Here is a 72089-nt window from a genome sequence, read left to right as displayed (position 1 = left end):
GACCATCTGTCAGAGTAAGTCAGTATTCGCGGGTGCAGCATCATCAAGATTCACATACAGGCAAGGGGGCTACCTTTATCGATCGAGTAAATTGTTACTGCACCAATCTGAATATTTCCTTCAACTTCCTTTTGCACTTGAAAGGTAGTTCCTTCGAAGTGGGAATCTTGATGATGCTGCATCAGCTGGTACATGACTATTTGGAATCCGCGTCGATGATCCCTGTGAAGAATTAAGGTGAGAGAGCAATTTTTGAGGTGCCAGACAATTGATTTTTGGGGTTATTTTAGTTTTAAATCCTTTGAAGATTATTAAGTACTAGTATTAATCATGTCTTTATCTTCTACCATATGTTGTTTGCTTATCCGAATTAAGTTGACTAATGGATGAAACGTCACAGTTGGTGTATCCTGCAATTAATTTTTTGAATTTTGACCATCGTTCGTAGATTACTGGTGGTTAGATGTGTGAATCCATTCACAACGGGGAAATATAAACTTGTTTCTGACGATAAGTCTGGCAAATGAAAATTAATTCAAATTCGGATTTTATATTATTTAATTAGCTCTTTACTAAGTTCTGCACTTCTGCTAGTGCTGCCTTTGATTCAAACGGACAGGTGTAAATATGAGATGATATGATCCAAAGCACCATCTTTGCTCAATACTTTTGTTGTGTTATTGATTTTCTAGGCATTTTTACACCACAAGAACATCAGAGCACCTGATGGATCTTCAGATTGGCCACCAGCAATGCACGAGGGCAGGGTAATACTTTAATCATGATTAGTAATGCTTCATATACTTTGTTGAATCTTTTCTGTTGCAGTCAGTAAAATTAATCTGTTGATCAACGTTTTACCTCAATACACCTCAATGGGTTTTAATTGTGTAAAAATCTTACTCAACCAACCCAGGTCATTACTTTTTAATCCTTATTTTTGTTGGAGGTATATCACTTCGTTGTTATCACAACATTCTTCTGAAGTTTAGGAATTGGAGCTCTGATGTTTGTTTGATTCTCTTTGCTTAAAGACTATTGATTTGTAGGGGGGTTAGGTACCCAAGAATATTAATGTCAGGAATCTGATGTTTTATGGTTTACGCCTGAAATCAGCTTTTAGTTTATACATGTCCTATGCCAATTCATGACATATGAAATACCTTTTGGCTTTGCTCGATAAAGAGGATTAGCTTATGTAGTACTATTCACTATATTGAAGACATTAAAAAAAAATGATAAATTTTTTATTTAATTTGTCTAAGTTGAAGGTTACTTTTTAAGAGAAAATATCCCCTACTAATCACCACAAAAATGATAGGATTAAAAAAGACAATTATTCTTCATTAGTAACCTTCAACTTGGATAAAATAAGGAATTTGTCATTCATTTCTTCTTTTAAAATACCTTTAGTATAGTAAATAGTCATGTACAAACCAATCCTCTATGTCAGACGAGACCTTTGTGCAATAAATAAACAAACATATATGAAGTATATTGATTCTGTGAGACTGTGGTCATCATAAAGTAATGAGGTGGAGGGTGAGTGAATAACCAAATTTATTAATTTCTCATCAGTTGAATGGAAAGTGGATTAACTTTTGTCTCTTATTTGAAGGCTTGACTTGTGCAATTTGATCAAGTTTTCGCAATTCAGGGTACCGTTTAGTGTGGACAGTCTTTGCAATTGATCAAGTATATATAATCACGATCCTGATAAATCCCCTCTCAACAAAGTCAAGCTTTCACCCGGTAAAGGCTCAAGACCAGTGTCTGACAAAAGTTGGTAACCCTAATTTATTGAAGATCTAGATTCAATTATTCTGCATGAAAACTTGACTCTGCCTTTATTAGGTGATGTTTTGTTTCCCAGAAATCAGATGAGAGTGGACTAATTATTCTTATCTTACATTATCCGTGCAGAGTCGATAAACCAAAATTTAGATTGGTATTGAAGGTTGATGGGAGAGAGTACAAGAAATAAACAAGAGTGAATGAAAGCAAAATGTTGAAAGAGAAAATAACTTAAAGTAATTTTTATATTTGGTTTTTAGTTTTTATTTTGTGTACTTTTCCTACTAAATTTCTTCTACATCTCTTCCACCTATCTTCCTCCATTATTTTATAGGAAACTTTAACGAAAAATTTCTGGTATTGTTCACTTTAACCAAAAACCACATTTTTACACTAAAAAGTCAATCCTGGTACTATTCACTTTATCTTTTATTTTGTCCTTATCGTTAAAACTCAAAGTTTTCAAGCCATTTTCATTAATTTTCCTTATTTTATATCCTTTATTTCTTCCATGCACTATTTCTCTACTATATAAAACAAAAATGAAAGCTAACAACTAATTAAAAACAAAATGATTATCAAACAATTTCCTAAGCGCTAATGTTGTTATTTGGTTTGGTAGGATAATAACTTTTTTGCTGAAGAAATCAGAGTTTGCGATACGCTCAAACAAGACTGCAGGAAGCTATTTGAGCATTCAATATCAAAGCCTGAATGCTTTTCTATAGGTAAGGGATGCACAATGGATGATCCCAGATTGGAAAGATATATACAATCTTGTCTCCAATTTAATTACTTGACAAGTTTTTATTGGACAGTTAAGTTTATTTTTTGAACACGTGGTATATATTAATTAGCCAATAATGCTGTTAAAATTATGAAAATTCACAGGCCAATCACTTTCTTTGTAGTAATCAGAACACGTCTGCAGCTAGCTTCTTAACTGGTCAATGCTGCAAGAAGTTGTTTGGGTTAATATTTGAATATTGGGCTTAAATAAAGGAAAGCCCAAGGATGCCAAATTAAGGGAAGACTTGCCCGAAGTCCGTTGAGCCCAGGAACAAATTGAAGCCTTCTCAGCTAAGACACAAGCCACGTGTTTATAATTAAAGTGACAAGTGATGAAGATTAATCTACTATCAGCCAAAGAACACTTTCCAGTGGCATTTATAGTAAAAAAACTGATGACTCACTATCCTCCAAGTGCTTTTGGGCAAGAGTAAAAGCTACAGCAGTCGGGCCAAACTGCCTATAAAATGAAGAAAAGACAACGGGGACAAGGACACTCAACCAATCAAACAAACAAACTTACAAACTCTGCTCTCAAGCCAGATTTGCATCCAAAAGCTGAAATCAACCCATATTCAGTCCTTTTAGTGATAGTTTCCTTAGAAAAATTATCTTTTCTCTAGTATAAAAGCTCTGCTACCATTCCCAATGTTGTAGTATCGATCATCTTGTGTAAACTTGTTTACCATCCATCCCTTTTTTTAGCATATAAACCTTGTAAATTCAAAGAGAAGTGACTGCAAGAAGTTCAACCTTGCCAGACAAGGTGAAATCTTGCCCGAAACCCTTTGTTTGTTTTCTTAATTAATAGATATATTGCTTAATGCATTCTCTAACATGCATTCAAGCTATTTCCACCTGTTTTTCTATTTTAAGAGTCTCATTTGAGTGTGGATCTGGTTAGTTTGGTGGATATCTTTTCATTAAAAGTAGTTTGGGACCAAACAAATGACTTAAGGGGCTCTGGACTCCCTTCATTCGAACATGCAAGACCATGAACTAAAAGTCTTTGTTTACAAGGCAAGAAAAAGAACTTAATGTGGACTTAACCCATCGGCGACAATCATTTGATAACAAGAAGTTTAAGTAACTTGGGGCGCAAGTAATCAACTTAAAACACGCTTGTTCTATATCTGCTATACTGAGATAGCAGTCACATGCCTAATCACTTACTTAGTTTTAATTGTGAGCCTCAAGGCCTACACCTAAGGCCCTACAAAGGCACATTTTGAAACTAACTTTGTTCTATTCTTGTAGCACATCAACAAGTAAGAGCCTAACTATACATCCAAAGTGCCAATCCATTGAGGAGCTATGCTGAGGTCCGATGAGCCTTTCTCCAGAGAAATCTTTGCCCAAACATAGTTTTGGCACACTCAGTGGGATCCCATTGGTCTTGTATGCTAAGAAATAGAAGGAAAGAGATAACCTTCAGGTGGAACACATAATACGAGCCACCCCAGTATCTACCAAGATTAAGCATGACAGATCATCCAGAAGATTTCCCCCCTTATGAGGACCAGCTATTATAGGAAGCCTGACTTCATCTAAGAAGTCGGAAGGGAATGTGACAAATGAAGACTTGCAGGCCACTATGGTGCAAGTGTTGAAAAGTATGGAAAAGATTACTCTGGAAACCAGAGGAGAAGTGAGTAGACTCTGTTCCTTAACAAGGAGTTTACAAAGAAGATTAGTTCTTGAGTACTCTACTCCCAAAAATGGTTATGCCGAGGAAATGATGGAAGAAGTAAGTCCTGAGAAAGAACCAGTTATTCCCTTATTTCCTTTGCTTGAGGAAAAGAAGGATAAAGGAAAAAAACAAGGAAAGATCTAGCGTTAGTCAGCTAGTATTGGAAAAGATCCTGGAAACAGAGTTGCCCGATTATTTTCACTAGATAGTAGGGGCAGAGCAGGCAAGAAAGAAAAAAGTATGGGATGCCCCAATTAAATGGAGAATCCAGTGGGAAAGGTGAGCTCACAACTACAGACAAAACCCCCTTATAGGCCAACATCATTGGCTAATAAGGGAGGAGGGGCCAGATGGAGGAAGCTTGAACCAAAAAAAAAAACTTTCTCGGGCAATGATCGTAGCCCGAAATGGGAACCTCCACATACCCCACCTAATAATACAGCCAATCAGCAACTCAGAGAAGAGTTAGCCGAACTAAGAATGATAGTGGTCCAGAATGTTCAACCTTGGGCTCGCCCGCTATTTAGGATCACCTACCAGAAGCCATATCCCGAGTATATTGATAAGCAGAATCATTTTTCCCCTTAACTTCAAGATGTCCGTGTTTCCAACTTTTAGTAGAGAAAATGGCAGTGTGTCCTCTAGAGATCACATTTTCAAGTTTTCTAACCATTGTGTGGCGTTTGAAGACAATCCTAACTATAAGTTAAGATTGTTTGGGAATTCGTTGGTTGGCCTAGCATCTCAGTGGTATTCCTTGTTGCCCCCCAATTCGTCAACTGGGGGCAAATGGAGATGGCTTTTCATGAACAATTCTATGGAGTGAAGCCCGAGATGACTATCAATGATTTGGTGGAGGTAAAGCAATATGAGCATGAGTCTACATAATACTTCATGATGAGGTTTAGAAAGACAAGGATGAGATGCCAATTCCCTATCAATCATGCCTAGCTTATATTCATTGCTCAGAAGGCATTGAGGCTGCCTTTAAGAAAAAAGTTTTATGATGTACTATTCAGTGAACTGGAAGAATTGGTGATTGCTGCCACAAAGTATGAGAAGTTGTTGAGTGAAGAACAATAAACGAAACACTCATCCAAGGTGCCTCATTTTTACAAAAATAAAGCTGCAATTCACCAAGTAGAGTTTGAATAAGCAGAGCCAGAAGAAAGTGATGGTCATGGAGGAGAATGAATTAAGATGTATGCAGCAGAGATGAACACCCATTTTAAACCTTTAACAGTGAAGGGTTTAGTCCAGCTAGTCAAGGATCAGAAGGTGGTGATGAATGATGGTGGGTTTGTCCCTATGAAGCCTTCTAAATACCATAGTTATTCTTTTGATTTAACTAAGGCCTCAGAAATCTATGAAGAGTTGGTGCGAGCAAGAGTAATTATGCCCAACAACACCAAGAAGATGCCTAAGCCAAAAGAATTAAGAAGAAAGAAGTATTACAAGATGCACTATACCTTCAACCATTCCATAACTAACTGCGTCTAGTTCAGGGATTTGACAAGACCTCATAGTCAAGGGGAAGTTACTCTTGGAGAAACCCGAGGCTAATATGATGATTGACACGGATCCCTTCCCAAAAGCCCCAATAAACATGATCAACCTGACTTGGGCTGAGAAAAGGAAGGGAAAAACCACTTGGGAAGTGAAAGCAGAAAGAAGACAAGTTGATAGACCAACAAAATAAACTATCAAGTTGCTCGAGAAACCCAAAGCAACCATAATTAAAGGGTTAATATTGTGTAGCAAGTGCCAATGAGAATGTAAGTTAGAAGTGTCAGCATCAAGAGCTATTATTGATCAAAAGTTGATCTAAAAAAGAGAGATAGAAGAACAAGAAGCCTGCAGAAGCATCATGCGGGCAACTGAGAATGAAACCTCTAGAAATGTTTTCCAAAGGTTAGGAGGAGATTTTGAGCCAAAAAACTTATCCGAGGTATTCAGAAACCATAAAGCCTCAAAAGAAGTGAAAGATAAAGAAACCAAAATACCAAATGTGTGGAGGTTAGTCATCCCCAGCCAAGTTATGAAGGTGGTAATGTTAAGATAAAGGGAAAAACAAGGAACCTAGCATCCCTAGTCACCAAGAAGGATTTTGCCTGACTTGGGCGGAAATGGTATGTAGTTGGAAAAGATAAGAGATCTATCAAGGAAATAGGAGCTTCTATGATTAGGGAGTCCAGAGGCAGCACGAAGCTCATATGAACTCACTAAAAGTTCCTACTACATCAAAAAGCTCTGAAAATGTGAAGTTTGAGAAAGTACCTCATAGGGGAATAAATCAACTTCACTAAAGAAGCAAAAATGAGGTAGAAATGGCTAATAGCAAGACTGAAAGAGAAGGAGATCATGTGCTACAAATCCCTCATCCGGGAAAGTACAGAATCTTGAGGAGAGCTCAAAAGGATATGGTAATGATGCCAACTCCAAGATGGAGTCCAGAACTAATATGTTTTGGAACTATCTTGCCTAAAAGGAGAATGCCTTCACCGTTGTTGGTTGATGCTCTTTGTGAATTCCCAGAGCAGGTGCAAGATTTTGGTATAACTCGGGAAGAAAAGTTGCCTGAGCTAATGTTGGCAAAAGAAGCACAGGCCTGGTTAGATGAATTCATGGACCATATTGGGGGCAAGAATGAGGATTTACCTGAACCTAGCAACTTCCACGTAAACATGGCATATATTATATCTGCCATGTTTTGCATCGAGCCTGATCAACCTGCCATAATTGAGGGTGATTACTTGGCACATGTTAGTATTGAGGAAGTAGGAAGAGGAGAATCGGGCAAAATAGGCTTGCCCGAGCTCGCAAAGAAAGGGTCTGAGAGGGTGTATTCAGATAAAATGGTCTTTAGCCGCCCAAGTTTGGCCCTAGCTAACAATTTCAAGCCCATATATATAACTGCTTATTTGGAAAGAGTACCCTTCAAGAAGGTCTTGATTGATGGAAGAGCTGCAACCAATGTAATACCATTAAAACAGATGAAGAAGTTAGGAAGAAGTGAAGAATATCTTATTCCTACTGACTTGACAGTCTCTAGCTTTTCTGAAGCCATCACCAAAACCTATGAGATATTGCCCCTGGAGGTTGACTTGGGTTCCAAGCAAATTATGTTAGCTTTCTTTATGGTGGACAGTAACTCAACTTATGAGGCCTTACATGGTAGAGATTGGATTCATCAAAGTCTTTCTGTACCATTCACCTTGCATTAACAAGTAACTATTAATGCAAGGTGGGACCAAGATTTGGGAAATGGTGGTGGTTAAGTCACGGCCGTTTCTTCCTACAGCCAATGTGGCAAAAGCTAGTTTCTATAATCCCAGTGTTGGGATTCTCCAGTGCTTTGGAGCTAATGAGAACGGGTGCCCGACTAAGGTGACGGCCCAAAAACTCCTAGAACAAGGATTGTTTCTCACAATGGAGGAATGAGATAAACCCCATATTGCCCCAACTCCCCAACATTAGTAATTTCAGAACAAAGAAGAAAGAACCAAGTAGTTACAGTCAGGTCCTTAATCAAAAAGACTGTTTGTGTATGGGAAAGAGAGAAAGCAAGAAAGGGAGAGCTTGGCCAAAGAATAAGAGAAATGGAAGGAAGAAGCTTTGAGCAACCAAAACAAAGGTGAAAAAGAGTTTTTTTGGAAGGAGTTGGAAATAGCCATACAAATGGATGAATGTATATATGACTTGGATTGGCCCAAAGACACGTCCAAAAGTCCAGAACTGGTTGAATTTTTGTGTGCAGAACCTAACAAGCCACTACCAAAAGTACAAGACCCCTTAGAAACCATTGATTTGGAGACTAAGGAGGATCCAAGGCCTATACATATCGGTAACATGTTAGAAGTTAAAAATCGGGCAAAGATAGTCAGTCTTATGCACGAATTTAAAGACTGTTTTGCTTGATACTACACAAATTCCTATCTTTCATGGATGGGAATGCTGGTTATAATCAGATAAAATGGGCTAAAGAAAATGTACATAAAATAGCTTTTGAGTGCCCAAGCCATGTTGGAGCATATGAATACTTAGTCATGTCATTTGGGCTTAAACATGCTGGTGCAACCTATTAAAGAGCAATGAATGCCATTTTTCATGACTTGATTGGCTATAACATGGAAGTATACATTGATGACATCGTGGTTAAGTCTAAAATTGAAGAACAACACCTAGTAGACCTTAGACAAGCCTTAACAAAAATGAGGATCCATAAGTTGAAAATGAATCCTAACAAATGTGCTTTTGGGGTAAGATTGGGCAACTTTTTGGGGTTCCTCATTCATCAAAAAGGGGTGGAGGTCGACAAAATAAAGCTTGGGCAATAATGGAATCACATCCTCCTACCAACAAAGTACAACTACATAGGCTACTAGGAAAAATCAACTTCTTGAGGAGGTTCATTGCTAACTTGGCGGGCAAGATGCAGCCGTTAACTCTTCTGTTAAGATTGAAAGACAAAGAAGAGTTTGAGTGGGGCCCACCACACCAAGAACCCTTTGACAGAATAAAGGCTTACTTGACCTTTTCACTAGTGCTTATGCCACCTCAAAAAGGAAAGCCTTTAAAGCTTTACATTTCTGCCTCTGAAAAATCGATGGGAAGCTTGCTGGCTCAAAACAATGAAGGTGGGAAGGAATAAACTATTTACTACCTCAATAAAATCCTTAATGAGGTAGAAACAAGATATACCCTAATGAAGAAGTTGTGTCTGGCTCTATACTTCACTGTCTGCAAGTTAACGCATTACATGTTGTCTTGCCACATCCACATTATTGCTAAGACTGATGTGATCAAATACATGCTGTCAAAACCAATGCTAATTGGAATGATTGGAAAATGGATTCTAGCACTATCAAAGTTTAGTTTTCAATATATGCCTCAAAGAGCGATCAAGGGACAAGCAATTGCAGACTTCTTGGCCGAACACTAAGAATCGCAAGATGAACTTATCAACATTCCAGGAACTCTAAAGATGGCCAGTATGTGGATCCCGCCAAGCAAAGCCTTCTTGGGCAAAGAAGAGTGGATCCAGCAAGAAATAAAGAGGATTGCTAGTCTCTAAATCACTCCATGGAGATTGTATTTTGATGGATCTTGCACTCAAAATGTTGTTGGGGCTGGGATTGTCATCATTGATCCCAATGATGCTTACCATTGTTATTCATTTCTCCTGGATTATCAAGATACTACCAACAATCGGCCAGAGTATGAAGCATTGATAATTGGCTTAGATATCTTGATAGAGTTGGGGGCAACTGAACTTGAGGTCTTTGGTGATTCATAGCTAGTGGTCAATTAGTTGAATGAAGAATATAAGTGCATACATATCACCATGGCCGATTATTACTTGGCAGTCACTCAATTGTTACGTTATTGGGGCATTGAAATATCAATCAGCCATATTCCCAGAGAGTCAAATGCAATGGCCAATGAGATGATGCAGTTGACTTCTGAAGCACATATCTAAGAGAGAATATTTGAGGTAGAGGTGGAAGTACAAAGGAGAAATCTATCTTCTATCTTTGATAGAGAATTCACCCTGGAAGTAATGACTCAAGAGCCAAAAATAGAAGATTAGAGATCACCTATTACTCAGTACTTGAAAAATCCTTCTTTCCCCACAAGTAAGAAGAATCGACAGCAAGCAACTAAGTATGTTTTGTGGGAGGAGAATTTGTTAAGAAAAACTCCAGATGGACTTTTATTAAAATGCTTAGGCCAAGAAGAGTCAATGAGAGTGATTGCTGAAGTACATGAAGGAATATGTGGAACTAAGATGAAGTGGTTGCTCAGGAAATATGGTTACTTCTGGCCCGACATGCAGAAATACTTCAAGGCATATACCTGAGGGTGTGAAGAATTTCAAAGACATAGACCTCTTCAACATGTGTCCTCAGTACCTTTGAACCCTGTGGTCAAACTTTGGCCTTTCCGATGATGGGTAATGGACTACATCGGGCAAATTTACCCAGCTTCTAATAAGGGACACACCTTCATAATTGTGGCAACAGATTACTTTACCAAGTGGGTAGAAGTTTCAGCTGTGAAGAGTATTACTTCAACTGCTGTCAAAAAATTCATTGAAACCAAGATCTTACACCCGAGACAATTGTCACAGACCGCGGACCATCTTTTATTTCAAAGGAAGTATATGAGTTTGCAAGTAAGTTCAAGATAAAGATGATCCAATCTAGTCCTTACTACGCCCAATCAAATGGTCAATCAGAAGTCAGCAACAAGGTCTTGGTGAATATTATTAAGAGAATGGTGGTAGATAATCCAGAGAAATGGCATGAGAAGTTAGGAGACACTTTATGGGCTTATAGAACCTCCAAGAGGGCAGGAACTAGAACTACTCCTTACGCCCTAACCTTTGGGCAAGATGTTGTACTTCCTATGGAAATTAATGTGAGTTCTATTAGGATTCAAAACCAGTTTTGGCTGCATAATGAAGAATACATTCAGGCTATGTGTCAAGGAGTTGAAGATCTATATGTAGCCTGATTTGAAGCTTTAAATAAAATTCAAGAAGGGAAGAGAGTTGTTACCCGAGCATACAACAAGAAGGTGAAATTGAAGGCCTTCAAGGAAGGAAAATTAGTGTGGAAGGCGATTTTGCCCTTGGGAGTTCAAGTTAGAGGCTTTAGGAAATGAAGTCCTACTTGAGAATACCCTTCACTATCAATCAAGTACTGGATAGGGGAGGATATTACTTGGCAGATTTAGAAGGAAACTTGCAAAGACGTCCAATCAATGCTAAGTTTTTTAAGAAATATCACCTGACCTTGTGGGATGTTAGAGATTGTTACATTGGACAAGTCTAAGCATTGTGAAGGAACCTACAAGTTAACTCGTGCATTCACCACAGTTAAGTCAAAGAAATAAAACATAACAAGATGATATAAAGAAAAAAGTATTTTATTTCAGCAAAAGGAAGTTACAGAATGTCTTAGTTCAACAGTTTTACATCTTTAGCTAAGGTTGCCATCTTAAAGTAGTAGTTTTGCATAATGGTAAAAATCCTGCCAGGCTCTTCTAGATACATATTACTGTTGGCAAGTTGGGCTTTAGAATCTTCAACTGCTTGGTTCATTTTCTCTACTTCTTCTATCTTCTTGCAAAGGTGATTGGCTAGGTTCATCTTCTCAGCCTTCAAAGTAGAAAGTTATTCTTCTAATCTTTAGATTTCAGCGTCCACCACTGCAATTTTATCTTCCATGGCCAATCCTTTCTCCACCAACTATTAGAGAGTGGTTGAGATCTTTACGCGTTTTTCCTGGTAGCATTTCACTATGTTGGATGCCCACTCTGCTTTCTGATACTGATCCTTTAGTGCCCGCATATTCTCAAAGAAGTTGAGAAAATACTCGTACTGAGCCTTGGACAATGACTGTGCCTTGTAAAGCTCAGTCAAGGCCATCTTAAGCATCATGGAGAACCTTAAGGTTAAAGGAGGCAGTAAAGCTCTCCTCATCCAATCCTTGAAAATATGGCTAACATTTTGAAGAATAAGAGACTTGGATGAATATAGAGGAGACTATAGTTTGGTCTTGATCTGCCCGAACTGCTTGACCAGCTCGGGCAAAGATGCTACTAATGGAGTTGGAGGCATCCCTCCAACACCTTCAGTAATAGCAGAGGGGGCAACCTTGTTTAGCAGAGAAGAAAGAGACTCAGGAGTAGGAGCAGGAATAGAAGTGGCATCAATAGTCTTAGCCTTCTTCTTAGGCTTAAGAATAGGGATCCCTATGACCCCAGAAGCTAGAGGAGGCCGGGGGAAGATCTGTCTTGCGCACCAAGAGCGGTGGATATTTGCCCGAGCCCTCTCCAGAACCCTGTTACAAACCAAGAACAATAAAGTCAGGAATGAAGCCTTGGAAAAAAATTAGAGAAAGCTAGGGAAATGAGTTAGTGTACTTGAATGGAACCTGAAGCCTTGGAAGGAAGGGGACGATGAGTTGTGACACTTAGTTATTGAAGGGGGTTATCCTTGCTTGCTAGAGAATGAGAAATGTTGCCCAAGCCCTCACCAGAAGCCTATAAATATCAAGGGAAAAGACAAGTGTCAGTAAGTTAGTTTGTAGAAAGCAGAAAATAAAAGATTAGGTATTAGTATACCTGAGGAAGGATTTGACAGGATTGGTGAGGCACTTCTGTTACAACAGCACCCTGGGAAACCCGCGGGTTAGTTACCCCTGAGACCACAGGGATCTTAGGGACTATGGGCTCCCTGAATGCAGTTCTTGTTGCTTGATGAAACTTTTGTGTTGGGGAAGATTAGGAAAAAAAAAAGAAGCAAAAGATGATGAGTATAAGAGAATGAACTTTGAGCATAAAATAAGGATAATCATCGAGTTGCTGTTGTCCTCCACAAAGTGCAACATCTCCCCAGTCTTGGGATTAAACTGGGAAGTTGGAGTCACCACCAATGCTAGAGGATGAATAGAAGACATGGAAGTTGAGCCTTGGCCAATCGAAGACGCAGGTTTCCCAACCTTGGCCTACAAAGGAATAAAAGTCAATCATTAGCTTCCAAAGTAATAAAGTTACAAATTTTAAGCCAATGGTGAGAAAAGTATACCTTGGAAAATTTAGCCTGAGGAGGAAAAGCTTGTGATGAGGGTGAAGATGCATCGGGCTGCGAGATCCTTTCCTTTCTTATACCCTGTTTCAGGCAATCGGGCAAAGAGTCAATAATAAAAAATAAAAATAAAAATGAGAGAAAAGAAAAAAGGAAAACTTCGAAGGAATGACTTGAGATGCAGGTCATACTTATAGTTCTTTAAGGGTGGTATCAAGAAGATCATTGGCCTTATGGTGCATCTTCACACCCAATGGCTCTTTCTTTAACGCAATAGTGGGCTTCTTGGTTGCTTAAGGTCCTAGTTTTAAAGACGAAAGAGTTGTAACCCTATAAAGTGAGATTGCAACTAAACAAAAAAAGAAGAACGGACAACTCACTGGAAGCCTTCTGCTTTTTCTTACCCGCCTCAGGTGCAAGGGCAATAGAAAACTTAGAGAGGATTGAAAGGTCTTAGAGGTTTGAGCCCTGGTCCTCTTCTTGGTTAGAGTTGCCTGAGGTACGGGCAAAGCAGGCCGTGACTCGGGCTGCTCTTCAGGATCAGACTCCGAAGATTTTATCACTAATGTCATTGTCCTACGTGTTGCCCGAGGCTTCACTGCAGGCTCAGCCTCACCCTCAGAGTCTCCAAATAACTTGGAGACATCTCCGCCTTCCCCAGCACCTTGTCTCTCTGCCTCAGCAGCAACCTTTTGGAGGACAAATGTGTTCACAACTTCTTCGTTGTAACCCGACATCCACATCTTCAATGTGGCATTGCGCTGCAAGATCAAAGTAACCAAGGAAAGGATTAAAAGAAGGCAAATTCATAAAATATCATAAAATACAAGTCAAGAAGATAAAAATACCTATTAGAAGACTTGATTAAAAGTTGACTAAAAAGGCGATCGTGAAACTCCTTGAGATCTCCTTCGTACTTCTTAATCCACTTGGTTTCCCACCAAGTGGAGAACCTTGAAGCATACTCGAAGTTGAGAGCCATGGACTTTCGAGCAATATTGCTCATGACTTTCAAACTACGTTGGGCAATCCAAAATGTGACCTCTTGTGGAGAACGAAGATGAAAAAGAGGTGCCACAATGTACAGAGTCAAAAAATGGAACAGGAATAGCTTGCCTAAAGCCCAACTGCCTGCTACAGAAGTTTGGATGATAAACTTCCAGCCCGTGCTCGTAGCGGTCGCTTCTTACTCCCTAGGCTAAGTCCCTTGGTTGAATGCAGCTGATAAATTTCTCTCTGTAGAAGGCAGTGGCGTTCTCCCCGAAGGCATCTTGGAAAGCTTGGTCGAAAAACCAAAGATATCTTCTTAATACTGAAGCCCCCCACTCCAAGTTTGGCTGAGTCTTGCAGACTGTGAAGAAGTAGAGGCAGAAAAATGTAGAGTGATTAGTAGGTGAAGCCTCAGCAAGAATTCGGGCAGGAGCAACACCTTCAGGGAACTCCAGGTTGAATGCTCGAAGCTCAAGGAATTACCATTGCAACCATAGCTAGATCATCCAAGTTTGCCCATTGAGATTGGTATCAAAAGGCTCGCCTCTAGTCATCTCATATAGAAGATGATAAAGATAAGCGAGGAGAAAGGGGCTCATAGCCACATCATCAAAATTATGTAGAGCTTCCACCAGAGGGATCCACTCGAGTTTTACTCCCTTGGACTTGTTGGGGAAAATATGTTTGTTGGGGAAAATATGTTTGTTGAGCCAGTACAAAAGAAAGTACATGTGCTCTTAATCTCTGCTGGCAGTAGAGAAAGTCGGGCCAAAATTCTTCTTGGCAAAAGGAATGAAACCTATGAAGGAAGTCTCATAACTCTTAAAACTGGAAGATTTGTACTCCAACCTGATAATGGGATCAGAGGTGCTTGAACTCTCAGCAGTCGGGCGAGAAGAAGGAGATTAATCATGGGTAACATCCACGACTCTGGTCGAGGGCCTCAACCCGAAGACTTGGGCCATATCGAGGATGGTCGGGGACATGGGGCCCATCCTGAAGTCAAAAGTATTGGTGCCAGAATTCCAAAAAAGGAAAGCTTTGGTCAGCAATTCAGGCTTAGCGATTACAGTAATCTTGGACAGCATAATTAGCTTATATATGTCGTTGTTCATCCATTTCTTCTTGAAAGTGGGCTCGAGCTCATTTACCCATTGCACCTAAGCTTCATCATTCATCAAAGGAAATCTTCATCGATCGGCAAACCATTTAGAGTAAAAAATGCCAGCTTTGACCAAGAACGGGTTTATGGGGAACCAATTCTCCTTGGGCATGTTGTTTTCCACAGCAATAGGGACCTGAAAAGTCCATAAAAGTCCCAAGGAGTGTACTTCTCCCTCTTCGAAGAAAAGTAAGGTCTAAAGGCCAGCTCGATGGCGGTGAAGGCCATTGAGCAAATGACGCATGGTGGCGATCCCCTCACTAGTCTCACAGGAAGATTGAGTTTGAGCAATTTTGGGTGCCATTGAATGATTTTAGAAAAGATAGTAGAAATTCAAAGCCAGAAAGCAAGAAGAAGCAGAGAACAAAAGAGTACTAGGAAAGTTGGAAAATCTAGGAAGTTCTGAATATTCGAAAGTTTGAGATTGCTAAGGTACTTGGCCGAAGGGTTTAAGTGAGGATTATATAGTAAATTGTTAGTTAACATTGGAAATCGTGGGTTAGTGCAAAGGTTTAGTTAACAATGGATGTCTTAAATGGTGCAAGTCCCGAGTGAAGGCATGCAACGGCTGTTTAATCATCATTAACGCCTCGATTTGCAGACTCAACAATGATTAAAGGGGGCATTGTTTGGGTTAATATTTGAATATTGGGCTTAAATAAAAGAAAGCCTAAGGATGCCAAATTAAAGGAAGACTTGCCCGAAGCCTGTTGAGCCTAGGAACAAATTGAAGCCTCCTCAGCTAAGACACAAGCCACGTGTCTATAATTAAAGTGACAAGTGATGGAGACTAACTTACTATCAGCCAAAGAACACTTTCCAGTGGTAATTATAGTAAAAAGCTAATGACTCACTAACCTTCAATCGGGCAAGAGCAAAAGCTATAGCAGTCGGGCCAAACTGCCTATATAAGGAAAAAAAAACAACGGGGACAATGACACTCAACCAATCAAATAAAAAAACTTACAAACTCTGCTCTCAAGCCAGATTTGCATCCAAAAACTGAAATCAACCCATATTCAGTCCTTTTAGCGATAGTTTCCTTAGAAAAGTTATCTTTTTTCTAGTATAAAAGCTCTACTACCATTCCCAATGTTGTAGTATCGATCCTCTTGTGTAAACTTGTTTACCATCCATCCCTTTTTTTAGCATATAACCCATGTAAATTCAAAGAAAAGTGACTGCAAGAATTTCAACCTTGCCAGACAAGGTGAAATCTTGCCGGAAACCCTTTGTTTGTTTTCTTAATTAATAAATCTATAGCTTAATGCATTCTCCAGCATGTATTCAAGTTATTTCCACCTGTTTTTCTATTTTAAAAGTCTCATTTAAGTGTGGATCTGGTTAGTTTGGTGGATGTCTTTTCATTAAAAGTAGGTTGGGACCAAACAAATGACTTAAGGAGCTCTAGACTCCCTTCATTCGAACATGCAAGACCATGAACTAAAAGTCCTTGTTTACAAGGCAAGAAAAAGAACTTAATGTGGACTTAACCCATCCGCGACAATCCTTTAATAACAAGAAGTTTAAGTAACTTGGGGCGCAAGTAATCAACTTAAAACACACTTGTTCTACATCTGCTATACTGAGATAGCAATGGCATGCCTAAGCATTTAGTTAGTTTTGATTGCGAGCCTCAAGGCCTACACCTAAAGCCCTACAAAAGCACCTTTCAAAACTAACTTTGCTCTCTTCTTGTAGCACATCAACAAGCAAGAGCCCGACTATACATCCAAAGTGCCAATCCCTTGGGGAGTTGTGCTGAGGTCCGAAAAGCCTTTCTCCAGAAAAATCTTCGCCTGAACAAAAGCATCATGTTTTATGTTTCTTTTATCTTTTTGCCGCAAAACATTTCTTATTTACATAGTAGTTCAAGTTCAAGTAAGTTGCATATGATTTCAAAAGTTGAGAGTCTTGAGACCACTTTAAGAAAATCTAGTACTCTGCATTGGGAATAACTTTATAGCAATGCCGATCGATGTTCCAAATTGCTATGAATTGCTTGGTCTGCGTTCTAGAAATAAATAAAATAAATAAATAAATAAAATCTTAATTGACAGGGCGGACATTTACAATATATTCAATTCTTACGTTTTCCTTGCCTATGCATGAATCAATATAGGCTATAACATAATAGATATTTAATAGTTTTTCCACTCAAATCTTGTTGTTTCCTACCTAAACACTACTTAATATTGAAGCAATGCCAATCGATGTTCCAAATTGCTATGAATTGCTAGGCCTGCGTTCTAGAAATAAATAAAATCTTAATTGACATGGCGGACATTTACAGTATCTTCAATTCTTATGTTTTCCTTGTCCATGCATGAATCAATATAGGCTATAACATAATAGATATTTAATAGTTTTTCGACTCGAATCTTGTTATTACCTACCTAAATACTACTAAATATTGCAGCTTTAGTTAAGCTTGGATTATTTGCTCTTACTCATTTGCCTTTTAGAATGAGATAGATGCTCCTAGGTAAACATATCATTAATCTCAAGATGTAAGCAGGATTCGAAGTCAGACATTTCTATTGAACTGTTTACTAATTATCAGTAATCGGAATTAAAATAAAGCTTATCCCCACTAAAATTGTTTACAATTGCCCATAATCAAAATCAAAATCAGTTTGATTAACAAAATAAACTTGTATAGAATAATTCTATTTTATTTTTCATTACCTATTGCCAATAAATATGTAATTATTGTAGATAGATAAATGTTCAAACTAAAAAAAAATGTGCTATTTTGCTATAAAATAAAAAATAAAATAAAGTGCTATTTTGATCAATGTAATTAATTAATTAATTAATGTATTTTTAAATGAGAGTTTTAACAAAAAGTCCATGGTACTGTTCATCTTAACAAAAAATCACATTTTTACACTAAAAAGTCAATCCTGGTACTATTCACTTTATTTTGTTCTTATTGTTAAAACTTAAAGTTTTCAAGCTCTTTTTATTAGTTTTCCTTTTTTAAGTTTCTCTTTCAAAATTAAACTCCTTAGATTATCTCTAAAGGAGATGTCAAATTTTAAATATAAAATTTAAATTTAAAGGCCTATGTGGCACATTGAAATTTTTTTTAAATTTTGTTCTCCAACCGATATGTTAAATTTAAACTATTATTTATTACATTATTTACTTTTTATAGCTGTATTTAGTATTTTTAAACAAAAAATAAGTATAAAAATTATGAAAAGCATTTATTAATTATTAAAAATAGATTTGAAGTTACTATCAAATTTGACAGCAACTTCCTCTTTCCATGTCATTCCACATAAGAATTGGCATTTGGTTGGAAAACAGTAGTGATGTTTTTTTTACCGTTATTACTGATGTAGACTTTTTAACATATCATTTGGTAATACTCTTACCAAAACAAATTAAAAAAAAAGAAAAATTACCAAAAATGATCCATTTTCTTAATCTTTGGACTAAAATAGGACAAATCGGCTATGCACAAGCCACGCACACCATGCACAAAAACAAAATGACAAAGATACCCACATATAAATTGGAAAAACTGACAGGTGATGACGTCTTTTCTGATTTCGAAGAGAGAGCTGTGCGCTCTAGTTTTTTGAGTTGGCTAAGATCTGTGAGCATATTATATGCATCTCACTATGCATGTCATGTGCATGTAGTGTGCACATCACGAAAAACCCAATTCGTCAAAACTGTGGCTGGTGAAGTTTGAGGAGTCCAGTTTCGGGGACCTACGATTGCTGCATCCAATCAATAATAAGCCACTTTTCTACATCTAATTCTTCAAAGGAATTCAATTTGTTGGACTTTAAGACTGTCGAATTGCGAAAATCTTATAGTTTGTAGTTTAGGAACAATATCAATGTTGTTACGGCTTGTGTGAACAAAGTGGTAGTCATGGGTGCAAAAAACTTGAATGATTGTGGTATTATAATGATTTGCAATGGCGGTTCTTGAGATTCGGGGATGAAAAGTGGACCCATGGGGATGAACAAAGCTATTCACCTCTTCTCATCCTCCTTCTCCACCAAATCATCCAATCAAAAGAGTCAAAACTAAATAAAAATAAATTAATTAAAAAAAAACTCCATTTCACATCTTCAGTAACCAACCACCACACGATCATCACAAGCTGCCACAAAAATGCAACACCAAATCGACGACTGCTGCCGCCAAAACTAATCCGAGAGGTGGGATTCGGTTTGACATCGAATTAGGCTCCATTTGGGATCGAGGAATTAGTTTTAGGCTGAAGAAGAAAAAGAAGAATTAGGCTTTTCTAGTTTAGGATCGAGGGCCTTATGAAGAGCCTTCTCTAACTTATACAAACCTATGACTAAAATACCCATGTACATATACTCGGTTAATATGTGCAAAGGTGTGGGTTTTGAGCGAGAAAGATTTTCGGAGAAATGTGCAAATGTTGATTGGGTTGGAGTAGGCCTGGCAAACGGGTCGTGTCTGTCGTGTTCGTGTCGTTTTCGTGTAACACCTATTATCTTAACGGGTCGTGTCGTGTCACACCCGTTATCTTAACGGGTCCTTAACAGGTCGTGTCACTTTACCCAACGGGTAAAGTGACTCGACCCGTTATGACCCGTTAAGAAAAAAAAATATTTTTTTACAATTTGCACATACCACACATTGCGACATAAATATTACTTGAAAACATTAAAACATTTCTCGTTCAAGTACTATATCTACACTCGAAAATGAAAGCCTAATAAAAAAAATAATACATACACTACTAATCTATTACAAATATTAAATGTATATAATTATTAATATTATAGTTGATTCATACTTTTATTAAGTATATAAATTCCACTAGTGTAAGTATTTTAAATTGAAGATCAAATTCATTCTTTGTATTCATATAGGGTCAAGGAGTGTAGCTGTTAAAATTCATCAAAATCAGAGTTAAAATAACCGTTAAATCTTGATTTTTCGTTTATAACCGTCGAAAAGCTTTGTCCCGTTACTTGATCTCTGAATGTTTTTTTTTTGTGATTTTTTGCTGATGTGATCTCCAAGCATATACAAACAATTTTGACGGTTTGGATCGTTGAAATTAGTTTTGGAGAATTCGTAAAACGATAGATTGACTAACACTTAGAGTTTATTTATACTTTCATTAAGTATAACATAAGATTTTGTGGTATCCACTTGTGTAAATATTTTAAATTGAAGATCGAATTCATTCATTGTATTCATATAGGGTCAAGGAGTGTAGTTATAAAAAATCATCAAAATCGGAGTTAAAATAACCGTTAAATCGTGATTTTTCGTTTATAACCGTCGAAAAGCTTTGTCCCGTTACTTGATCTCTGAATGATTTTTTTTTGTGATTTTTTGCTGATGTGATCTCCAAGCATATACAAACAATTTTGACGGTTTGGATCGTTGAAATTAGTTTTGGAGAATTCGTAAAACGATAGATTGACTAACACTTAGAGTTTATTTATACTTTCATTAAGTATAACATAAGATTTTGTGGTATCCACTTGTGTAAATATTTTAAATTGAAGATCGAATTCATTCATTGTATTCATATAGGGTCAAGGAGTGTAGTTATAAAAAATCATCAAAATCGGAGTTAAAATAACCGTTAAATCGTGATTTTTCGTTTATAACCGTTGAAAAGCTTTGTCCCGTTACTTGATCTCAGAATGTTTTTTTTTTGTGATTTTTTGCTGATGTGATCTCCAAGCATATACAAACAATTTTGACGGTTTGGATCGTTGAAATTAGTTTTGGAGAATTCGTAAAACGATAGATTGACTAACACTTAGAGTTTATTTATACTTTCATTAAGTATAACATAAGATTTTGTGGTATCCACTTGTGTAAATATTTTAAATTGAAGATTGAATTCATTCATTGTATTCATATAGGGTCAAGGAGTGTAGTTATAAAAAATCATCAAAATCGGAGTTAAAATAACCGTTAAATCGTGATTTTTCGTTTATAACCGTTGAAAAGCTTTGTCCCGTTACTTGATCTTTGAATGTTTTTTTTTTGTGATTTTTTGCTGATGTGATCTCCAAGCATATACAAACAATTTTGACGGTTTGGATCGTTGAAATTAGTTTTGGAGAATTTGTAAAACGATAGATTGACTAACACTTAGAGTTTATTTATACTTTTATTAAGTATAACATAAGATTTTGTGGTATCCACTTGTGTAAATATTTTAAATTGAAGATCGAATTCATTCATTGTATTCATATAGGGTCAAGGAGTGTAGTTATAAAAAATCATCAAAATCGGAGTTAAAATAACCGTTAAATCGTGATTTTTCGTTTATAACCGTTGAAAAGCTTTGTCCCGTTACTTGATCTCAGAATGTTTTTTTATTTTTATTTTTTGCTGATGTGATCTCCAAGCATATACAAACAATTTTGACGGTTTGGATCGTTGAAATTAGTTTTGGAGAATTCGTAAAACGATAGATTGACTAACACTTAGAGTTTATTTATACTTTCATTAAGTATAATAAAAGATTTTGTGGTATCCACTTGTGTAAATATTTTAAATTGAAGATCGAATTCATTCATTGTATTCATATAGGGTCAAGGAGTGTAGTTATAAAAAATCATCAAAATCAGAGTTAAAATAACCGTTAAATCGTGATTTTTCGTTTATAACCGTTGAAAAGCTTTGTCCCGTTACTTGATCTCTGAATGTTTATTTTTTATGATTTTTTGGTGATGTGATCTCAAAGCATATACAAACAAGTTTGACGGTTGGGATCGTTGAAATTAGTTTTGGAGAATTCGTATGCCATCAATCAAGTTCCGTGTGTGTGTGTGTATATATATATTTATTAAGTAGATTTAAATCTATTTATTTTGTACGTATAAATTATAATTGACTGGTACACGGAATAGTACATACATCACGTGTCACGTGTGTCATTATAAAAATAGTGAGATATATCATGAAAGTCATGTGTGTGATAAAAAGTTAATAACTTAAAAAAAAAAAAAAAATTCTCACCACTTCTATTAATTTTCATTTTTCCCTCTTTTTTTTGTTTCCTTTTCAACTTTTTCTTATCATTTTCACTTTTCCCTCCAACATCTTTCCCTAATTCCCTCATTTTTTTGTTTTATTTTCAACTTTTCTTAACATTTTCATTTTCCCTCCATTTTTTTTTTCAAAAAGGGCGGCAAGTTGGCAAATGCATGATCATGATTCATGCATATTAAATTATTAATTAATATGCATTATAGTTTTTATAAAATTTAATATATATATATATATAATTAGTATAGATAGACTTAATATTTTGGGGTATAATTATTATAGTATATATAATAATTATAATAATTATAAATTTTATAGTTAATTTAATATATATATATATTTATTATAATTTTTAGGGGTATAAAATTGTAAAATTAATGTATATAATTATTAAAGTATTTTTTTAGGGTTATAAAATTATAAAAATAATATTATGCTTATCGTGTATCGTTGAAAAAATTAGACAAAAAAAAAAAAAGGAAAACAACCCAGCAAACCCATCATCGTTCCCACAACGTGAAAAAGCCCCGATAGTCGTTTTCTCCTCATCCTCCTCATCCTCTTCTCTCTCCCAGCAAACCTGTCATCGTTATCATCGTTCCTAAATTCAAAATCTGATATGTGAGCTCAATTTGAAGGAACTCGACGGAATTTTGTAGCAGAGGAAGAAAATATTTATGGGTAATTTGGATACAAAAAGTTTGATTCCGATCTAGCCTTCCCTAATCCGATCTCCCCCTCAGGATTTCGATTCCCCCAATACTAGGAATCAAACTTTTGATTTTATGTGGGACCTGTGTTACGGTTAACTCTACATGGTTTGGTAAACAACGGAGTAATCCGAAAATGAGAATGACTTTCATTTTACTCATTCTGTTTCCATGTTTACTATAAATATTTTTGTTTATACAAGCTAATATTCTACACGGGGAAGGCACACAACTATAGTCCAACTTGACTACGTTTAGATATGTAAAAACTAGGGAAATATATTTGATACAAGCGAAAATTAACAGGAAAACAAAGTATTTCAAAATTCCACACACCACGAATACTTTGTTCTTCACCATATAGAGGTATCTTAAGAGTACAAATAAGTATGATAGGAAATAAATCAAAAGAAACCTTTGTTAACGCTCAAAACTAGGAGGTTAACAAAAACTAGTATAGTCAAGCCTTGGTGGGCTCGAGATATAAAGCTAGATTGAGAACAAAGGGATTTATGTGGTTCGCCCCTAGAAATAGGCCGCATCTACTATAGTAATCTAATATATATGTGATGTGGATGACAATAGCTCTCAAGACAATGTAATGTGATTTTGCTCTTGTGGCTCCCACCGCTTATAAGGGGCATTTGACTCCTTTACCTAGGTCCTAAGTGAGCCCTAAAAGTCTTGAGCTCTTAATTCTCTCACCGCCCTATCACTTAATTGAACACATAGATACAACCTATATACTATTCCTCAATTATCCACAGACAAGTGGAGAGAAACTGCCATTTACATGGAGCTACTTGCATGATATTCTGGGTCATCGCATCTTGAGTGCATCGTTCATTAAAGGGTGGTTTAAAAGCATTTTGCCTTAGCTATAGGTTTAACAGAATTTATGTATCTTCATAGACTTCATTTTCCTTCAATGGCCAATGCGTGACTTAGAATTGACGTCTAAACATACCTATCCTTGTCGGGTCTGTCAACTGACTTGAGCTGTCGAAAAGTATTTTAAGTTCTATGCTCGTCTCTTCTTATTGGTAAACAATTCAAGTTACTAACGATCGTTGATGTCGGTTGTCTTTCGTTCTCGTGATGGTGTTCTATCATCTAGATTCTTTGGGCAAGTTTGCAAGTCCAATGTCTTGATCTTCTCATCCTTTGTTGGGCTCTCTCTCCAGGCCCATATGTTAAGCCGAAAAACAATTATATATTTTTTAATAGGTCTACAAAGACTCTGCATTAACAACCTTAGTCTACCAGGGCAAGGAAACCTATACCTTAAAACAATAACATAAAATAAAATCTCTAAGCAAATAAAAAAAAATTCCTTTTTTCAATATTTCCTACAACTCCCTCAAACTCATGATGGTATAATCATGAGTTTGCCAAGAAGAAAACCAAAGTCATTAGCATTATGTAGATAATGATCGTCATCAACTTCACGTAAACATGAAGATTATTGCAGTCATCTTAAGTGGTCACCAATCTAAACACTCGAACAGTCAACTTCAAACAAACCAAAAAGAACAAAGTCATGACAAGACAATAACGTCACAGTAACCAATATTTTCTAACTAATCAATTCAAGTCACTCAACTATAACTTGACACTGACAAGAATATATGGGGTTAACTGTAATTTCAATCCCTTCTATTTGCATTCTGTAACGATGTATTTAGACTTAGGCTTTTGATGCAATGTTAGACTTACATCTCATAATTTGTTAATTATGCCATCAACTAATTACATGTAAAAATAATACCCTACATCTTTGCTCATTTAGATGCTAAATTTGCCCACATATATACTTTTTTTTTTAATGAGACCAGCTAGTAACTTCACCACTGCAGTCCACTCTTATGAAGCCGAGAAGACTCACAGAAACATTTTAGCCTTCCTCTGACCGTCATCGTGAGATTGTCCACATATATACTAAAAAATAAAGGCAACATGGACACCAAACCTAACAACAACAACAAAAAGGACAGAAAACGACCAGCATCTTTTAGTGGGTTTTATTGGGTCCGTTTCTGGGAGTGACATCAAAGAAATGGACCAAGCCCTAATGCTATTGTAGACAACTATGAATATATTTTTTATTTTATTATATCGATATTTTTATCTCAAGAGGATAGAGAGTTTAGCAAAGCCACACAATACGCAGCCTAATTATGTAGACAACAACGCATATTAATCTCAGTATATGCTCAGGAAACAAAATAACTCAATGTGCATGAGTTTATATTTCTTTGATTAAAACAATTTTATTATTTTGAATTTTTTAGATATCCACACATATAATGATATGTTGGAAGTTATTCTGTAGATACTATTTACCTATGCACTTGAAATCTTAGGCTTAATTCTCTTTTCTCTACATAATCATTTGTATGGATAAGAGAAATGATTTTCTCGCTTCCCTCTTTACTCTTTATCTTTTTGCACTCTCCCTCTTATGTATAACTATAAGATTGAATAAATCAATGATAAAGTAAAGAACAAAAATTCACAGGAATACATGAAGAACAATGTAAGAGTGTAAAAGTCATTTCCGTGTAGGTAATTATCATATTGCTCTTTTTACTTCTATATCTGTACTTTTTGGTGGACAAAAAGATTAAGAAAATGCAGTGTAAAAGTATGAAAGTTAATTGAAGGTATAGTACTTTAAAATTATGATCAGTGTAACATAGTATACCATTTGACCCAAAAAACATTATCTTATATCAACGCATATCTCTGATCAAGATGCATGCTTAACCAAGAAGGCACTATAATTGTCGGTCATGTTATGTGTGCTCAGCTCAGGCCAGTGTGTACTCATCGAAACTGTAGAGAAAAGCCATTTATGACTGATGCTTTGCTTGTGGAATGTTAATGTACCTATATAGTCTAATCAACCGTCCTCCAAGGATATTACACAAAATAAACAGGCCGATTTCGAACGTCACTCTGACATTTTTGTCTCTTAGAAAACCATTATTTTTGGGGCACATATGAAGCTTAGCTGCAACAGTGTGAAACGTGAAGACCCTTTTGTTTTCTTTCAGTAGTTCTCGCCGGTTTTATTTTGGCTTAAATTAGAAGAGCGTAGACAAAATCATAGAGGGGAGATTGAGTCGTTTGACCAGTTTTCTTTTTATTTTTATTGTAGTACGAAAGGGTCCACGCCTTCCATGGTTCTACGGTTCTACCTCCTCCTGGCCACCCTTTGTGTTTCTCACATGTATGCATGTGGGGACTCCAACTACCAAGTGCTCATATTCTTAATCCCACATGATGATCAATCACATTAATTTCATATTTTAAAATGAAGAATTACATGATATTAGCTCTTTAGAGTAAGACGATGTAGAAAGCGGGACTTTAACTTTTGCTTAAGGTAAAGAGTCCTATGTGCTCTGTTTTTTGAAAGTTTATTTTTCAATCTGTAATTGTGAAAATTGTATTTCTAATTGATGATGTTTGTCGTTTTATTTTATTACTGATATGTTTCTAACTTCAAAAGGAAAAAAAATTATTTTCCTTATATACAACACATAAATAGATGAAGGAAAGAAAAAAACCCTAGAAGAGTTAAAATGTGCATAATGTATACCAACCATAACATACCATGACTTTATTTTGACCATCACCAAAATTTGTTTTACCAATCAAATTGTCACCAATTCTTCGTTAAACATTTTAATTATAATCATGGCCATGAAACTTAATGGTCTTGATTCATTGATCTAAATTAGACTTGATTCATTGATCTAAATTAGAAAAATAATTCAGATCTTCTACTAATATTTTCTGCATCGATATCATGCTTTGTATTAAAATTTTGACTTCACTATTTGGCTTAACATAAACTCATCAAAATAGTGTAAAATCCTACCTCTAAATAGGAGATGGTTAAACTTGGTTAACTAAAAGTTAAATCACCAAAGACTCATATATACCTCGATTATTTTCTATGAAACATTTACCTTGATTCTTTAAAGAAAAATCTTTAGAATATTGTAAAGACCCACAAGGCACCGCCTGTGTCAAAAGCACATGCACCTGTTTATTTACCTCTGTCTTGAAGGACTTGCTTAAGTTCATTTGTACTTCTACTAATTTTATTAAGTTTGAAATTGATTCATGGCTTGTGGTCAAATATTCCTTTAACAATGTCTCAAATGTTCTGTTAAGGGCACATGGAAATAGTTTTTTTCTTCAGAGAAAAGCTTTAATTGTAATATTTTTATTTAAATCTACTTTCTTCCAGCAAATTAAATTGAAACTGCAGTACAGAAAATAAGGAAGAACCAAACAAGTTTAGAATAATAGACCTTGACTGGTCAAATATCTTCTAGTAGAACACGATTAATATGTCTAATTACATTCCCAGTCATAAGGTTCTCCCATCTCCTTCTTTCTTTGTTGTAGTTAGGTCATATGTTGTAGTAATTGAGTGAAAGATTAAGGTTTTCTTGTTATACAATTGTGAAGTTATGTTTATCAACATTCATGTCAATAGTTTTAACTTTTAACCATCTAACTTGTCTGCTAATTAAGAGAACATTTTTCTTCGCCAGAAGTAAAAGAATAAGAAACGCTACTAGAAGTTATGAAATGGTCAAATCATGAGCTAGGGTTCCAAATTTATTTTCCTTTCTATTGTCCTTCTTGCAGGTTACATCAATATATTAGGAGAGAGTGTAAAATTAATCTTAAGAAGCGTATAACATAAATCATTTTCATCATGCACATGCAGGGATCAGCACCAAAGTCACAATACTGAATATTTTAACTAATTTTTACTTGAAATTAGTTAAAATATTGCTTAGAGATTTCAAACTCTCTGACTGCTGATTCAAATGGGTGCACCGTGCATGTGCATGAGAATTCTAACCTCTTACATGCACATTATATAAACTCGTATATATGCTACACTTATTATATATAATTCCCCATGTATATATATATAGTAGCACCTTTACTGGTATAGTTAGACCGTCAAGATTATCTTAGTACAAAGGTTTGAAATTACATAGAAAGTATCTTAAAATTAATTGGATAATTAGTGCCCTAGCTGGCTTGATGCTCTTCCTTTCCACAGCCGTAAAAAAAGAAACGAAAGAGAACGCTGATCGTAGAGAAGAAGAATAGGAAGGATAAAAGATTGTGTTTAATTTGCAATCAGTTGTTGGCAGACATGAACATGCATGCATGGGTAAAACAGTATGAGGTTAAAGTGCATGCATGGCAAAAGATTATTTGCACCCCTTAAACAGTAAAAGAATTCAAGAACACTTCGCCAAACTTTTATCTGAATTATTTTTAACCAATGTTACTTGGTATTTTGGTAACAAGGTGCAATTTTACTTCTGAGGTCCCAGTGGGGATGTAAGCCAGATGGGCACTGTAATAATACTGGAAAGAGTAAAAAAAAACATTTGAGTTTTCAAAATCGATCTGCAGATACGAACAGAAGTAAGAATTGTCCAATGACCTGGGTCCCTGCTCTCTTACTTTTTTATCTCTTGCACAGAGCTTTGGAGTGGTGTGCGTGATCCCAATATACTTTAATGTTGTAGCCCCGTACAATAGTATAGCATCTCAAGAAAAATAAAAATAAAAGAAAAGAGAGAGGATCTCCTCCTCAAGAATTTAGAGGTGATGCAATGGGAAAAAGACCACGAGTCTACAAGGAAAACAACCAATAGGTCAATGACATAGAGCCATCTGACACTAATCAAGAAAAATGATCATCCACACGATGCACCAATAGAATTCATTGTACGAACATTTACGAAATAAAAGAAAGTTAAAGTTTTACCATAATAGTGATTGGGAGATTTTTTTTGTTTTTTTTCTTTTCACATTCTTATATGTCACACCATATTGTTCAAGCAAATATTTGATTTTGAATCTCAATTCACACAAAACTAGCTAATTGATTCACATTCGAGCTCTTAAATATTTCCAAATCATGATATGCGGGAGCATTCAATAAATAAAAATGTTATGAATTTGTTAATGTTGGGAAAAATTTTGTGAGTCGTATTTCCGTTTTTAGAAAAGTAAATCCTCCATGAAGTTCTACTTGTATAACATATGTGGTTAGTAATGTGATCGCTATACGTAAGCACCCTCAAAACAACACTACCATGATACCATCTGCCAACACACTCCCTACAACGCTGTATATAATAACACCAATACCGCACTGTTCCCACCGACCCACAGGGCCATGTACTCACATCTCTCTCTCTCTCTCTCTCTCTCTCTCTCTCTCTCTCTCTCTCTCTCTCTCTCTCTATACACATACATTGACATAAAGCAAACAAGTTGAGTACCAGCGGCCAGAAGCCAGAAGAGATCGAAGAGATCAACCTCACAAAATTTGAGCATTAAACTTACACATTATGGATGAGAAGTGGAAGCTACCAAAGAACAAGCACGAAGGCACTTCATCATCAAGTTCTTCTTCCAAGTTTGCCTTCACAAGAAGTTCATCAACCAGAAGCACATCTTCCTTGCTGAGAAGCTATTCACAAAAAAGCAATGCCTCTAGCTCCAAGTGTCCTCTTCCAAGAAGCTTCTCACAAAAGAGCTCTTCCATTAGCCGCAAGTGTAGTAGCCTTGCCAAGGAACAGAAGGCTAGATTCTACATCATGAGAAGATGTGTTGCTATGCTTGTTTGTTGGCGTGGTGATTAATAATTTTTAATTAAGTTAATGCTAGAAATTAAGCTCCATAATTACTCATCTTTTCTTCATATATCACCTTCCTGTGAGATGGGTCGGGTTTGTAACTTCAAACTCATATATGTATCAAATTTTCTCCCATCCGATCAAGAGGAGATCGGCAACACACAAACTTCTGTAGGAGTTTTTATTTATAATTTTTCTATTTGTCCTTTGTAATTACAATTGAGATGAGTTACAAGTGCTTCCGTATGTACATTGTAGGAAGAGATTATCATATTATCAAATACATGCCCAGTGTTCAGGTTCTACAATTACCATGACGATATTGTAATCAAATCTCATGAAGGCCAACATCCATAATTTTAGTTTTGTTTTTAATTTGAATTTTATAAAATTTCTGCTTTTCATCATTTTATTTTATTTTAAATTTTTTTATGAGAGAAAGATTCCCCTTGGCTGTTGGGGAGCTGCCAATATAATAAGACATAGAAGTAACTGCTATCGTCCTTGGAAATGCAAGCCACACCTTTTCTTGCTTTGACGAAAAAAATTGAGTAAAAAATATTTTTAGAAGTACTTTGTTTGAAATCAAGGAGCTAGTGTGGCTTCTATCCCATGTATTTCCATACACTAATCTCAAAGTGTTTTGTAATTGTGTCGTATCACGTACGTGTTGATAGAGTTGAGTCAAACTAAATATCACCTCGTTCAAATTTGGATAGTTTTTTAAGCTTTTGGATCGTTTTTTTAAGCTTGGTTTAGCTTGTTTCATATATGAGTCGAGGTTAAGTAGTGAGCTTAAAAATTTCAAGCTCGATACAGAATTAAAGTTATTTCTAGCTTTTTTGTGACAGCCCGTTCCGGGTTTTTCGTACCGTATGGGTGAAATGACAGTTTTACCCCTAGTGGATAATTGTTGTTTGTGTGGTTGTTTTGTGTTCTTGGTTGGTTGCATCTCAGCCACACATCCATCTTCATTCCCATCACCCTCTCCCGTTGACCCTCTCTATCTCGTATCTCTGTCTCTCTCTTCCTCTTCTTTTGCTTATGTACGGACAAGAACTCAATCGCTCGAAAACGTGGTAGATCGAGGAAGCAAACTTTATATTTGTGCTCGTGAGGTTCTTAGGAGTTCAACCATACCCATTTCAGGCTTGTAGGAAGCTTGGTGAGGTCCCTAGAAAGTTCAGGGTAGTTCGTTTGAAGGTTTTGGACGTCAGGATCATGAGTTGCAAGTTTGGCCGGATTTGGTGGAGTTTTTCCAGTGAGATTCCATTGGTTTTAGTGCTTGAAAGTGGTGCGACCTATCCCGAGGACGAGCGCAGTCACTCGAGGCAAGGGGGTTACAACCCCTCTACATACCAGTGAGTGGGCTTTTGGTTTTCTGTATATACCTATATACTTGTGTTTTTCCCAGAAAGTGAAATGAAGCGTTTATATGTTTGATATGCCATGCATTATGTTTGCCCATTTAATTATGCATTATTAGTTGCATATACGTATGATTGGTGCTGCGAACGCATAGGTAAGTGCCAGGTAAGTTATAGTTTATGTTTGTGATTAGTAGTGATATGAGATGCATAGAGAGCTCATAACCTACACCCCCGGTGTTAGTGCTCCCGCCCAGAGTAGGGCACAGTCCTTCACATGATGTTCACCTCCCGCACCACACGCTCATCTTGGATCCAAGTTAGGTGCACAATCCTGTCGTACAGACCACTATAGGTGGTTCCGACTCGTAGGTGACTCGCGATTATTCGCCCAGTCTTCACGTGATCGTAGCACTTGAGCATATTCATTTACACCCAGTCCTGTCGTACAGACCACTTTAGATGGTTCCGACTCATGTGCAGGTATAGTTAGTGAGTTGTGGATTTGAGCTATAGATTCAACCGTACAGGTCACGTTAGGTGACTCCGGCTGACAGATTACATGACATTGACTGACATTACCTGAGTACTTGCATTTTATTTAGAGGCATTCGACATGGCATATTTCTAAGCATGATTTATATATATATATATATATATATATATATATATATATATATGTGCATATTCTATTTGCCCACTCACGCTTTCTGTTTTGCGCCTCTCCAGGTTCTAGTTTGGATAGCTCTGTTGGTGGCTCTTAAGGGATTCACGGCATATCTGACAGATTATCACCAGAGTAAGACCACCTCTGGGTGTGTTTATTTAGTGTTTGTTCTCCCGGACTGCAATAGGTCTTCCGTGCTCTGAATATTGTTTTTCACACTTACGCTTGCACTTGTATGTTGTCTACTTAGTGTATAGCTTGGTTTTTATTTATTTGTACTTTTATTATTGTTCTTAGCTTCCGCACTGTACACATGGTTACGCCACTCTCACGTGACGGCCAGCATGCCCTGATCTCGATCAGGGTGTGTCATTTTTACTCTAAGAAGTTAGGCCAGTCTTGTAATGAAAATTCATAGCTTGGAAGTACATTTTTTCGATAAATTTTAATAACAGAAGATATAAAAAATAAAAATAAACAATATCACATGAAATTTTCAAGCGTGATACTTTAAGATTGTCACATAATTTTTTTTTTCTTTTCTAATTATTGGAACCCAATGGGAGGCTAGGTGATTAAGCCCGTAGTAATTTCTTTATAGACAAAATAAGGACGGGGACATTGACACACCCCGTCCCGAAGGAGGGCATGCTGGCCGTCACGTGAGAGTGACGTAACCATTTACACAGTACGGAAGCTTTAAAGATACAATTTCTAAGATAAAACACCCAAAGGTGAGTCCTAATTTTTTTTGGCCATTCTGTCAGAACACCGTTGAACTTCCTCGTAGTCACCACACCTTTGCATTTCCTTAAACCTGGAGGGGCGCAAAACAAAATTGAGTGGGTCAGCAAAACGAACGTATTCAAAACCTTCTTTTCTCTTTTGCATATACTAACCCCTCGCTGTAAAACAAGTATAGTTTCCCAGAAAATAACATATATACGTATGTATAGATATGCCAGTCATGCTCAAAGATATATCATTCATGCTCATAAATATGTCATTCATGCTCGAGAATATGCCACAACGGAAACTCATAATCATATGTAAGTGCTCAAGCGTAATTCACATCAATAACATATAATCTGGCAGTCGGGAGTCACCTAACGTGACCTGTACGGCTGCAGATAGAGCTCCAATCTCAACTCAATATCTGAATCTGCACACAAGTCGGAACCACCTAACGTGGTCTGTACGACAGGCTGGGTGTAATATATATATGCTCTAGTGCTACGATCACGTGAAGCTGTGCGATAAATCGCGGGTCACCTACAAGTCGGAACCACCTAATGTGGTCTGTACGACAGGCTTGCACCTAACTTGGATCCAAGACGAGCATGCGGTGCTGGTGAACATACACGTGAAGGCTGTGCCCTGGCCCTGGACGGGAGCACTAACACCGGGGGTGCAGATTATGAGCTCTCTAAACCTCTCAAACTACCATTGCATAATAAACAGGAATGCATAACCACATGAATACCGCTTACCTGGCACTTACCTGTGCCTCCTCAGCACCATGCAACAGTATGCATAATTATGGTAATGCACATATTAAAATATGATGCATATATGACAGGATATATAATTCGTATTTCTTTTAAAATACGTTTTCTGGGAAATACGTCAAGCATACGTATATATATATACTGAAAAATAACTGCCCACTCACTGATCACATCGACGTCTCATAGGTCTCTGAACCTCCCCTAGCTTGGTTACATTCTTCCTCTGTACAATTTTCACCTATACAAAAAGTAACCAAATTGACGTTATTTAACGCACATACACCAAACATTCGTCCATAACTTTCTCATACGTTGCTCAATTTGGGTGTATGAATATACCACGGTGATCTACACGACGTCACGAACACGTGACAATTTTCAGAACTCAATTTGGAGCTCTCACGCGCCCCCACGCGCACTGTTCACGCGCTGCCCACGCGCGCGTCTTCTTCCTCGCGTCGCCGGACTGGTTTCGCCGGAGATGGTGTTTTGCCGGAATTTCTGGGTAAATTTCAAAGTGTCATAACTTCTTCATTTCTTAACCATTTTCAACGTACTATATATCAAAATGAAGGTATTGACGAGACGAACACATCCATACCTGTCTCGACCCCTAACTCGCCGTGGTTTCGCCGGAAAAAGCCCCGACAGCTCCGGCCAAACTTTGAACTTATCGTTCTCCGTGTTCCTACGTCCATTTTTCACGTAATTTATACCAAAATGAAGCCCTAATCATAATCTACCACGTTGGACTAGTTTTAGGGCCTAAAAACAACGGAATCAAACTTTTCCAAAAATACGAAAATTCGGCCGGACTTACAGTTCGTGATCCCGACGTCCAAATCCTTCAAACGAAGCACTCCGAGCTTCCTTAGGACCTCACCAAGCTTCCTACAAGCTTCAAAATCCCAGAAAACATCAAGTTTTACGTGTGCATGAACAGTGCACACGCACAGTGAAATTGAAATCCATGTTTTCCGAAGTGAAACTCACCTGAAATTGGTACCATCGTGTTCGTGTGGTCTTCAGGAGTACGATGGTGGTCTTAGATCCTTCGTTGGCATAGTTTTGGGGTGGTTTGTGGGTGGTCTGTGTGAGTTCGAAGGAGAGAGAGAGAACTCTCAGAGAATGAGAGATTTGTGAGGGAGGAGAGAGAGAGAGATAAGGTACGGGAATGAGGGAGAGATTTGAGGGAGGTGGGATCCTACCCAATCCCCAAATCATCAAGTTACAACATATTTTACGCCCCTTAGTCCCGTTTAAGGGCATTTTCATAACTTCACGTCCTCGGAATTAAAATTCCGGGACGGGTTGTGACAACCTTCCCTCCTTATAGAATTTCGTCCCCGAAATTCCAACAACCAACTTAATCATCTAAACTCATACAATAGCTTCGGATAAATCTCTCTCAATACATTCTTTTTCCAATCCAAAGTCGTCCTTGGTTCCTCAACCAGTTTAATCCGGATTAATTCTCAACAGTTGCACCGGAACTCCATGTGACGAATCTGCCACCTAGTGACAACACATCGAAATATAATACATTATGCACCTTAGCCAATTTTGAAGACATCACCACTTGTATGCAACTTCATCGATTCCTTTAGTGGTCAAAAACGGTCTGATGTGTTTAAGACTTATTTTGTCTCCTTTCCAAATCTCACTATTTCTTTTCGTGATGAAATTTCTAAAAATGTTGAATCATGAAACACATCATGCTCTTACAATAACTCTGGAAGTAAATCAAGCAACTTCACTTACTCTTCGATGATCACATAAAGTCCGATGTACTTAGGACTTAATTTGCTTTCCTTTCCCAGCCGAATCTTACTTTTCTAAAGTAAAAACTTCAAAATTATAAGATCATCTACGTTAAACACTCGATTAGTGACATGTTCAACTATTAATCTCTTTTGCCATTCCTGGCTACTCTCAGGTTAAACTTAATCACCTGAATAATTTGAGAAAACTCATCCATAGTTTCAGGGCCTACCAAAACTCTTTCGTGATCGAATCTTCTCTATCCAGAAGTATTTCTTCCACAAATCAACAAAAATCGACACATTTCATGGTCCTTATGGCGTTACTTTGGAAACTGTGCAACCAACATACTTAAGAAACTCAGCAGTTCCGTAACCCAAATCTCTTCTCCATAAAACATATAAGTATTGTTGCACTGTGGTTGTTACTCAACACTGGAGTAAATGTACTAACTTGGTACATTGATCAACTATCACTTCAAGTTCAATCATAACCATCCTATTCTCGAACTCAGCAATCTTTCTTTTTCCCTTCTTTCTTTGCCTTGGTTAATTCTTAATTTTCTTCGTTAACCATTTGAGTCTTGAGTACGACATTACTAAAAAGACTTAACTTGAAATTTAGCAATTACAACTTCTTCTCAATCTTCCATTCTCAACTTTACTTCAGTTGATTTCCAATCCACAAGAAGACAATCTTGGCAAGCGTGCCAGACATTAACTCTTACCACAGTCTTTTCACCAAGTGCATCAGCTAGAACAATTTTACGATCACCCTGGTCGTACAATCATGTTCATTAAACAATTCAATCCACTTTCGTTGCCTTATATCAAAATCCTTCCAAGTAATGGATATTGGAGACTTTTTGGATTCGTAAAAATCTTGCATTCTTACCAAATATAATGTCTTCATAACTTCACAGCAAGAATGGTAATCATGACTTCCAAATCACCAGTAGGGTAATTCATTTCATGAGGTTCCTTTCGTCGTGAAACGTATGTAATCACCCTAACATTTGCATCAACATGCATCCCATACCATTCAAGAAACATCACTAAAATTTATGATTACCACTATCTTCTGGGAATACTAAAATACGTGCATAAGTGAGGAATACTTCAACTGTTGAAACCTTTACTCATAATTATCATCCCACTCAAACTTAACCTCTTTTCTCAACAATCTCGTCAATGACAAAGCAATGACTGAAAAATCTTTCACGACCCGTCCATGATAGCTTGTTAAGCTAGGATAACTCCGAATCCCAATCACGATTCGTGATTGTTCTAAATTCTCAATTTCTACTACCTTTTAAGAATTCACTTGAATACCTGAAGCAGATATAACATATCTCAAAAATGCTACTTGATTCATCCAACCTTGGCATTTGCTAAACTTAGCATACAATCGACGTTCCCTCGATCTTTGCAATACCAATTTAAGATGTTTAGCATACTTTGCTCTAGTCTTATCAATCTTTTCAATAGCAACAACAACAAATCGGTCTAGATATCATTGGAATACTTCATTCATCAAATTCATAAGGTAGTAGATGCATTCGTCACTCCGAATGGCATCACCAAAACTTGAAATGACCTTAACGAATCCTGAAAGTTATCATAAGGGCATCCTCACCGATAATCTTCAACTAATAATATCCAGACCTCAAATCAAACTTAGAAAATATACAACCACCTCAAAGCTGATCAAACAACCATCAATGTGAGGTAACGGATAACGGTTTTCACTTGTTACTCGATTCAACTGCTTATAATCAAAGCACAGCCTTAACGTCCATTTTCTTTCTCACCAATAAACTGGGGTTCCCCCAAAGTAATGTACTAGGTTGAATAAAACCTTTATCAACCAATTTCCAATTCTCTTAGTTCAAAAGGCAACATTCTATAATATAAGGTTTGTACCTGGAGATAAATCAATAGTGAACTTTACATCTTTGACTGGCGGCAATCCAGGTAAATTCTCAGGGAAAACGTCAGGTAAATGTTTGACTACTCCCACTTCTTCCACACTACTAGAAGTGACATCACTTAGCACCACATGAGATAAATATCCTTGGCAGCCTTTTGATAATAATCTCTTTGCTCTCACAGCATAAATAACGGCCTGCCTTACTCCACTTTGCATACTTACAAAAGTAATCTCTAGTCATCCAGACCGATGGAAAATAACATATAATCCAGTCAACATTCAACTATAAACATAGCTCATACTCTTTCATTCTAATCAACTCAGCCCTCGGCTGCATATATAACTCATAATTAACTCATCGTAACATGTATATCTTGCATACATTCAGTACCACCTCGCGTGGTCTGCAACTCATCACTATATATAACATAATATGCTCTAGAATAACATCGAAATCCACAATCTAGTGAAACAAAAGTAGCTGGCAACAATATATACTCTACTATTACTGAGCACTCTAAATAAGTACGATACTAACATAGGATAACCTATCGGTTTACTTGCTTAACGAATCCACGAATAAGTTATTAATATTACGGTCTGCAGCCCGCAATACTGATAAATCATCGTTGTCTCGATAAGTAAGCAACAACTCTCGAGGGTGTAATATTACTATTTTGCCACTCATTAGGAAATACATACACACGTCTCAACCGCGTTTATTTACTACTTTCAAGGCAATAACAATAATAACGTAAAATTTCTACATTATTAACAAATAGACTCTAGCTAAGTCATTAAGAATAATTATCGTACCCCTAATCAAATCCAAATAATTCGGAGTATCTTGCAGTGATGTGTAGTTAACACATCCCTGGGCTTGTTGTTGTCTCCCACAACCTCTATTAGTGTAAATACTTCTTTCATGTACACCACGGCCTAACTGACCACAATTAATAGATCCAGGAACTTGCTGGATCGGCGCCAGTTGTGGCAAAGAAGACTGCTAGGGCCTCTGTTGGCTTTGGACATAATTTGCAGTTCTATGTCCCATCTATCCACTTGTAAAGCGCCCAATGCTTTCTTGCCTACATTCTCAAAGGTGTCCATTATTGTACCTACAGCACAAAGGTACATTTCCCTTACCAAAATCACCTTGTCTCTGAGATCTGAGATTACCAATACATCTATCACTTCACCTCTGATCAATGGCATTAAAACCTTTGCCAAAAGAACTAGAATTAGCTTCACTTCTTTTGAAGTTCCGAATCTTTCTATATTCTTGATATGACGAATCATTAACTTTATCGTCCTCTTTTGATTCCCATTCTTTTATCATTCTTCTTTACTCTCGCTGAACATGTTCTCAGAGTCTTCAAGGCTCAACACTATCTTGTATATTCCTGGTAAGAATTACAATGGATAGTGGTCACCCAAAATACCATTGCCTTATGCCACCCAGCCTAAAACAATATAACACTTCAATCAAAATAGCAGCAATATTCAAATGGGACAAGACAAGTCTGAGAACTTTCTATAATACTCATTGATCGTCAGCTTTCCTTGTCTCACATTTGCAAATTCTTGCTTTCTACCATCATAAGATGCCGAAGGAATAATTCTTTTCTTTAAACAAGTCCTTAAACAATTCTCAATCGGCTGTTTCCTCCGGTGACAACGAATTATACTCTTGTTTCCACCAGGATACAAGTTCATAACTCAAACCAGTTAGTTGTCTCAACCCTTCTGTCAAAATGAAGATTCCTTTGACTTGCATAATCTAAAACATCTTTTCCAATTGGTTAATCCATCACTTTGCTCCCTCAGGTTCATCATTTCATAAGGTGATTCAAATTCAACTCATAACCCATCTTAAAATGTCCCTTTTAGATAATATACTGAATCACCAAAATAATAGTTTCCCTTAATAGCTAAATCAGGGAGACTAAATTCCTCTAACTACGTGGTTTGCTACGAGGCGGTGTAGTTCTGACAGAATTCACTAGAACTTCTCAAGATGTCCAAGATTGAAACTAGGCTCTGATACCAACTGACACACCCCGTCCCGAAGGAGGGCATGCTGGCCGTCACGTGAGAGTGACGTAACCATTTACACAGTACGAAAGCTTTAAAGATACAATTTCTAAGATAAAACACCCAAAGGTGAGTCCTAATTTTTTTTGGCCATTCTGTCAGAACACCGTTGAACTTCCTCGTAGTCACCACACCTTTGCATTTCCTTAAACCTGGAGGGGCGCAAAACAAAATTGAGTGGGTCAGCAAAACGAACGTATTCAAAACCTTCTTTTCTCTTTTGCATATACTAACCCCTCGCTGTAAAACAAGTATAGTTTCCCAGAAAATAACATATATACGTATGTATAGATATGCCAGTCATGCTCAAAGATATATCATTCATGCTCATAAATATGTCATTCATGCTCGAGAATATGCCACAACGGAAACTCATAATCATATGTAAGTGCTCAAGCGTAATTCACATCAATAACATATAATCTGGCAGTCGGGAGTCACCTAACGTGACCTGTACGGCTGCAGATAGAGCTCCAATCTCAACTCAATATCTGAATCTGCACACAAGTCGGAACCACCTAACGTGGTCTGTACGACAGGCTGGGTGTAATATATATATGCTCTAGTGCTACGATCACGTGAAGCTGTGCGATAAATCGCGGGTCACCTACAAGTCGGAACCACCTAATGTGGTCTGTACGACAGGCTTGCACCTAACTTGGATCCAAGACGAGCATGCGGTGCTGGTGAACATACACGTGAAGGCTGTGCCCTGGCCCTGGACGGGAGCACTAACACCGGGGGTGCAGATTATGAGCTCTCTAAACCTCTCAAACTACCATTGCATAATAAACAGGAATGCATAACCACATGAATACCGCTTACCTGGCACTTACCTGTGCCTCCTCAGCACCATGCAACAGTATGCATAATTATGGTAATGCACATATTAAAATATGATGCATATATGACAGGATATATAATTCGTATTTCTTTTAAAATACGTTTTCTGGGAAATACGTCAAGCATACGTATATATATATACTGAAAAATAACTGCCCACTCACTGATCACATCGACGTCTCATAGGTCCCTGAACCTCCCCTAGCTTGGTTACATTCTTCCTCTGTACAATTTTCACCTATACAGAAAGTAACCAAATTGACGTTATTTAACGCACATACACCAAACATTCGTCCATAACTTTCTCATACGTTGCTCAATTTGGATGTATGAATATACCACGGTGATCTACACGACGTCACGAACACGTGACAATTTTCAGAACTCAATTTGGAGCTCTCACGCGCCCCCACGCGCACTGTTCACGCGCTGCCCACGCGCGCGTCTTCTTCCTCGCGTCGCCGGACTGGTTTCGCCGGAGATGGTGTTTTGCCGGAATTTCTGGGTAAATTTCAAAGTGTCATAACTTCTTCATTTCTTAACCATTTTCAACGTACTATATATCAAAATGAAGGTATTGACGAGACGAACACATCCATACCTGTCTCGACCCCTAACTCGCCGTGGTTTCGCCGTAAAAAGCCCCGACAGCTCCGGCCAAACTTTGAACTTATCGTTCTCCGTGTTCCTACGTCCATTTTTCACGTAATTTATACCAAAATGAAGCCCTAATCATAATCTACCACGTTGGACTAGTTTTAGGGCCTAAAAACAACGGAATCAAACTTTTCCAAAAATACGAAAATTCGGCCGGACTTACAGTTCGTGATCCCGACGTCCAAATCCTTCAAACGAAGCACTCCGAGCTTCCTTAGGACCTCACCAAGCTTCCTACAAGCTTCAAAATCCCAGAAAACATCAAGTTTTACGTGTGCATGAACAGTGCACACGCACAGTGAAATTGAAATCCATGTTTTCCGAAGTGAAACTCACCTGAAATTGGTACCATCGTGTTCGTGTGGTCTTCAGGAGTACGATGGTGGTCTTAGATCCTTTGTTGGCATAGTTTTGGGGTGGTTTGTGGGTGGTCTGTGTGAGTTCGAAGGAGAGAGAGAGAGAGATAAGGTACGGGAATGAGGGAGAGATTTGAGGGAGGTGGGATCCTACACAATCCCCAAATCATCAAGTTACAACATATTTTACGCCCCTTAGTCCCGTTTAAGGGCATTTTCATAACTTCACGTCCTCGGAATTAAAATTCCGGGACGGGTTGTGACAGACATAATATTCAATTTCCGTCTCAAAAAAAATTCAAATTGAAGATAGTCTCTAAACTAGAAAAAAAAAAAAAAAAAAAAAAAAAAAAAAAAAAAAAAAAGGTAAACATAATTTTTCAAAAGAAAAATCTTAAACATGATATTTCGTTCCAAACAAACTTCTTGTATAGAATCTAACCCGAGTTGTCCTGTGAAAAAAAAAAGAAAAAAATAATAATAGAACAAGAGTTGCTCATGAGCTTTACAAACAAACATTACCAATTTTCAGGTTTGGTTTGTTTCTTAACGAGCCAAACATTGAGCCGATTTACAGTCCTAAATAATAAAGAAATCTACATGAGATTTGATAATATATAAGACAACTTCTTCAATTATTAAACTTTAATCTAACAATTATTCAAATTTGTATATGGTACGTCCTCTTATATTTCAGTACTTAGTGATATAGATAATAAGGCATGGTTTGGTACTAAAGTGATTCTGAAAAAAGCTGGTATCAAAAAAAACTATGAGCTGTTTTTGTGTTTGGTAAACATTCAGCTTCAACTTTTTTTCACAGTTTTTGGTGAAAAAAAAAGCCAAAAACAAGAAGGTGCAAAACCCAGCTTTGAAAAACTGGCTTTTTTCACATCTGTTTTACATAAAAGTTTACCAAACACTATAATACTACTTTTTATTTTCAAAAGCACTTTTACAAAAAAGTTTACCAAACACTCTGCTGCTTTATTTCACAACTGCTTATTCTCACAGCACAGCAGAAGCAGCTTTTTTTCAAAGCACAGCAATACCAAACCAGCCCTAAATGTGGTGCAAACTAGTAGAAATGGATACAGTTTTTCACTTATTTCTGTCGACATGAAACACGAATGTTTTCCATTAAAATAAGGATTAATTACACCTATACTCTCTCAAATTTATCATGTTTTCACAAAATCCTCTCAGGTTTGAAAAATTACACTAACTCTTCTTGAAATTTTGATTCACATTCACATGAAATGAAAATTCAACCGGGTTATATGAGAAAGTAAAGAGTAGCGGCTATCATACCAAATTATAGTACCTTGACCAGAGAACAGTCTCTCCCAATTTCTTGCGTTTCTACATATTTGAAACGCATTTGCCAAACCGTGAAAAACAAGCTCACTCATGGATGAAGGCCTGGAGGGCAAGATCTCACAATAAATTTAAAGAATCGAAAAAACTATTTATCAAACGAACACATATGACATTATGAACATTTTTTTCTAAATTGTTCGACAGTAGAATTGTTGAATTTTGATTGTTAAATTGCATTATTGGACATCATATTATTTATTTCTCAACAATAGCATGGAGAATCCGGCTATAACATAAAACCTCCACAATTTCCTTTCCACTTTCAATAGAGGGTGCTAATGTTGCAAGCCTTTGGCTACTCTTACGGGAGGGAATCAAAACAAAAAATTTAAGCTACAAAAAAAAAATATATATATATATATATATATAAAGGTGCCTCAGTCGCTCAAAAAAAGAGTGAATGGTCAACACTTGGGAAGATCGGACGGTGGAGGAGGCAGCTTCTGATTAGGGAGCTTCCCATCCTGGACTACCCAAGCCATCCTCAGACCCCAGCTCAAGTGGACATCAAAGTGGCAGTGCATGAGCCAAACGCCTGCAATTTCAGTTATAAAAAGCAATGTTTTAGTTAATGGACATCAAAATAAAATGAAAAAATTGTTTTGGTACCGCATGCGTATACGAATCTATAACATTTGATGCATTGCCAATACGTTTTGTATCGGATACCATCTTAAGACATATGATGCATTGTCGATTTTTTGTCGAGATCATGTTGATATTTTGTAACATCAACAAAACGTTAACTAAATATCAATAACATACTTGTTGATTTAGTAAATTGTGCCAGCCGATCAATGGCCCCAACATTAATTCTTTTTTTTTCTTTTCTTTTTTTCTTTTCACAAAGGACGCTTTACTAATTATATCTTATGAAGATATTAAGTTTGTTGTCATGCCTAAATTCAAGATGGATGTGAATTCGCACCCCAGCCCAAGTTGGGGTGTGACACCTATGTTCAAAACAAACAACAATTACCTGGGTTGTCTGCAAGAAATCGGATAGCCACCCAACCCCCGGAGGGTACTCCAACGGAGTTCCTTTCAACAGGATCAACAAGGTTGAAGTTGGACGGGTCTTTGTTAGGGTCAAAGTTTCCAAAACCTTGTCCAACAACAAAGAAGTTGAAGCCATGAAGGTGAAGAGGGTGGTTCTCAGCACCCAAAATGCTAGTGCCCTGCATCACCAATTCCACACTAGTATTGAACTTTAACACCACCACCTTTGTCCCATTATTAACATTGGTGTTGTTAGGTGGAGTGCCTGTATAATTGAACGGTTTGGGAGGAATAATAGGGAAATCGGTGGAGTAAACACTGTTGGATTGAGCAAAGAAATGAGATTGAAGCATTGCTACTGAAGGAAGAGCAAATGAGATGTTGTTCATAGAAGCTGCAAATTTGGTGGTGTTAGTAGGCCCTTGGCATGTTTGGTTTTTAGGGCATGGGTTGGTTCCAAGCCCTACAGTGAAAAAGAAGCGTCTTTCAACAGTTTTGGGCACATTGGCTGGAAATCTAGAATTGGCCAAACTCCTGAGTTTACTGGTAAAATTTGCAACAAATGAAGTAGCATTGATTTGGGGAAGGATTGGCCTAAAAAGTGGATGGCTTTTCAGTGATGTGGAGGATGAAGAATTTGAGGGTTTTTTGTACTCAAGAATTCCAGCAACAGTTGAATTGTCAAAAGTACCCCTGCCTGTAAAGTAGGGTCTAGCTAACATTAGGAAAGTGGCATTAGGGTAGTGAGGTTTTGCCTTGAGAAGCACGTTTGTGGTTTGCCCTGGTGTGATGAGTAAGATATTGGTCTTGAAGGGTTTGACATACACAGCATCTGCTTCAACTACTGTTATACTGTGGTTTGCTATGCTGAAAAACAGTTCATCATTGAGTGCGGCGTTGATCAAACGCAAGAGGTATGTCTTTCCTGGCTTCACCTTTAGCCTGAAAGTGTCTGAAAAACTCAACAATAAAGACAAATTAGAACTAAATTTTTTGTGATAAGATTGTATATGTTTCATGGCAAAAAAAAAATATGTTCACATGATAATGTGTACATACCCTTTTTGGAACAATTGTACAATGGCCCTGGAAGTCCGTTAATCGTATAAGCATCGGAGACATTAGGACCATTTCCGGTATGTAGAGCCTGACTAATTACAGTCTCCGGATCAACATTCCACCACTCACCTGTAGTTATTTAAACATATATGAAAAGTTTAGCATGTTAGTTGTGGTATACGCATAAAAGTTACATATTACGTCATAGTTTCAGTTTAATACGTCATGTTGTTAGACAATCAAGTCTGAACTACTGAGAAATGGATTTTTAATTTAATATGCGATGACAACTTTACAATTTGACCACATAATATGTTATCCAAAAATCTACAATATCTGAGAAATGCTTGTTTAATTAATGGTTCTCTATAATTTGGTGAGTTTAGTTACCGAAAATGACGGGAACTTCTTTGTGGGGTTTGGGAAAAGGGTAGGGAGCATGGCGCTTAGGGAGGATGATGAGGGGTCCATAGACAGTAGCTCTTAGCCATGAGATGTGAGCATGCCAGAAGAGAGTTCCCCTTTGGCCAATGATGGTGAAGTTGTACACATAACTCTGGTTTGTTTGAATAGGGCACTGAGTGACATATGATGGCCCATCTGCCCATCCACTCTGCAATTGTCGGATGCCATGCCTATGTTCACATTTTCATTAATCCACCAAAAAAAAGTTAAAAAAGGAAGAAAAAAATGTTGGTTTTTAATTAAGTAGAACTTGATTAACTATAAGTTGTTTTGTACCAATGGAGGGTAATGTTGTTTGGAACATGATTGACCACTTTAACCAAAACCCTGTCTCCTTCTCTGGCAATAATTCGGGGTCCAGGAAACTTGCCATTCACTGTCACAATGCTCTTTGTGGTGCACAGCCTAGTCACATTTTTCAACTCTATCTGCACAAAAGTTAGAATGTTATAAAGTATGGTATGTAATTTACTTATAAGCCGCAACAATTATGATGTCAGATTATGAATCCGGACCACATATTTTGCCAAAAAAACTAAACGATCAATAATTCAAATTCACAGTCAATGCATTTGTCGTACGTACATCAAATTTGTATTGCCTTGTAACACCGCCAGCTGCAGCAATGGCAAACTCAGGAGAGGCACAGAGAGAGATAAGAGCAAGAAGAAAAGCCACTAGAAATGTTGCTGACAAAGGAATCGCAGACCCCATTTGAGCTAGCTCTGCAGTGGTCTAAGAAGCTTGGCCTGTGACTCTGTGAGAGTGTGTTTATATACAAATGAAAAGGCGTGTTTGGTCAATTAGGTAATGGGATGTTACAGATTTTGGCAACGAAGAGAGACTTTACCAACTGAACTTACCGAAATTCTGGACCCATCTAATTAGTAATTACCACTGTAGAGTACCATCCAAGTAATTTATTTACTATTATTTGTGCCAAAAGAATCACTTATTATTTGTCTGGCCTCTCAGTCAAAATTATTATTACTCATCACCAGATTTTGTCCGTCATTATCCCCAATAGAAGCTAATTACGGATGCTTCTTTTTATTGCTTTTCACAAAAGCCGTTCAGTGCGTGGTTAGCTTCTCCAAAAGCCATTAATTATGTAGTTACAAATGTGGTTTAATTATGTAGTTACAAATGTGGTAGGTGCGGGTTTGTAACCTTTGTATACAAAAATATAACCACACACACAAATTCCTAATTTTAATTTCTTGGGACATATTTTCTCAATCTCTACATATATCACTTATCTATGTTTTTATAAATGATTGAACAAGACGGAAAGATATTTACGGACAGATATTGCAGAAAGTAAATAGTAAAATGCCCCACTTATTGTTTTTGTTGATTTATTTGTTGTGTGGGTTTCCGTCTAGTCTCCCTGTTTGTATCTCGTCTTTTTTTCCTTTTCTTCTTCTTATTAATAAAATTTGGTAGACCCACTGGCAGGAGGTTTTAGGGTGGAATCGTTTTTTTTTCTTTCAGGAAAAAGTTTGTTTCCCACACACGACCATTAACAAAGAGCTGATCTTGCTTAATTCTCTTTTATTTCCATCAAAACAAAAAAGTTAACATGTTGATTTTTACACGTTTATTGCCTATACACACTAATCACAAGAGGCGAAAGTGTGTCTCATTCTCAAACTAATAAGCCACAAGATACATTAAGGGAAATATTATTGGCACATCAAAAATCTCATTCTACACTCCTCACAAGTGTATTTTTCTTTCTAAATATAGAAAATTTGGAGTGTAGAATGAGAAATTTGGAATGCCAATAACAATTCCCTACATTAATCGTATGCTAAATTTGTAAAAGTATATGAGTATACAAATCAAACTTATTAGTTGGTGACCAAGAAAAGCCAGAGGGGGTTACATCATCCAACATATATTAATCTTATGTGTCTTAGAAATATTACAATTTAAGTCATGATTTTTACGACCAATCATATGGATCAATTCATGAAGACTCACCTGGGGTTGGCCCTCCTGCCAGCCAAACAGAAATTAATATCAAAGCCTCCAAAAGATGACGACATTTGATCCACCACCAATCTTTCAAGCAAGAAGAAAAATGATAACAATTTCGTTGGAATTAGGTTAGTCTTGATAGGTTTAATTGTGATTACCCCAGATAACCAAACTCATAACACAGGCTTAAACTTTAAAAATACCAAGGAACGTAATTTGAAAATCCTTTTTCTTCTTGGACAAAAGTTATTGGTTTTCACCCTACCCCTTATTTGTTGATACACCAACTACACTCCTTATAGGCTACTCTAAAATTACAATACATCAAGCAAAAAAATTTCACCTACAAAAAAGTGGGGAAAAGAGGTAGGGTTCAGCCAGGTTGGCTAGAGCAATATGTTTCCGTCCCTCTCTAAACTTGAGTTTGAATTCCACTTGTCATAGTTTAGATGAATTTAGCGTAAGATGTCGCTTGTATAATAAAATGAATTAACAACTCAGCTACGGAGACCAAATTGTTGCAGCATTGGAAGTGAACACATACGTGTACCTCCAAGAGATCAGACTGCTGTGAAATGATGATATTGTAGGCGAGGAAATGGGTTTTGAGGAAGACTAAATCATGCAAGTGAGAGGGGATGTGAAGGGGGACACAAGTTCTTATGGTGTGGTTAAAGAAGGGAGCAAGAGAAATCCTGAAAAATGGTTTAACGCATCTCTTAATTAAAGTCATTCGATGGAAGAAGCAGTAAATCCAATAATCCCTATTTGCTTTGCATATCCTCTCACATAGAACTCCAGATGTTTAACTCTAAAAGAGGCATGTGGTAATTACAAAATAATGGTTTCATTTTTCACTCCATGTCCTAAATTTGTTTATTTTCAGTAGCAATTTATGATTTTTTTTTTTTTTTTTGGTCAAAAATAGCAATTTATGGATTAGGAAATCTAAATTATCATTCAAAGTATGAATTAGAATGTGGATCCAAACTCGCGAATTTACATCTTTCAAATTTCCGTAAGCCGAAAGTCAACTTGAATTTTCGAACATCATTAGTCGAACTCTTTGTTTAAGTGCGGAATAGGTGGAGATCCGGATGTGCATTATTCCTTTCTTGTTCATTTTTGTTTATCCGTTTATGAGTTTGAGCAAAGTACCGTATCAAACAAAATGGAGCTTGGATACTCCTAGATTAAATAAACATTTTGATGATTAATCTTATTTTTAGGGTTTTGTAGATTAATTTTATTAGTTAGGGTAGTAACTAATAAACACAAAAGAAAATAAACTACGTTCATTAATTGTGCAATAAAAGGGGAGGAATAAAAATCTGGGTACCAGAAGTACTTATCTAATATAGGATAACCAACAAACATGAACTTTTAGGACATTTATTAAAGATTACTGGATTTGGTATTGATTACATGATCATAAACCTTTCACAGAAAATGATAAAATTAAAAATTAAAAAAAAAAAAGAATAACCAATGTCCAAGTTCTACATTACATTCTAACACATTCTTATTTTTAACCAGATACAAGAATCACTGACCCCAAAAACAAAAACAAAAACAAAAACAAAAACAAAAACAAAACAAAACAAAACAAAAACAAAAAAAAAAAAAAAAAAACAGATACAAGATAATTACAATTTTTATAATTTTTTAGTTTATTAATCATGCGGTTTAGTGGTATTTATTTCCACTGCTAGATGAGAGACCCTTAAGTTCGAGTCTCATGAATGACAAGTTCAATACCAATTTATTGTTGACCTAAGGCTTAGCCACCCAGCTGCCTCAGTATCGTTCTATATCAAAAAGAAATTAGTTCATTAATCCCAGATCATAACAATTGCTATGACTCCCACTCCAAGAAGCACAGCAACGAACTTGAAAGCTGGAGTGTCGAAGTAGCATTTAGCTTGTGGTTTAAACCCTTTGGCAATGAGATGGTTGATTGCAACATAGATGAAAACTCCACAAGCAAGTCCCATTGAAATGGCATATATCCAATCAGCTACATGTCCTTGAGTTGTGGCGTTGATGGCAATGCCGATGCCTACTCCAATGGGACTAGAAACAGCAAAAGCAAAAGAATAAGCTGCAGTTACTAAGAATGCTCTTTTAGGTAGCATCCTCAGTAGTGCAATCCCCATAGCAATGGCTGCAAAAATCTTGTGTAGTGATATTGTCCATAGGTTCCTCCATGCATCTGACTTTGTATCTGCGATAGACAAAGTAAACGAGCGTTCAGATTCCGAATCCTCGTAGGATCTTTAGCGGATCTCAGTGACAACAACGGTTTTTACTTTAGGGTATAGCTCCAGTTGGATTTGGGAACTTAGAGATTAGGGTTTAGCTCTCGCTAAAATAAAAAAACACTAAACATTGACCGCGAGCTTTTTAGCTGATTTAGTGCGTCCTTCAAACGATCAGAAGTGACATTTAAATGTTTCCTGATCAATTTACAGCTACAAATATACCTTTAAGAACCAAGCTCCATCCATACATGCATAGATATGCATACTGCAATTCATTGTCAATGTTTAGAGACGTATTAAGTTACTAATTAGTTAGCACTTCAGCGTTCTATGTATGTTTGGATTTGTTGTTTCACTTAGGTTCATATGTGTCCTGCAGTTTCAATTTTTCAGTTAGGTCCTTGCTTGTTACAATTAGTGACAAATTTTATCGTTAGTTTACGAGATGAAATTGTCAGTTATTTATCCTACAAATCGATTCTTTAAAAGTGATTTTAACTAGATAAGACTGGTTTATTCTTATTTTCCTCTTTGAGAAACATAAGGATCGCTGATTTAAAGTATAAAGACTTGTTAATTACTTGAAAAACAAAATTAAGAATATAAGGAACAATTAACTGAAATTATTCATTTTCTCATATTTGTATGGATAAAAATTACCATGAAAGATGATGAGTGGTAGATATATACGAATAATATACATATATATGAGTTAATAAAACTCAACAATATTTCAATTAAGTACCTGCAACTCCAACAGCAATGCCCTCAAAAACTGAATGAAAACACAGCGCAAGGATGAGAAGTATGGTGTCTCCGAAAGACGATGTCTTCAAGAAAACTGGGTTGTCGTCCTCTCCATCTTCCTTATGATCATGCAGTGCAGCAGTCCTTCCCTCCTCCACTTCCACTCTAGCTTCTCTTTCACCCGACCCCGTGACAAACAGCACAACGCAATCTCCAAGCATGGTTAGCAGATAACCAGCCGACGCTAGCATGAATGCGAAAGGGTATGTTTTCGTGGTAAGGTCACGAAATGTCGCATCTGAGTCACTCAAGAAGTGCATCAAAGAGGTACCAAGAAAAACCCCACCAGCGAATTGCGTCCCCATGAGAAGAAAGCTTTCGTTCCATCGATAAAAGTAGGGGGAGATGCCACCGGCGAAAGTGCTCACCATTAGAATAATCAAGCACCATACTTTCACCAAAACCAAGCCTTTCGTATGCAGATCAACTTCATGTCCGCCGCTATCATCATGGTTGCTGCCGCCATGACCGTTGACTAGGAATGGTTGCAGGGATGAGAGGAGCACAGATGCTAAAAGAAAGGTTGACTTAACGAAAGGGATGGAAGCCATTGATGAGTATGAAGTTCCTCTCTCAAACCAATGGCTTGCGTGGTAAGTTACATGAAGACTTGTAGTTGTTTATATGGTCTAAAAATAATAAATTAAACACAACCTGTCCAGCTAAATCTTGGTCCCATTTTATTCTCAAATTGTAGTACAATTTGACTTTCCAAGATCGTATAGCCTTGATGTACTACACAATTAGCTTATATAGTTCGACATAGAAGCTATATTCCAATATTCTATCCAAAAATTCTGCTGTGCTACGAAATATAGTATATGCCAAAATATTTAATCATTATATCTTGATTATTGTATTTTTTTTTTTTTTTTAGCAAATATCTAACAGTTAAAACTCCAAAATAATGAATAGCCTTAAATTTACTAAAAAATCCCTATTCTACCTAGTAAAATGAAAAGCACTACGTACATGACTCATCAAATCATGAGATAATGAGATAATGAGTGGTGCTAGATGCAAAAGAACAAACATAGTATTGATACTCTCGAGTTTTTAATCGTTAGACCTTAATCATTGTATCTTTAATTAGAGATTTAACTCTAATTACAGATTTAACTCAATGTCTTGAAAACCCTGGAGTATACTTGAAAATCCCTGTTCTATTCTATTAAAAGGAAAGTACCACGTCAAATCATGAGATGATGAGTGATGCTAGATGAAGACAAAAAATAAAAAAGAAAAAAGGGCAATATCCAGTAGTATGATGAACTTTAAAATAATAGTGGTAGACTTGATTTCTATAATAATATATGGCACGTCACATATCCCACCGTCGATATCACATTCCGCACGATACACACACACACACATCATGAGTCAAATAATTCAAAATTAAAGGAGGTTTTACATTTCCTGAACTCAAACATACTGGTTATATCCAAGTGATGCAGATAATGTCATTATTTTGCAAATTACGAAATTATGTTGGTAGGTTTACTATACAGATTTGTATATGGCTCATCAGACGGTTATACCGTGTCCGAACCGTCCGATTCACTCTCCCGGCTCTCCTGCCATGTTGACCCAGCTCTAAATTTACACACAGGGCATGTGCCTTGCTGCCGGAGCCAAGGATCTATGCAGTTAGCATGGAACTGCAAAAGGAAATAATAGGTTCAAATTAGAACATATAAACCAAATAACAAAGTGGTCGAACGGGCCCTAAGAACCGCGTCAGGAAACCCAGTATTAACATTTGGTGAGAGATTTTATTGTAGTAGAGGGAGGATGGAAGAAAATGTGTACGAGAAAATAAATCGAATTACATTATGGACTGCTAATGATAATGATTATAAACACAAATTGATGCGGGTAAATTCCGAGATTGTGTACTGTGGGACATCAAGTAATTCAGCATCATCCAACAAATTGTGGTAATTATACAAAAATTAAGACACAGAGAATGTTTGTGACATATCGTTAATACCAGTAAGCAAAGGGTGTACCTGATGCAAACATGGCAAGCTACGAACTAGGTCCCCTCTGTTAACTTGCTCTAAGCAAATGCTGCATGTCAGCTCATTTTCTAAATCCTTCATGCTCCCGTCCATCCTTTTGGAGTCTTGCTCCTTCATGCACCCGTCTTGCTTTGTCAGCTGGAAAAAATGGAATTAAGAAATTGAAAGCTATCCACATAAAGTATGCATAACAATGACAAGGTGCACAAAGCATTTGGGAAGAAAGAAAGGCCACAGCAAGAGATGCAACTGCTAGAAAATTATACAAAAGTAAAACAGTCTAAGCTATCCAAGCCAGCCATCACAGATTACACAATGTTTAGCCATCACATTGTGTACACTGAGGCCTCGTTTGATATCTAGGATTGGATTGGAATGGATTTGATAACAACATTGAAGGAAGAAATGGATGCCAACTTTCATGACTAATCTGTGTTCTACCCTCAACTTGGAGAAAATGGAGTCAGCATCCATTTCCTTGGCACCGAAAGAGGCCTGAGTATTGAAAAAATGGAACCAAATATAGCTGTTTAAATCTATGAAAAAGTAACAACCAACGGGCAATGTTTATTAAATAGGGAACCAAACATAGGAAGGATTCTAAGAGAATACCTCAACTGGAGCTGAAGATGATGATGCCTGTTGCAGTGACGAGCAATCACTAAAATAAAAAATAAAAGCATCTTATCAAAAATGCCTCATTCAGTAAAGTTAGAGAGAACATTCTATTTGGTAAATACTAATATGGATGAAAGAGTTGCAAATATATAACTTTTGTTTTCTCGTAAGTGATGCAAATAAGTGATATCATGCAAAAAGTGATGCAAGTGTTCTTTTTCCATCTTACATGTTCTCTGGGCCAGTGACTTTGTGCTTGTGGACGGGTAAAGCATTAATCTCCTCCTCGCTCATTGAAGTTGCTGTTGAGGCATTATCAGAATCCAGAGCCCTCAAAGTATCATAATCTGCAATAGAATGTATAGAACAATATATCAACTTAACTTCAAAGAGTGAGCCACACTGATGACAAAACTTATCCTAAAAGTACATTTTGACAGAAAGACGGTACCTAGATCATCAAACTCACGGTCAAGCAGTGCCAGCTGGAGTCTTAGTCCTTGTAATCGTCCTCTGGTTGCAAAAGCTATTGAAGGTGGCATGTGCAGTCGCAGTTCCGTATGACTGAGCATGCCACTTGCAGCTGCAGCATGTGATCGGGCTTGGGCTTGAAGTTGCTGACAAGTTGCAAACATCCTCAGGGTTGTGGCCATCAAAAAGACACCCACAACTAGCCACAGCTGCATCCATAGATACAGAGGATGACGTACTTCTAATTATCATGTCTTATGTTCCCAAATTGCTAAAGTGAATCACCAGTATGCTTACATTGGATACTCAGTGAAAACATACCAGAAAGTTCGGAGACATCTGGTGAGAGTTTAATATCATGAATAGCAGTATAACTGTTGAGAAAACAGGCAACTTATGGATTACAATTATGCTCTAGTACACAGCATGCAATGAACAAAAATCCAGAAACAAATGCATTACCCGTGACAAGAAATGCCAGTGAATTCATACTAACTGGTCGAGCTGCATGTATACGCTGGAAAGAAAAAAAAGGAATTAAGCGTTAAGAGAGCTTAATGACATTTATGTTTCCATTTCATAATCAACAGACATCTATGAGTTATAAATGACCGGGATGCAAAATAGATATGTATACTAAAGCGCAACACATTTTTTTTTTTACATGTTTGTTAATGCTCATACCATTGCTGGTCGTTCGGGAATATGTCCTGGAAAGCCACTTTCAATATCTGCTCTAGTCCCTCGGAAAACAAAACTCATGGTTGCAAAAGTTCACGAATTCCCCTACTCAAGAAATTAGTATAAAGATAAGTATAGGGAAGCACTCAAGTATCCAACTATTACAATTCGTATATCTTTCAAACTTGCAACGCCTGCAAAAAGTTCCATAGTAAATCGGTTACTACACAAACAAAACTTAATGGTGAAGTAGAGGAAATGTTGACATGCCTCGGCAAATTTTGTCCAAAACAAATCATATTTTCATTTAAACAAGTACCTAAAAATAGCTTCCCACCTGGAAAAGTTTACCGCAAACAATTTTGCATTTGAAAAGAAAAAAAGCTGAGCACAAAATCTCGATATCCTGTATCACATGGATGATGCAGGTTCATCGCTAAATACAACCTCACAGTTACAGCTCACATTCCGTCCCTACAAGTAGTCTATCAAACTTATAAAATCCAACCCTACTTCCCCCACAAATTCACAAAGGTTCAGTTCCTTTGAATGCAAGACTGAAATCGTATAACTAAGATTTCAATTCCACTCTTTTTTTATTCAGCTCATAATGTGATTCCCATTATGTAAGGTGAAAACAATTGGGTAAACTGCACAGAACATTTTACAGATCCTCTATAAAATATAGAACTATTTTACTAAATGGGCACTTAACAGGCAATAAAACACGTTTTAGTGTTGCTTTATTGTCTGTTTAGAGTCCCTGAACTGAAAAAGTTCTATCTTTCATTGAAGATTTTGTAAGAATTCCCTCTTCAATATATTCCCCCAAAAAAATTGCCCTTAATGCATTTGAAAATCAAAGAAATGGAAATAAACTGTTAAAGCAACGCAGCCAAGTTCACAAATTTCTTCGAAACACGCCACTAAATTACTCGCTAACTCAGTTACCAAAAATTAAGAGGAATGAAAGAGCTTTCTAAAGCCTCCTAAATGACACCAGCCTGTGATCATCACTAATATTTTCTCAACAAATCATCAACATTTTTCCCTTTTATTATTTTCCGTAACAAAATCAACAACTAATTAAGCCCTCCATTGTTGCAAATCATCCATGAGCTTACTAATTTCACATTGCTGTACCTACTTATCCCCTGCACCCTACATTATAAATATATGTGGCAAATATAAACAGAGATCTAACAAATTATACAAATTGTAACCGATCATGCAATTTAAAACTGAAGATGTTAAGATTAACCTCCGATTTTTCTGGAAGATTAGAGCTACAGAGGGAGAGTGTGGAACTGTGCGGAAAATGCATAAGCTAGTACAATTTTCATCGAATTTTCTCGAGAAACAAACAGAAAATTCAAGGGAAAGGGACTTACAGGTGTGAAGCGGAATGCAGAGAGGTGGAGTGCAGCGGAGATTGATATGGAGAAGTGGAGGGAACGAAAGAGATAGAGAAACAAACACCCTTCTTGTCCCAACAGTCCCTTTATTTCCAATTTTTTATTTTCTTGGGGAGGAAAATTATATTAGTGAAAATAATAGTAATTTCTCTAAGTTTGGGGAAGGGTCTAGAGGCTGACACGTCAGCTTGCTTTTGATCCAACCGCTGTCACGACTTCGTGAGCATGCGAGGGTTGCTCCGACGCCGTAGGATCTTGATCTGCCACGTCGGACCAGTGAACTGGCAAAATAAAAAGAACAGTGCAAATCCTTTTTCCAATAAAAATATGGGACAAGAAAGTAAATATTTGTTTAGTTTGGTACAAGTCAATAGTGACATAAAAAAATATATTTTGGATAAACTTATGGTTTTTTTAATTATTTTTTTTAGTTTTTTATTTTTTATTTATTTTTAACTAAAAGCAAAGCAGTTATTAAATTGCGCTTTAGAATTCAACATTAGTCTATGTTTTACGAAAGAGATTTCAAGCTCAAATTTCATAAACGAAAGTTGACCGAAAAAAAAAATTGTAATATTTGATACTCAACATGATATTTCCTTTTGATGTATCATTAGTGCCATATTGACTAAAATACTCATCAACTTAATGAATATTTAGACATTCAAACATCCCAATTGTGTAAATTGATTCAATTTCAAGACTTTAAGAGTCAATGTGAGAAATTTGAAACCTCACGATCCATTTTAAAAATCACCACAAATCTTGAGGGTATAAATGTAGTTAGCGCTACTTTCTATGTGCATATATCCTTTTTTCACAAGTATTTTTTATTGAGAGGAGGAAAACTCTATTCATCATGGTAAACTTGTGTTTTTTTTTTCATTTTTTATAAAAAAAATTATAAATTAAAAAAAACCTCTCACCTCTAATACTCTTTTAATTATTTTTTTGTCAGCACTCTTTTAATTAATCTTCAAGGGTTTGTAGCATGCGTTTGATATGTAGAAGAAAAATATTTATTAGAAAAAGAATGTCTACCAAAAAATATAAAAATAAGAAAGTAGACATGTGTCAAATTCTAATTTGGAATGATGATGACTTTGCTGCCAATACTCTTCCTTATACTTGGGAAATGAATCCTCTTCAGATCCCTTCCATCAAATTCTACTAATTAACAAATTCGAGCCCTTAAAAATTGATCTAACAGCTAAAAACAAAGGTCTCTTTAAAAGTATAATAACTTTAACTGTTGAATCAAATTTTAAGGGCCCAGATTTGTTGATTCGTAGGATTTGATGGAAATGATCCATAGATGATCCCTTTCTTTATACTTGGTCTAGAAAGAATCCGGATCCTCTTTGTGAGGATCCCGTGAATCTATAAGTCGTGTCATTTCATCGTACATCATGCGATCAAAAATCATTTTAAATTCTTTTATTTAAAATTGAACACAAACAATACCTGACGAAAAATAACTGCAAGATGTATGATGAATGAACACAATTAACAAATTTCCAAAATCCTCAAAAAGATGATTCGAAGAGGATCATGTTGACTCTAGAAATTCCATTGAAATAATTAGTCCACTCTGTCCAATTTTCTCTCTCCTTTCGCTCTGCGCACATACCGTATCACTCTCTCTTTGGCTTTGTGCTTAAGCTTTCTACAATAGCTGCCAAGGGCAAGTCTCCGGTGATAGAAGTCGGCCTTGGAACCACCTACCGCGGCACTGACATAATAGCCAATGACCAAAGCAACAAGGCATCGACATTTCATGTGACTTTAACGAACACTGAGCATTTGTTTGGCAACATCGCGATGAAATACACTATCAATACTCAATCCGATTAGTTTTCAAGATATTCTCTCTCCAAACTTTTTCATATTAAATTGCTTCATTGACATTGTTGATCAAATTAAAATTTTATTTATTTGAAATAATTGATAACACTTGGTTTGAGTTTGCAATGAGATAACACAAGCACAGAATCCCCACATATTTCTTTCTTGTCAAACAAGCAAAGTCACGCAGATTACTTTATTGACAATCAAGCAATCATCCTCCAAATGAGAAATTTTTAATTATAACGGGAACACAAATAATACATCACGTGTTTTTATGTAAGTGGTGGGAAATTTTATTTTTTAAGTTATTAACTTTTTAACACGCATATCCCACCATTTGTATCGTGACATGTGGTGTACCACCTCGTGTGCCGATCACACTGAAAAATTTCTCCCTCCAAATAGCCACTTCAATATTGAATAATACACATAAATACCAAAAATAATATATATATATATATATATATATATATATATTATTCTAATGTCCAGAACATAAAAAGATAGGGATGTGATATCGACACACCCCATTTTACTTCTCACATACCTTTTTAATTTTTGGCCGTCGAATCGGATGAATTGAAAAATATCAACGGACAGAAATTATCAAGGGGTATGTGAGAAGTAAAATAATGTGTGTGGATAGCACATCCCAAAAGATAATTGGGAATACTAATTACGTACCAGGTGGTCAAAGTGGAGGGAGCTTTGAGATTTAGGAAGTTGAGTAATAAAACACCAGTTAGCATCGTTGATTAGTATTAGTTTTGGATTAGATTAGTCTCGATTGTTGATTAGTGCTTCCTTGTTCGATTTGAAAGTGCTTCTATTAGTTTATTAAACTCATTTTTAATCGGGTCATTTGACATTAAGCATTTGAACGATCAGAAAATATGTGTTTTGGTGAAACTATGAGCTGGTTCTTGATCAGCTGAAACCATTGTTGTCAACTGCCCATTATAAGCCATACTCACCACCTACCACCTGAGTCACTTTAGCAAATCCGCACAATTAATTGAAAAGATAAAACACGTGACATTTTGTTAGTAATTTGGAATACCGCCACCACTTTGGCATAAGTAAGTCATAGTTCAAACTTTTGAAATTGTTTTAGGCTTTTTAGCTAAATAGGTCGATGAGATTAGTAAAACTCCTCATTTTGGTTTTTGAGATTTAAAATTGACAAACAACTCTATGTTAAATAAGGATAAAATGACAAAGAATATCCTCAATTTTTGTCAAACTATTTTGGCTCATTGTTTATTATATTTTGGTCCTTATTTAACAAAGATTTTTCATGGAATGACTAAAATGATTGACAGTGTACAAACTTAGAGACCAGTTATATTGATTTCAAATCTCAACGATCAAAGTGAGAAGTTATGTCAAACTCGTAGACCATTTTGGCTAAAATGCCACTTTTTTACTTTACTTGATACAAAGCAATATGAAAGAGGAGGATTTAAACTCAAAATCTCGGATGCAGGAGACGATACTTTTAAGCAACCAAGCTACAAATCCCTCTTTTCGGACAACTGTTTATTTATTTGTTATGAATTTTATATCTTTATGCCCTAGAACTTAAACTGAACAAGATATCCATCCAATGAGTAATAAGGTCTGACCAAGTAGCTTAGCAGGAAAGAAAAGACTTGCACTTTTGACCAACCAAATGAAAGGTGCTCAACATTACTTTTACTAATAATATTTTACTTAGTTTAATTAGATGTGATGAAGGAAGATATGATCACGTATCTTTTGTTTGCAGAACAAATCAAATCCAAAGTCTACAAGGGCATATGTAGTAAACTTCGTTGAATTAGACATATATTTTTACCTTGACTCAGTAATCACTTCAACGAATGCTTCCTTGTTCTAATATTCTATTGCATTGCCAGACAATACATTACATGCATGCATATATATTAACATATATATATATATATATGTATATATGTATTATAGAGCTGTTATCCAAAGATTTTTTTTTTTTTTTTGGCAATGGAGGTTAGTTGTGGAGCCTATTATATATCGATATTCAATGATACAAACTGTTTGCTTTTTGAATCTTCCTACATAGATTATCCTTACAAAAATCTAATTCAATTCGAAACCATTTACCCATTTGATTGTTATGATGAAATTTCAATGTTTTTTAGAACATAGTGTTCGTCAATTTCATTATATTCAATTAGATATCTCAAACGTTTCAGAATTGGCTATTTTGCAAGGATTATCAATAAAATGCATCTTGAAAAATAGATGGTTCAGATCGTAGAATGTTTAATGTAGAGTAAGTCCCACGACTAGTCCTCATTTTCACCAAAAAAAAAAAAAATGGAAATCTCTTTGACCTGTATATGTGTACATATATATAGACGTTCCTCGTTAGGCTGTCTAGATAGTACCGAACTAGACTTTGAGTATTGGACGAGACTAGCTAAGTTGTGGGACAAAGCTCTGAGCGTTGTTCGACCCATACACGAGCTTGGATCAAAAGGCCTCTTATTTTTAAGATTTGGGATGTAATATCCACACATTATTTTTTACTTCTCACATATTTTTTTTATTTTCGACAGTCGGATTGGTTTAATTGAAGAAAATCAATAGACATAAATTAATAAAAGGTGTGTGAGAAGTAAAAAAAATGTATAGAAAGCACATTCCTTAAAATTTATGTCCAAAATTTGAGTTCTAGTCGAAAATTCATCTAAGGACACTCATCGTCCAAAACTCTCGTTCGATATACTAATCACGTAATTAACATGTGATACGCATGTGAAACGATACAATGAAAGAGCAACAACATACAACATATCAAGAATTTTATCTAATAATGAGGTGACGAGTCACGAAAGTTTGAATTGAAGAAGAAATTATCCCATTTAATAATGCAAGAGCTCTACTACAAGCGAGTGGGGCACGTTGTTGCCAATCAGCCAGCTAAGGTAGGCCACAGGAAACGGTGAAGAAAAATGAATGAACGTTTCACACACAAAATGAAGGCACAACTCACGAGATATGGCACTGTAGATAGCTCAATTATTTGAGCCAGTACAGCTTTATTACAAGTGGCATATTTCACACACAAAAAATAAAGATATCTGCAGACTGCACACTACCACCACCAACAATTCCATAGTTTGGTGCTTTCCAGCCACGATGGCCAAATTTTGGATCATCCCATTCACTTGGTACTATTAGTCTACTAAAAGGAGGATTAGTTATGGAGTTCATTCCACGGAGTTCATTCCACGTCAAAATTGTAATAATTTAAATCGTTTATTTCGTAAATTTTGATTCGTAGATCATTTTTACAAAATTCAATTCAATTCGAAATTATTTGTCTAGTTAATTGTCACGATGAAATTTCAAGGTTTCTTTGAACAGAGTTTTCGTCAGTTTCTTTGAACTCAATTAGATGCTTCAAATATTTTCGATTTGGCTAATCTTTTGCAAAAATTATCTATGAGGTGCAACTTGAAAAATAAACTGTTCAGATTTGAAGTTTGAGTGTTTGACCTCACAACTAATCCACATTCACTTAATGGAAACCAAAGTGAAACCAACCCATGCAGTTGGTACTAGGAGTCTACTAACATATAGTATAACCAATTATTCTATTGACAGCTAATAAGTTGATAGTATTAAAAATATCAACAATTTGATAACTTGTTGATCGCGTATCAAACTACGTGTCTACACTTATAGAAGTTCAATCAACCGCAACGTAGAAACAATTAATGTTACGACATATGAAGACTATAGGAACATTACACCAGACAAACACTACGATAAATGAGAACGGTATGAATCGTTAAAAGAGCAAAGTTCTGCTCGAGTAGAATACGTATGTCATATGTGTTCGTACGACATAATTACACATGCTTACAATACCTAAGATTTCAAATTTCAAATTCTATAAATGCTACAAAGCCAATTCTTCATAATATGCAAAATCAAGATGTTTTGCTACAAATTGAGCCGATTTTGCCCAAACCGGCAAATTTGAAAATTCTTCGAAACTCAATGTTATAATAATAAGAGTATTTACAGTGATGAATATTTCAATAAATTAATAAACAAAAAAAGAAAAGAAAAGAAAAGAAAAGGCCAAAACTGTGGTCTTCCTAATCATCCAACACCCACGCCCTGCCACGCCGGTTTACGAACCGCCCAAACACCGAACTTGACTGACTTCTAGTCAAACCCGACCCGGGTTCAGATTCCGAACCGGACCTCGAAGACGATGAATTGGAACGTAATCGCCCCCAGAACGAAGCTATATTACGAAAAGCCCTCCGAATCCCAACCCTTTCGCTCCCTCTACTCCTCGATGCCCATAGTACCCTTCTCGGAGCCCCGTTTCCATTGAACCCGCCGTCCATTTCCGTGTACACAACCGGTAATTCCCTGTCGCCGGGTCTTCTGCCGCCTGAGAACCTCCCCACGGCGAAACCGCCGCCGGGTAATCTCCAGATTGTCAACCCCATGGCCTCTTCCTCGAGACCCGGATCCGAATTACGATTGTTTTGGTCAGCGGGCAGCTCGTGCCGGCATACCGGGCAGGAGTTTCGCATCGAGAGCCAGGGGAGGATGCAATCCGGGTGGTATATGTGCTTGCACGGCATTTCCCGGGCCTCCGACCCTAGTTCGAATGCTTCTTTGCAGACGGCGCAGTGCGAATCCGAAACGACGTGAGTTTCAGCGATTTGAATAACGGGCATAGATTCCACGGCGGATTTAGACGCGGGCGGGTTTTCGGGTCGGCCCAAACCGGTGATTTCGATCTGGGAAAGCTGGTCGAGTAAACGGTCGAATCCCGAGCCCATTAAAAACTCGGACATGGTGGGCGGGAGGGGACGGAGCCCCGACCCGGTGGCGTCGTCGTAGTATAGTTCGAATGAGTTGGAATCGGTATTGGCTTCAGTGCCACGTAGAACGATGACCGGGTTAAAAGGTGACGACCGTTCGCCGGATGCTCGTCGGACCCGGCGAGAGGCCGGAGTCGGGTTTTGACCCGGTTCATCATCGTGGCGGTGGGATGACGGGAATCTACGGCGGAGATAGTTCGGCGGTGGTAGCGGCTGCGGCAGCGGCTGGGGCATCGTCTCGATCTCCTCAAGGAAGCCGGTTTCGCAGTGGGGGCACGAGAGGGCGGAGTCCAGGGCAAACACTCGGACGAAGCGAGTGCATCTGTAGCACCAATACGACGTCGTCGGCGGCGGCGATGGCATGGCCATGGAGGTTTAGAGATCTGAAAGGGAGAAGAGAGAAAGAGTTTTAGAGAGAGGGCGAATGTGAAATGAGGAGTGGAGGAGGAAGAAGAAGAGCATTTTATTGAGGCACGCGTGGAAGGGGGAAAAGGACGAAATAGGGTTCGTGGCGTGGCGCGTGGTGTCACGTCAATGATCAAGTGAATAAAACACATAATTTGGGATTTAAGTCAATAATTAAGGGTAAATGTCAGTAAACTTTTTGGGGGATTTTTTTTTTTTTTTTTTTTTTTTTAAAAAACAAGAATGATTTTTCCATATTGGTAAGAAAAGCATATGAGTTACCTAAAATTTTAAAAATGTTGTGGCATAAATTCTAGCAAATTATTAGTAAATGGTATTTAGATGTGCTTGTGTAAATTATTAGTAAATTATATTAGGATACGGGAAGATCTTATTTCTTTATGATTGTATTCCTTGCACAAGTGTTGAGAAACACACATCACACAAATTCCTCAACTCTCTCTTTCTTTTTGCCGCACATCTCTCTTCTCTCAATAAAATAGGCTACAACAAGAAGAGTTTTATTAGCATTCCTAAATAGTTATTTCGACATATTTGTTGTACTTTTATTGTAAATTTTTTCAAAGTTATTATTGGAAATAAATGGCAAAAATATTGTCCACAATGATCATTTTTTAGTGGAAATAACATATAACAAGCGATAAATATTGGAGAACTAAACTTGAGACCCCGTGCAAGTAACAAACCCTAAAGAAAAGAACAAAGCCTCCATAGGGAGAGGGAAGGAGGAATGTCCTCCCTCCTCCCTTTCATCGTTTCTATGTTTTGTAATAGTAAATAATAAGTCACTTTTGACGACGTAGTCTGAGCTATGCTCAATTTTCAATACCCAATCACTTCTATTTGGCTCATCCCTCTCTCAAATCATTCGTCAAGTCCGTCTTCTCTAAATGTTTTCGTTTTCTCTAACTTTATTTCTATATCTAATTTGAAGGACAATGTGAATTGTCCATTTATTATTTGCCAACTTTATCTGATGATGGCTCGTAGTAATCACTATTACGCATGCGCTTTTCTGCTATTATGCTCATTTGGACATTGGAGATTGATTCTTTCCAGATCCTCCATTTAGTGTATAGGTTCTTCATGGCTAGATGAGGTGGGTTGAATTGTGGCGCGCCTTCCATTCGTAGTGTTAGTTACGATTTAGGGTTCATTAATAGTTTTGGTAGTTTTGGGCTATAAATGTGACTTGGGTGTGGGTTATGCTAGATTTTGGTGTTACAGATTTTTTTAGCTGTTAGTTTAATCATTTGTGGCTAGTGCTTTTACAGTTATGTTAGATTTCCTGTCAAGAACAAATATCTTTAGCTAATGTACTGTTTAAGTTGTTTTAATGAATGTTGTAATTCTTAAAAAAATAAATAAATAAAAAGATATTAAGATTTTGTTTCAACACTTATTTTTCCCTATATCCTTCCATTAGAAAAGTCGATCATGAGAATTCTAGCATATTTTGTTTTTTTATTTAGGGGTTTTAGTTTTTTATTCAAAGCTTAATGTTTTTGTACTAAATTCTTGAGAATCCATCCAATGGTAAGAACTCATAGGAGCCGATTTTCAAACATGTTTTTTCACGATTACTTTAATCGAATTCCCTTTTATAAAAAAAATATAATTTTTTTGTTAGAAATAAATATATTCTCTTTAGTTAAAACTAAAATAAGAGTACTTTAAACAAAATATTAAAAATATGAAAATAAAAATTTTAGCAGTTTGATTTGGATTAGGGAGTTTCTTGGAAGCTACCAAAAACGCCCCAGAGCCAGGTCGGTAAATTTAAAAGAGAAATTAACAGGCATGTGATTAAATTTGATAATTGAGATATGAACAATAACAACTAGAAATTAATGAGGGATGGCGCGTAGGTGCGAGACGTTGACCCAAAACGGGGGGACGCCGAGTTTGAATTTGTCGCCGGTTTTCGGCAAGAAGATTCCGAACCCAAGGAAAAGGCGCGTCGCCTGGATTGCCTTCACTCGTCTACGAAGACCACAGCGCTGTATGTGGACTCCATGAGATTGGGTCCCACTCCCCCGGTCGAGACCTGTTTTTATTTTTATTTATTATTATTTTTTATTAGGTGTTGAGTTCCTTCCAGTTCCATCTGCATACGTGCAGTGTGTACTACTCTACTCGCTGTTGGATTTATTCACATCAAAATGGAGAATGTTAGAGATACCGTGTTTTTAGACTATATTTTGTAGGTCGCATCATTTATTTGAAACTCTCGTGTAACAAAAAAAAGTACTTTGATGTTAATTCAATTTTATTGTATTAAGTTCAATTATTGCTACTTAGTAATATATTCTTGTTTATTTGTAAAATTGAGGTTTTAAGGTCAGCTCTCACAAATTATAAGTTCGATACTAGATTATTATGATCGGTCCATTATCTGATTACTCCAGATGTCTAGCCTTTAGTATGTATATATCATTGTATACAAAAAAAAAAAGTTTATTAGTGAGTGTTCCTTAGAAATTTAGAATATAAACCCTTTTAAAACATGAATTTTTTTTTATCAATTGGTTTTTAATCTATTATATTTCCGTATTGAAATTTGAAAGACATCCTAAGGTCATCTCTAACCTAGGGCTGGCCAGAGGATTCGTTTTAGCTTTTTGGTCCTCCAAGATATTAATATTTTAATGAATAGTACAAGGTCATATTTGCCTCCATCTCCAACCGAGAGCCAAAGGGCCAAACATAATTTATTATTTAAATTTAAAAATTACAACAACTTAAATTCAAATCCAACAACAACTTAAATTTAAAAACTACAACTTAAATTTAAAAACGACGAATTAAATTTAAAAACTACAAATTAAATTTAAAAACTACAAATTAAATTTAAAAACAACATTAACTTGAATTTAAAAACTACAACAACTTAAATTTAATATTTATAATCAACATCATCTTCATCATCCGCCATTGTAGGAGTATAGTTAAGGTAAACAACTGTCGCCGGGTCATAATTTCTTTTTCTTTTTTTCCTATCAAAATAGGCCTTACTCATTGGAGTGTAATTCGAAGTGTTCCTTTCCATATTCTTATCATCCATCTCTTCTTGTATTTGTTTGGCCCGTTCTTCCTGCCTACTTTTCCTTTCTTCCACCTCAAGGGCATTTTGCTCCGCCATTAATCGCAATGAGGTCGCCACTTCATGTTGAGCGGTGTAATTATCATTTGCCTTACCTTTTTCCGTCAACCTTCGTGCCTTGTTTCATCCCATAGCCCTAGATATGGAACCTTCATCCGAAGAAGAATTTTCTACCCTTGTTTGTTGAATGGTAAGAGATCCATCTTCATCCATATCTGCAGCTAAGGATGCAGTTCCGAACACCGGCATAGGAGCTCTATGTGGTGGATCTTCAAATAAAACCTACCCTTTACAAATTTCCCAACAACTGTGAAACTGAAAGGATTTTGAGCTGCTCTCCATATACAATTCCTCCGTTTGGCGTACCTAGAAAAAAATTAAAGGAAATTAATTTATGAAATTAAATGTAATATAATTAAATATTTAAAATAAATTGTGAAAACACTTACTTCGTCGTTGTAATTAGTGCCGCTTTCATGTCTACTTGCAGCAGCTAACAATGCTTGACGCCATTTATTCAAACTTGGCTGAAGATGTTTCTTCCATCTTGAAGAACAACTCTCGTGGGTTCGGATATTCACTAGAGTGGTGCCTTCATAGAACTCTAAGTATTTTTTGGACACACGAATCCAAACACCGTCATTTGTTTGACAATTCGCCCTCACACTATCTTCCAACGCCCATCTATAAGCCTTGCAAAGAGCTTCATCTTCTTTTCGGATCTAATCCCTACCTTTCACTGCAGACAAGGCCATTTGAAAATTATTGAAAAAATTGAAGGATAGATTTTTGAAAGAGGAAATAAAATATGAGAATTGAAATGGTGTAGGAATCGTGAAAATTTTGTGAGGAATGGTGAATGAATGGTTTAGGTATTTATAGGGAAAAAAATTAGAATTTTTGAGAATTAAAAAAAAAAAAAAGGCCAAAAAACCTAAATAAAAATAATAATAAAATATTTGAATCCAACGGTAACACAACGGCTAGCTGACATCAACTAGTCGTTGGATTCAAATTTCTTTTTAAGCATTCATGTCAGTTATAACTGACATGATTAATGTTTTTTCTGGCCAGCCATTTGGCCCTTTTAGATTCTGTGAGGCCCTTTCAGATTCCACGAGCCCTCTGGCCTAGCCCTTGGTTGGAGACGGTTTTCGGTTATTTTCGATCCTTTGGCCCTTTGAACCATTCGGTTGGGATCAATACCAATTTTATAACTTTAGGGAATTATTAATTAATAGGATTTATTGTTCGCCAAACATTTTATTTCTTACATATGTCATTTATTTACTTGTACTTCAAGGTGTTGTTTCTTGATGCCCAATGTCCCGTTGTGTATATAAAGGGTGTCGAATGCCTTTTCTTTTTCTTTATCAAATCAGCCATGCCACCCCAAGGTCAGTATGAAAAATCAATCAACTGAAAATTCGTGTTGAGTTGTTAAAAAAGAAGGCATCAAACCCGAATTGGAAGCAAAAATCGTAATTATGTAGACGTGTGTTTCCTTAAGATAAGAATCTTCTTATATTTATTTTATTATTGGTATATTCTTATGTTGTTACTCTTTAGGGTATGTACGTGATACCCAAGTTTGTTCATGTTGCAATAGAGTGTTACGTTCCATAACGTGACCTTAGTGGCGTTACAATACAAGTTTAGATGCTAACAATGATGATAGCGATCTAATTGTTTGTTTAGACGATGACTGAGAGATTTAAGTAGGGGAGATAGTGATACATGTACTGATGTCCAACTTAATATAAACTATAAAATAGTCTTATTAGTTGGAGAAGGATTTAAATGGTATAGAAACACAGTTACTGTAACATTTTGAGCCAATCACATGTACTTGTTTGATTGGAACATGACGCTACATGAGGTGGTGATACACTACAAAAAAAATATATATATAAGTGGACGATATAGTTAATATGTCTTAATTTTAGACTATATGTCCTAATGACTCTCCACTTATACACAAGGTTCTAAAAGACGTTATACGCTAGTTGGACGGCAAGCATGAGTCTAACGCCTAGGTGTCTAGGCAGGGGCCTGGACGGTTTTTTTTTTTAATCTTAATTAAAATTTATTATATAACATATGAATAAATATCTACTTATACTTAAACAAATAGATAATTGTATTGGGATACATAAATTGTAAAATAGAATGATGTATAGATTATAAAGTATTAGAACATATTGCAAACATAAGAAACAAACATATAATGAGTGTTCATCTAAGTATTAAACGAGTCTCTCACAATTTATTGAAAAAATAAAATGAAAAATGAAAGTTTTCTATTTTTTGTTTAAGTGAGAGTCGCGACCTGAGTGGGTGCTTAGAAGGGTTTAAGCGGGTTAGACGGTCACCTAAGCGGGTTTAGGGGAGCTAGTCATCCTCTCTTAATTTTCAAATGTCTAAAGATTACTAGGGGTGTTGGCTGCCGCCTAGCACCTAGACGGCGCTAGGCAGAAATTTTTAGAACAATATTTATACAACAATATGTCCGAGTACACTAAAAAATTTCTCATTTGTGAGATATCGCGTTGATACAACAAGTATATGTAACATGTTCATAGGTATGAGTCCAATATATGAGTTGAAGTATAAGCTTATTGTGGGCAAGAAAACTAGGAAAAGTACAATAATATTGTTAGTTGGATTAGGGTAATAATATGGTAATTTAATCATGGTACATTAATCTTGTGGGGTAACGATATTGACCTTTTGAAAAGTGATTATGAATGCATGTTCTCCATTACGCTCCCCTTCTTTAAGGGGTAAAGATTTAGAACCACTAATATTAATACTAACACCATTTTATCCTCTAATCATCGTAAAAACTTAGTTGGAGCAGGTGCTGGATTGGAACTCACTATATTCCGGAATCAAATTCTCCCGTCCTTTTAGTATAATGAGAATAGTAATATTGATTATAATAAAAAAATAATCAAAGAGAAATCTTATCCCACAAAACGTGAAAGTTGATAAAGGTACAACAATGTTATTTACTACAGGTTGGTAATACATCAGCCAAGAAACATCATTAGGTACCACCTTTTCCAAAAGAGGATCAGTTGGTTGCTTCACTGCAGCAATTTACTATTTCGAAGGGCTGGTAAGATTCATAGAAGTATTTCAACATCTTTCTGACCACCATTGTATGATTCACGGGTGCCAAAAATTGAACTTAAGACATGTTGTATAGAATACGGGACTAAAATTAATCCCCAAACATGGAACTTCCCCCTAGGGATTCTTTATTAGGTGCCACCGACTTGTTTGCATATTATTGGTCTCCATCCATAAAAATAATGGTGAATAATTTTCAATTTGTTTGGTTGCATGCGTGAAAAGTGTAAAACTACAAATTGTACATGACAATGGCTGCATTTAAATTACTTTCATGCAAATTCCTAGTCAAGCACCATGATGCTTTACAAGGTAAAGATAAAAAGAACCATGGATGCCTTACTATTTTGTAGATCACAGTCCAAAACATTGATTATTCAATTTAAATTTACAGATCATTTAAATAGGAAAACTAATGAAAAAAACTTGAAAACTTTGAATTTTAAGTTTTAACGATAAGGACAAAATAAAAGGTAAAGTGAATAGTACCAGGATTAACTTTTTAGTATCAAAATGTGATTTTTCGTTAAAGTGAACAGTACCAAAAGCTTTTAGTTAAAGTTCCCTATTTAAATCACCGTTATAGCAGAAAATACGTGAGAGAAAATATGGAAGAGATATAGTAAAAGATGAGAGGAATGTAGAAGAGATGTATCTGAACAAGTACGTACTAAGAGTCGAGCATGTTGAAGCTCAGAAAGTTTGCAGTTGCGAGAGTCGAGGGTTCGAATTTGATGGAACTTGAAGTAGCTAGGTTGAAAGTGCCATGACTGTCCATTTTAGTAAATTCTGCAAAATGAAGAGGATGATCACCTGAAAGTGGTACCGGCCAGTCACTCCCTAATGCCCGTATTAGGTGTTCACTCAATTGATGAAAGAGTACAAAGTTGGTACAAAGTTAGATTACCTTGATATAAAAGGTCAACGGAACTCTTTACTCGTGTTGATGTAACACCTTTTGACATGAAAGGTCAACGGAACTCTTTACTCGTGTTGATGTAACACTCGTGTTGATGTAACACCTTTTGACATGAAAGGTCAACGGAACTCTTTACTCGTGTTGACGTGACACCTTTTGAATGGTTGAGGTTGATCATTTAGAGCATGATACTTGACATTTTGGGTTTGTTTGGGAAGTTAATGTTAGGGCTAGCTTCAAGTACTTGTCTCCTAGATAGTTTTACGATTTTTATCTCAGATGTGATTCGTATTTGATACTGGAGAGCATCTTGTTGGATGACTACTCAAATTGAAAGCAGAAAATGCCTTAAAAAGCACAAAGGAGCCTAAAAAGCAATGTTTATATGATTTCTCAAACCTTTCCGAGTGCCATTTCTTCTTTGAGTCATCGATAATGGGAATTATGCTACTTTCCTTTTGTTTCGGTTCCTTTTGTTGTGGTCAACAATAATGCTACTTTGAGTTGAGGCTTTCCCCAGCTCTCATCACTTTTCCAAGAAAACAAAGAAAAAAAATAGGCAAAGTTGTTTGTTGGAAGAAATATAATGCTTTCTCATCCTGGTCTTGGGCAAAAGCCAAAAAGCAAATATTCTCGTGACAAAAAGAAACACATTTTGCATTTAAAGTCAATTCTTTATTTATTTTTTTTTAAAGCGACCAGTTGGTGGCTTACTACAAGACAATCCACCCTTCCGGGAGGAAAAGACTCATAAAGACATTTCAGCTTCCTCCTAGTCATCATCATGTGATTCGTCAGCACCAAGAATCGAACCCAAGACTTGCCGTGAGAATACAGGTTTGGAATTCGTCCACAACTACTGGGACATCCGTGGTGGCTTCCAAATATATGGTTTGGGGTCTAAGTTGTTTGGAAACTTCAAAAGGGGTAAAATCATATAGGGCCCATTATTATAAATCCAACTTTATAGCCCAAATTAATTTCAAACCCCTATTAGGATTAACTTTGGGTCTTGTCCAAACTTGGTATTGGGTAGGGCTGAGTTGTTTTGTATTATCACATTAAACCACAAAGCCCAAGTAACTTACTCCAAGGCCCAACTAAATCCTAGAGCCAATTCTTCTCTCTCTCTCTCTCTCACACATTTTCCACCAAAAATGTCGGTTCGTTCTAGAATTCTCAGGCGAAAACAAAACGGAGGTGCGTCGTTGAAGAATCGTAATTTATTTTGGGTGTTTAAAGAATGGTGAAAATATAAAGTGGATGTCCGGACAAATAAGAGCGCTCAAAAACCAGAATTTTCTCAAAATAATTGAACTTTCTAATTTATAAAAAAAAATTCGACTCGAATGCAAAAAAATAGATTAATGTGTCCTAATTAAACGACCTAACCCACGTCGGCAAAACAAAAATGAAGTGTAAAAAGAGTTTATCAGCCACAACACAGGGCCGATGCAAAGCATCCAAGGCCCAACTTTGCATTTGCTTTCAGATTCTCCCAAGTCAAGATGCAATCACAATCCTAGACATGGCAACCTATCAATGCACACAGCGTAACCGAGTGAAGTAGGCAGAACCGAACAGAGGGACCGCAGAGCAGAGCCACGTGCCTTTGGCCATTCACTTCAAACTCTCAAAGACTTTTTTCCTTATTTTAGTACATCGGTATTTTTATATTAAGAAAAAGAGGAGTTCGGTAAGTTTTTAAATTATTTAATTAAAAAAAATGTTATTTTTACTATTTATTTGTAACATCTCTCTAAAGATGGAACTCACATTCATTGGCGGATCTTACCTCTATTAGAGAGATGGTAGAACATGATAGTAAGTGTAGCACTACTCACGTAATAATATAATTTTGTATGTCAATCAGAGCTCAGTGAAATTACTATTCTAATTCTCTAATTAAAACTGAACATAACAAAAACTTATGGGCAATTTAGTAATTACAATAACACAAATTTTTCTGTTTTTATTACAGCATCACCCACATGTTATTTTAAGATCTATTAAAAAAATAGAGAATAAAAAATAAACTTCGCTCCCCTCTATTCCCACTCCCACGATCTTTCTCACTCTCTTCCTCTCTCCCTCTCTCCTTCCATCTTAAAAACAAAAACAAAAAATGTTCATGTGTGGGCTTATGCTAGTTAGGGTTCTTTGCTTTCACTTTCAACCAATAAACTATAAGAAAAGATGCTCATCAAGGACTGAGGAAGAATTTTTCCTCAAGATACCTTGCATTAATTTACGAAACTTCATGCTTATAATCACAATCATTCATGTTATAATCACTATGCAAATATTATCTTTGTAGAAGATAAAACAAGTATGTGACCATTTAGTCATCGAATAGTATAAAAAACAAACGGTCGGTATCGATAAAAGTATTACGAAACACCTATCTACATTTATATTGTTGACTGACAAAACGACATTAGTTTTAATTGATTTTTTTGAGAGATAATCTTTGTAGAGTGATTTATAATATGAACAGTTTTGATCACAAACACGAAATTCAGTAAAATAGTCACAAAGTATCTTGAGGAGGAGAAACTCCTCCATCTTAAGGAGTCAAGCCTTTCTCTTAAACCATACGAGACTGGTATTGACTACTTACCTTTCTTTTTAACCCAGATTCTACATTATATTGGTAAGGAAGTCACAAATAGTCAATGTACAGTTTACTGTATACTACGGTTTTAAATTTGATAACTTACCCATGTTCAATTTTTTCAGCTTGGTGATGCCCGCGTGCATGAATAATCATACTTTATGTTGGAACAATGTTCAAATTGGAGTAAGATTTTGGAGGTAAACTTGGTGATCTGCAACTAATATATTTGGGTAGGCTTTGGGTGGATTAGCGTTACTCCCACTACTGAAACCAACTTCTAAATGTAGACTGAGCGGTTTGGCCACGGTACATTGATGTATTTAATACAATCGCTCATTAACGGTCAGATATAGCTAATAAGTATTATATTAAGTGGATGAAT

At 36.5% G+C, this 72089-nt stretch overlaps 4 protein-coding genes, 2 long non-coding RNA genes and 2 pseudogenes across 13 annotated transcripts in view; 2 read left to right on the top strand and 6 right to left on the bottom strand.

The window, feature by feature from the left end:
• Nucleotides 1-3419, top strand: part of LOC137741458 (uncharacterized) — a 3767-nt gene extending 348 nt beyond the window's left edge. The window contains exons 1-6 of the long non-coding RNA XR_011069300.2: nt 1-237; nt 693-767; nt 1619-1782; nt 1924-2030; nt 2417-2522; nt 2686-3419. The exon at nt 1-237 is cut by the window's left edge and continues 348 nt beyond it. This is a non-coding gene — a long non-coding RNA (uncharacterized LOC137741458). The remainder of the gene's footprint in view (nt 238-692; nt 768-1618; nt 1783-1923; nt 2031-2416; nt 2523-2685) is intronic.
• Nucleotides 3420-13656: 10237 nt separating this feature from the next.
• LOC148692783 (uncharacterized) lies at nt 13657-15322 on the bottom strand (annotated as a pseudogene).
• A 13663-nt stretch (nt 15323-28985) lies between these two features.
• LOC137741557 (small polypeptide DEVIL 13-like) lies at nt 28986-29751 on the top strand. The gene has a single exon (XM_068481253.2). It carries the CDS (start codon nt 29156-29158, stop codon nt 29447-29449), a length of 294 nt encoding a protein of 97 aa, XP_068337354.1. The 5' UTR covers nt 28986-29155; the 3' UTR covers nt 29450-29751.
• Nucleotides 29752-37957: 8206 nt separating this feature from the next.
• LOC148692782 (uncharacterized) lies at nt 37958-40627 on the bottom strand. Of its 2 annotated transcripts, XR_015953617.1 has the most exons (3): nt 40214-40627; nt 39952-40113; nt 37958-39850 (listed from the first exon to the last, which is right to left on the bottom strand). It is a non-coding gene; the product is annotated as an uncharacterized LOC148692782 (long non-coding RNA). The 2 variants fall into 2 exon arrangements; XR_015953616.1 differs by having other exon boundaries at nt 39952-40218.
• Nucleotides 40628-42154: 1527 nt separating this feature from the next.
• Nucleotides 42155-45263, bottom strand: LOC137743130 (laccase-2-like). The gene is made up of 6 exons (XM_068483030.2): nt 45114-45263; nt 44805-44956; nt 44454-44698; nt 44064-44192; nt 42985-43956; nt 42155-42540 (listed from the first exon to the last, which is right to left on the bottom strand). Exons 1-6 carry the CDS (start codon nt 45240-45242, stop codon nt 42410-42412), a joined length of 1758 nt encoding a protein of 585 aa, XP_068339131.1. The 5' UTR covers nt 45243-45263; the 3' UTR covers nt 42155-42409.
• Nucleotides 45264-48000: 2737 nt separating this feature from the next.
• On the bottom strand, nt 48001-50228 carry LOC137742285 (zinc transporter 2-like). Its single transcript, XM_068482110.2, has 2 exons — nt 49518-50228; nt 48001-48735 (listed from the first exon to the last, which is right to left on the bottom strand). The coding sequence occupies exons 1-2, from the start codon at nt 50128-50130 to the stop codon at nt 48344-48346; spliced, it is 1005 nt and encodes a 334-aa protein (XP_068338211.2). The 5' UTR covers nt 50131-50228; the 3' UTR covers nt 48001-48343.
• Nucleotides 50229-50852: 624 nt separating this feature from the next.
• Nucleotides 50853-54896, bottom strand: LOC137742286 (E3 ubiquitin-protein ligase SDIR1). 6 transcript variants are annotated; one of them, XM_088679964.1, is made up of 10 exons: nt 54762-54896; nt 53374-53475; nt 53152-53206; nt 53011-53063; nt 52670-52898; nt 52448-52565; nt 52213-52261; nt 52042-52095; nt 51589-51738; nt 50853-51237 (listed from the first exon to the last, which is right to left on the bottom strand). In XM_088679964.1, exons 2-10 carry the CDS (start codon nt 53449-53451, stop codon nt 51112-51114), a joined length of 912 nt encoding a protein of 303 aa, XP_088536090.1. In that variant the 5' UTR covers nt 53452-53475; nt 54762-54896; the 3' UTR covers nt 50853-51111. The 6 variants fall into 6 exon arrangements, with proteins under 6 accessions (XP_088536090.1, XP_088536095.1, XP_088536091.1 ...); XM_088679969.1 differs by having other exon boundaries at nt 52670-52835; XM_088679965.1 differs by having other exon boundaries at nt 53374-53564; nt 54762-54888.
• Nucleotides 54897-60428: 5532 nt separating this feature from the next.
• On the bottom strand, nt 60429-61949 carry LOC137742646 (E3 ubiquitin-protein ligase RDUF2 pseudogene; annotated as a pseudogene). The gene has a single exon (XR_015952854.1). The product of XR_015952854.1 is annotated as an E3 ubiquitin-protein ligase RDUF2 pseudogene (transcript).
• Between the last annotated feature and the right edge of the window lie 10140 nt (nt 61950-72089).

This window comes from Pyrus communis, chromosome 11, assembly GCF_041283825.1.
Source record: "Pyrus communis isolate YQ-2024b chromosome 11, ASM4128382v1, whole genome shotgun sequence".
Classification (NCBI taxonomy): Eukaryota; Viridiplantae; Streptophyta; class Magnoliopsida; order Rosales; family Rosaceae; genus Pyrus; species Pyrus communis.
The sequence above is the reverse complement of the archived record's forward strand: the minus strand, read 5'-3'. Positions and strand labels throughout refer to the sequence as shown.

Bases quoted from the DNA above. Each gene is read 5' to 3' on its own strand.
- LOC137741557 (XM_068481253.2), top strand. From the start codon at position 29,156: ATGGATGAGAAGTGGAAGCTACCAAAGAACAAGCACGAAGGCACTTCA.
- LOC137743130 (XM_068483030.2), bottom strand. From the start codon at position 45,242: ATGGGGTCTGCGATTCCTTTGTCAGCAACATTTCTAGTGGCTTTTCTT. The intron at 44,193-44,453 runs GTAACTAAACTC...AAATAACTACAG, and splicing joins AGAAGTTCCCGTCATTTTCG to GTGAGTGGTGGAATGTTGAT. The intron at 43,957-44,063 runs GTATGTACACAT...TGAGTTTTTCAG, and splicing joins GTACAATTGTTCCAAAAAGG to ACACTTTCAGGCTAAAGGTG.
- LOC137742285 (XM_068482110.2), bottom strand. From the start codon at position 50,130: ATGGCTTCCATCCCTTTCGTTAAGTCAACCTTTCTTTTAGCATCTGTG. The intron at 48,736-49,517 runs GTACTTAATTGA...TGTCTATCGCAG, and splicing joins CATTGCTGTTGGAGTTGCAG to ATACAAAGTCAGATGCATGG.
- LOC137742286 (XM_088679964.1), bottom strand. From the start codon at position 53,451: ATGAGTTTTGTTTTCCGAGGGACTAGAGCAGATATTGAAAGTGGCTTT. The intron at 53,207-53,373 runs GTATGAGCATTA...TTTTCTTTCCAG, and splicing joins TTCCCGAACGACCAGCAATG to CGTATACATGCAGCTCGACC. The intron at 51,238-51,588 runs GTACACCCTTTG...TTCCTTTTGCAG, and splicing joins GCTTGCCATGTTTGCATCAG to TTCCATGCTAACTGCATAGA.